Source organism: Trifolium pratense, linkage group LG3, assembly GCF_020283565.1.
Source record: "Trifolium pratense cultivar HEN17-A07 linkage group LG3, ARS_RC_1.1, whole genome shotgun sequence".
In the NCBI taxonomy this organism is placed as follows: Eukaryota; Viridiplantae; Streptophyta; class Magnoliopsida; order Fabales; family Fabaceae; genus Trifolium; species Trifolium pratense.
The window spans coordinates 39,882,785-39,954,873 of record NC_060061.1 but is presented as its reverse complement, the minus strand read 5'-3'; the positions used below and the strand labels follow the sequence as shown (position 1 = coordinate 39,954,873).

Sequence of the window (72,089 nt, the reverse complement as noted above, 5' to 3'; positions counted from 1 at the left end):
AGTCGCGTTTGTCTAACAATTTTGTTGTGTTTGATTTGTGAAATCACTTATGTTGTTCATTTAGGAACTATGAGTGGTGTGAATTGGATTAATCGATCCATTCTTTTGTTGAGTAATGGTGTGAGTGCTATACTCCTATGTTTATAATAGTTGTATATGCGTAGAGTTTAACTTTTTTGTAGTTTAAACTTGATGGATTGATGCTTATTGCTAATTGTTGATGATCCGGCATGATGTAAAACTGCATGTGATGATCCGGCATGATGTAAAACTGCATGTGATAATGATTTGAAATAATTTTAAAAACTAGTATTATTTCTTGAAGATTTTGGTGAAAATATAGAGTTATTTTCTTTGAGTAAGTGAAAATTAAATTTTCAAAATAGTGAGAAGAATAGGATGTTAGTGTATTCTAGTATGTGGTTGATATATGTTTTGTTTATAACATGTACTAGACTAATACTAGGAACTTGAATTACTATAAATTTTATGAGTAAAAATGTGAAGGTATCACGATTCTATGTTTTGATTGTTGATGCATGATTTTAATTGTACTTTCAAGTCTATAATGATGTTATATGCTTGAAGTTTTGAATTTTGTGGATCGGTGAGTCGAGAAAACGAGATTTTAGTGAGCGTAAGTTCAAAACCGTAGCAGAGCACCCAGATTTTTGGATGTGCTCGCTAGGCGAAGAATGAACCTCGCTGAGTCTCGCTAAGTCTTGCTAAATCATGTGAATGTTTTTGACTTGTCTCGCCGGGAGCTCGCTAGCTTTTGCTAAGCGAGGGAGCCAGACAAGAATTTTATTTTGTTGATGTTGTATCCTAAGTTGATTGGATGTGAAATTCTTGCCTTCTTGTGTTTGTTAGGACTAGAATAAATGTGAATATGAATTATTGCTAGGCAATGATCATTTTTCTTGTGTTGTTTCGATTTCCTAACTTTGAAAAGTGAAGGAAGTATAGGTTACTTGGATGCTTGCATGATTTTGTGTAAGTGTTTAGGTATCGTGGGTTAGGTTTTGTCCCTGTATGCGACATGCGTGTAAACGATGTCGAATACTAGTTTCTTCTTTTGGGAAGAATATGTTTAGAGACGATAGAACCATTAGGTGTGAGCACCGGGAGTTCTAGTGGAAGAGTACGAGTGAGTTTGAGATAAGTGGGGGAGAAGATTGCATCCCTCCGAGATGTTTCGAAAGTGAGAAGAATGAGATGAGTAGAGGTGTTCTTGAAGCGGAATATTCAGGAAGTGGTGACGTTGTTCGAAGTGGAATGAATGAGAGCAACAAGTTGTGAGAAACTACTAGAAGAGAAGTTGTCAGACCAAGTGTTTCGCCGTAGGAGCGTTAGTGAGATTGGTTAAGTGAGATGAAGAGTATTCGGAACGGTTGGAGATCGTGTGTTACACTAAAAGTATGAAGGCGTCATTTTGAGGACCAAAGTTGAAGTACCTGTTTGATCGGAAGGAGTCGAGTATGAGGAAGAGGAAGTGATTAAGATTCTTGAGAGGTGATGATTTTGAAGTAAGTTGTCATCCAAGTGGATCGGATGTTGTAGCGGATGCTTTAGTAAAAAGTTTTATGTGAGTCGTGCATTTGGTAGTAGGTTGAATTGGTTGAACAAGTCGGAGTTCTACACCTAGTGTGCGAGGTGATTTCTACAAGAGGTTTGAGAAGCATAGAGAAATAGATGTGAAGACTAGTGAACCGTTGATGTTAATTAATCGAGGAAATTAAAGGAAGTAGGTTTTAAAGTAGATGAGAGTGAAATTGAGAAATATCATAATAGGATTGGTATGTTTGTTGAATCGTTGAAAATATGATGGTATGAATAATCGAGTTTATTCAAAGATGGAAGTAGGATAACGATTCGAAGGATTTTGTGAGAGGCTTGTCGAAGAAAGAGTGATTGGATTTGGATAATGACCGGACAATTGGTGTCACATGCTGAACGAGAACGTAGAGTCTTGGAGGTTGAGATGAAGCTAAGTGAGTAGTAACGTCTTAGAATGATTAGAAATAATAAAGTTAGCCGTTGAAGAACGTGCAGAGAATGAGTAATGGGAGGTCATGTTGGAAGTGACTTGTGTTAAGTGAGAGTTTGCGAAAAGGATTTCCGCACATGTGAGTAGACGTTGTGTTGAGCACATATAGTAAAGAGTTGAAGGCGATGATGCCTAAGGTAAGTGTCGGAGAGCATTTTGTAGTGCCCAAAAGATAAGAGTGAGTAAGTATTTGCTAAGGAATTCGGATTTATGGAATAGGAAGGTCGGTGGAGACTAGTGTTGTTAGATGCATCGTGGATGTTGATGTAGTATGGTCACAATCGGTGACAATGAAGTAAAGGATTTTAAATTGTTTCATCAAGGATGATGGAACGGTAGTGATTTGGTGTGTAACTTAAAGTGTATTTTTGGACGAGAATTTTTGGAAATTTTCTAGGGATGTCATATTGGGAGTAGACAAGGAGTCATTAGTAAGAATACTAAGACAAAGAGTTGATATTGGAAAGGCCTTGTACCTTATATTAGGATTTGATGGATGGAATTAGATCGTATGACGAATAATTGGAGCTTGTGGATTAAATTCAAGGGTTTGATTTTGGTATCGAATGTACTAAGGAGGAGTTTATAGATAGTTATCCATAGAGAAATGATGATTGGTAGAGGTCGGAGGTGAATAAGAAACCGATGGGTGAATAAACAGAGAAGAGTATGCTTGTTGCAATGCAAGATGATGGGGAACATGGATAGATGGAGTGTGAGAGAATTGAAGATGTCGTTTGGAATCAACGAGATAGAGGTTATGATTGTTTGGAGAACCAATTTTAGGCAGTGGTCTAATTTGGAAGTAGCGAATTGCTAAGGGATTAAGGAGAAGTGGTATTGGAAAATGTTTGCGTTAAGGAATGCAAATATTGGTTGAGAGATTACTTGGGAATAGAATAGTCGTATCGAGATTCGACTCAATGATTGGAGATATGTGAGAAAAGGAATTTGACGGTTAGAAACGATAATTTCTAGGATGTGTCGAGGAAGATTTGAGAATATGGGTCATCAAGTGATTGTTGGAATTGAATTATCGAGTGATATGTTTGGAATAAGATACGATATGAATAAGTGATGTAGCACAGTTAAGTGATTCATGAGGGAATCAAAGATTTATGAGACTTATGGAATTGTGGAAGTATTCCACGGAAGTATTTTTCGGAGTGTGTTCGATTAGTTGTACTTGTTGTGAGTACCGTAGAATGTGAGTCTGTGGATGTTTCGTGCGAAGTTGACGTTTTAGCGGTTTGATAAGAATGGTTTATGCCGATATCATGATTGTTGACTATCTATCGACAAATTGAGGAACTGACCGTCCTTGATCTCTTGTTGATAAATAGACAAAAATTGTGTTGGATGGGATAAACTAATTTTGTCAAACTTGGTAATGTGTAGCGTTTTGAGCGTTTCGTTGGAGGGTCGGATACAGGAGTTATCCGGAGTTGTTTTAGTAGCGTAATTTTCGAGGGCGAAAATCTTTTAAGTGGGGGAGAGTTGTAACGACCCAAATTTATTATTCACTATTTAAGTGTTTAATTATTTGGTGACGTGGCTTTTAAGTAAGATAGTAACTTTAAGTTATTTACCGAGTACTTTAGTTATTAAGCGAGTAGAGTGAGTTAACGTGTAATTGGGCCAAGCCAATTGGGGTTGAGGCCCAATGGGCCTTGTGTGGGAGTGTGGGGCGCCCATATGGCCATGAGGGGGAGAGAAATTCATTATTTCTCTTTTGGTTCTTGAAGATAGAGAGAAGGAAGAGAGCTTGAGGAGCTAGGGCAAGAGTAAGGGAGAGATTCAAGATCAATCTTCGAGTTTTTCTTCGAATCCAGGTAAGAGAGTGGATTTCATATTCGTGGGTGATACGAGGAAGGGGAGAATGTCGATTTCTCCTCACCCGAACTTCCTCCACCCCATTTTCGTTTTAGTTTTGGATGGATTTTCTTAATGGAAATCGATTCTAAGGTTCATAACATGCTTAATATGCTTTTAACATGATGTATGAACGAATCTAATGGATAAAAACGAGATTTATAAAGGATTAAACTCAAGAACATTGTGTTCTTGAGTGTTTTGAGTAAAAGTGATAAATCTTTACTTTTTCGTAGTAAAAATGGTAGATCGGTGAAATGAACCGTCCTTTTGAGTCTATACATGTTGGTTACACCTGAAATCAAACTCATTTGAGATTTATAACAAGAAAAATGGGATTTATGAGTAGATTTTGAGTTTTTGTAAAAAATGAGTCTTGAATCATAAAATAAGTGATTATAGATGGTAACAAGTTGTTCTTAAGTGTTTTTTGATCATATATAAATGTGGTAAATGATGTATGTGTGTTTTTGGGTCATAATAAGTGCTTATATGTGAAAATAAGTGATTATTTGGCCTTTGCTCAAGAAAACTCGAAATCACTCTGCGTCCTGAGCCTGACTCAGCTTTTTCCGAGCCTGGCGTAGCTTTTCTGGGTAGCTTGCAGGTCCCTGAGCCTGGCTCAGCTTTTTCCGAGCCTGGCGTAGCTTTTCTGGGGAGCTTGCTGGTCCTTGAGCTTGGCTCTGTTTCTTTCCGAGCCTGGCTCAGCTCAGTCAATTTCTGCGTTGACCTTTGGTTGACCGTTGACTTTTGACATTTGATGGTTTATGTACCCGAAACCCATTTTACTCGATTTTTCGCGTAGATTCCGATTCCGGAGTTTGTTTTGTGAGATAATGCATGATTAATACAATTAGCTTATATTTTTGGTATTATGTTAAAATGCAAGTGAATACATTGTATGTAATAAACGATGTATGTTGATGGTATGATTAATTGTGTTCTTATGCAATTATTTGTTGATGTTGTGTGATGATTATTGATGATGTTTGTTTAAATGTCAAAGAAGTATATTAAGGTGTTAATCAACTTAATAAAGAAGGATATTAGGATTTTGTTATTCTAATAAAGAAGGATATTAAGGTATAGTGTTATCTTAATAAAGAAGTAATGTTGGATAGTGTTCCACATTAGTAAATGAAGAGCTTAATGCTATTTATTGTGAGTGAATTCATGAAATACATACATGCATTCATGAATATATGTGATATTGGATATTCCAATAAAGAAGGATATCGGATTATATTTATCCGATAAAGAAGGATATTAGAGGTGAGATACTCTAATAAAGAAGATGGTACCACATGCATTAGATATGTCTAGGGGACATAGCATGAATATTGTGGCATTAGATTGCATTAGGATATGTGTACATTATTTAATATTTGATATGTGACACATATGTTTGGAATTTGTGATAATTGTCTATGTGTGTTAGACTTGATGTATATATGTGTTGATTGTCCGATGATTTTAAATGTAATTGGCTTCAATATCTTATGAATTATGATTGATATTTGGTTATAACCTTTCGTAGCTTATAATTGAATGAGGTTAATGATGTATGTTGATAAATGAAGTATATGCATGATATATGAATATGCATGAATGATGGTGATGTATATGTATAATGTATGATTATGCATGTTTTATGAAGAAGTGTTTAAGTACCGTTTTACTTACACTTATATTTTGAGTATGTTATCTAACTCTCTTTTATGTGTTATGTGCTGGACTGTTGGGGGTCCAGATTAACAGGTTTTGTGGTTATCGATGTCAAGTCTTTGGTGAAGCTCCGCTCTGATTGTGACACGGGAAAAAGGGTTTTATATGTATATAGAGTCTCCTTATCTAGGTTGTATTTAGACTATAGAGTCTTTATGGCTTTTGATATTTATTTGTAAAACTATACCTTTTGATAAAGAGGATTATTTTGTAAAAACACTGTTTTTACTAATTAATTACATTAGTATTATTATGATTGAAGAGTGTAATGCTCGAACCATGACTTTCATAATAATAAACTTTGATTTTTCCGCCGCGTATTTTGAAAAGATTTATAATGGTAGAATTTTATAGAATAAATGGGTTTGGGTGTTACAAAGGTGGTTGAAAGCGTTGAAGGTGGTTGAAACCCCTGTTAAAGCGGAGGGGGGTTGTGTACCTGCAGGCACTCCGACGCTCAAGTTAGTTTTGGTGTGGAGTAGGTTTTCTTATCTAAAAATATGCGTACCTTGTGAATGAAGTGGAGACACATATATATAGCCCCAAGCGCAGGGCCAAGGCCCTTGATGGCATTAATGGCCATCAAGTGGCTGCCGGAAAACGGCTTAGAGCCTTGATGTGCAGTAAATGCTCATTATTCCGGCTTACGGCCGTTACAATACGCAGGAGTATCAGACCATTGGAGTGTCGAGCAGCTCTCGCGGGCTCTTCATGTTAAGCTTGCTCGGGACGTATTTGTACGACACCCTCTGTTGCTCGAGCATCTAAGCTCGACCCAGAACAGGTTTGAGTACCCCTTTATACTCCCTTATAATAAATTTTTGATTATAAAAAAATAAAATTTTGCTCTCCTGCCTTTCTTTATTTTATTAGAGAGGAAGCACCAATTGTGAACACCGATGCCGCAAAATAAAGAGATGAGGTAAAAAGTGTCAACATTTGATCATCGTATTTACAATAATTAGTTTCTTGCATATGTGCATGCTTCCTCTCATACACTTGGGGGAAGAATTCTATCCAAAATCATCCATGGAAGTAACTCCACCTGAAAAGATTATTCGTTACTATTATAACATGTGTTTGTAATGCAACAATGCACAATCATTAAACTCTTAGAACTTGTAACCTCAAGGCCTAACTCATAAAACATTCTTACCTGAAACACCAAGATCATATCGAAAGAGAGAGCCACCAAGAGCACCAACAATGCACGAAAAGATGAAGTGCCATGTAATCTTATATTCATAAAGATGAGCCCTTTTGTGAGTCCCTGCATTAGTAAATGCTCCACTGGCCATAATTTTATGTTTTGTTTTAAAAGTAGAGACAAACAAAGAATATAAGTTTTCAGATAAACCTCCTTTGCAAGACTTTATATATAGACTCAATTAAAACAATAAAAATGATTACATGATTTTATCCATCTACATTCATGTTTTAACCAAAAAAACACACCCAAAATAGATTTGAAAGGATAAAATATGAAAACTAATTTTTAGTATTACGAGTCATATCCTTATTTGATAGTGAAAAGGGAATATCAAGAGTGGAGGTGACATTTTGTCAAAAAGAAAAGAGTGGAGGTGACATGTATAAAACATAGATATTCTATTGATTTTGTTGAATAAAAATAACATTTTATTAGCTTATTTTCGAATCATTAAAATGTACCAACACATGCATAATTTGTTACAGACAACAACCATTGATACACACAATTTCTTCTGTTTGATGGTGGCTATATAGATTTTAGGCTAAATTTCAGTTTTTGGCCCCTAACTCCAGCCCCATTTGACAAAACCATTAAGCCATAAGCTAAATTGAATCATTTCGTACTAATACTTAAAAATGCCTTGCAAATACCAAACAAATAAGTTTTTAGGCCGGCCTTTGAATGATACACATGAGTTTATTTAAAAGTAGGGATCAAAAGTTGTAACGGAAACTATTTGGAGAACTTAAACTTGTTGAAAAAAATTCGAAATTTTGAATGATAAACATGAGTTTATTTAAAAGCAGAGATCAAAGTTGTTCCGTAACCGGCCTAAGGATAGACTAATTTAAAGGACACCAATTCCACCGCCAACTTGTGGGGGTGTCCATTTAAAGTCAGAGCTTTTCAAAAGATCCACAACTTCTGCTGTTAAGCCAAAAATATGTCAAATAAAAATGGTATAAAAATATATTAATTGTCAAGAACACATTTTTTTCTTATTTGAACACATTTCAACTAACTTTTAAATGAACATTATCTCCACCTATAATCATATATATTCAGACCAGTTTATATATATATATATATATATGGGGAGGGATCAAATTACACCGGTGTAACATTTGAGTAATGTTACACCGCTCAATAAAGCTTCAACGAATACAAATTTTACAAAATCCACTGTTGGATTGAAAGTTTATATCATTTAGATCATTCATGTTCAATTTTACAAAAATCTAAAATTGTTTGATATGTTATTGAGACTGATCAAGATTAACGCTTTATGTGTTTTTATTGAATACCGGTATATATATATATATATATATATATATATATATATATATATATATATATATTCAGACCATATATGAGAACATCAAATATATAACAATATTATTTCATTCCCCCTTATTAACATCAAATACCCATGACTCAACATTTGAGCCCTTTTAACAATATAATGACTACATGAAGTACATTTTTTATTGATTCATTTCCCCTTATTAACTAAATTATTACTGCCTTATTAATTATTTCAAATGTTTTATGGATGATACAATTCGACTGCCAATCTTGGCTTTGCTATTGCCACAAGTGGCCCTCCAAGGTATCTATCACCATTAGAATACTTGAGAAGATCAATGGTTGATACATTAGGAGGTCCACTCCAATTGAAGCCATGGAGCAACCTACCCAATAACATTATTGTCATTGTGGTTCCAAGCACATTTCCAGGACAACCACGCCTTCCGGTACTAAATGATATGAACTTTAAATCTGGTTCCGCCAAAACAACCATAGACCCATCATTTTTTAGATGTCGTTCTGGTTTAAACTTGTAAGGTTCATTCCAAATTTTTGGATTTCGACCGAGTCCTTGCTTGCTTAGAAGTACATGGCTACCTTTTGGGATCATGTAATTACCAACCTTTATGTTGTCCATAGCAACATGGGGAGGATTAAAAATTGTAATGGGATGAAGACGAAAAGCTTCTCTTGCACACGCTTTCACATAGTTGAGGTTTGGAATATCTGATTCTTGGAGTAGTCTTTCTTTTCCTACCACACTGTCCAATTCTTCGGTGGCTCGTTGAAGTAAATCTGGTTGATTTATCATTTCTGCTATTGCAAATTCAGCTGCATATGATGGATTATCCACTCCTCCCAGAAAAAGTTCCTACAAGTTTGAATTTGATGATAGTTGTAATTTTGTTTGAGTTGATCAACTAGTCCCCAAAATTATAGAATATGTCAATAATGAAATTTAAATTAAACTGTAAACAGTTGAAGGTGGAGGAACATTTAAGCTTAATGACTTAGAAATGATTTCATCTAACGTTAATTTGGCATAAATTCGCCCAGATTCATCCAGGGCACAAGATTTCATTGATAAATTTCAGGCTTAAGTACACATTTCGTACATCCCTTAAGTTTATTTTAGGTTTCAATTTGATCCCTTACATTTGGATCCTGGTATTGGATCAACTATATAGGATGTGGGAACTCACACTCTGGGGAGAATGTTGGGTTTCAAGTGTGAGCGGTTAAGTCTCACATCGACTATGTATGGGAAAAATGTTAGATTTATAAGAGAGGTGACTCATTAACCTAATGCATATAAGTGTGGTGTCCAACTCACTTGTAGAGTTGATTTTAAGTCCAATTTAGATGATCCCCTGCTGCCCCCTCGTGACACAACAGTGGTATCATAACCTCTACAAGATTCGTTGGGCCACCCACCATTTATATCCACGCACCAAGCCCAATAGTGCTGGGCGTGAGAGAGTGTGTTGAGAAGTCGCACATCAGATGTGATTTGGACTGGACAAGGGTATTGCTAACGAGTTAGGCCCAAAACTCAAATCTAAGATGCAATCCTCACCTTACAAGTCGGTTTTGTAAGGATGAGTTGGGCACAAACTCAATTCTAAGACATGCGGCTTAGATTTTTGTATGCAATATAATTTTCGGATTTAGTTTATATATTATAATTTTTTAAGTCGTCCATCGGAATTATTTTTTTACTAGCTCTGCCACCGAGAGAAACGAAACAAAAATAAAATTGAGTATATTATATTACTAGAGTTTGAGCCTTGATTTCCTCTGATGTCAATAATGGTTTGTTGTTGGCATCTTTGAGAGAGATTAAAATATCAAGCAAGTCCTCTGCATCAGCAGCACTAGTCTTTGATCCATCTTTCCATTTTTCAATTCTCCTTTCAATGATTGGATCATTATACTTGTTCACAATACTCATAGCATCTTTCACCTTTCTCTCATGACCATCAATGTCAAGTCCCCTCAACAATGGCATGTAATCAGAAACACAAAAGGCAAAAACATACCTAAGCAATGTGAGCATGGCATCTACATATTCCACTTCCTCAAAACCAGGACCTCCATCATTCCTACCTTGTCCAAAGTATCTTGTATTAAAAAACAATTTCCTCATCAAATTACAACAATAATGTTGTGCAACAATACGAACATTCACAAGACCATCATCATCATCCGCAATTTTGCATTTGTTGTAGACATAAAACATGAGATTATCAGCTTCTTCGTTCCTTTTGTCTGCGAGCCATTGATGTTTGTGGGGGGAGAACAATTCATTAACAAATATTTTCTTCATTTTTTTCCATTGTTCCCCAAAGGGTGTAACAGCTGTTGTCAAGAAACCTTTGCTTATGATATCAGTGGAAATTGATATTGGTCTTGATGCAAAAGCAGCATCATGTTTTCTAATGAATTCAAGGGCAATGATGGGACAAGTAACGGGGATAACATGGACATTTCCTAGACGGATACATGCTATTTCGGTGTTCAATTCTTCCATCACTTTGTGTATCCACCTAGTTGCAGGTTTGTTTGCTAGCATTTCAGGAAGATTACCAACTATAGGCCATGGTTTGGGACCTGGTGGAAGTTTGGCTTTATTAATAGTGTTTGCAATTAAGATGTGTCTTATGATTTTGATTACCATAAAGCCAAAAAACATTACAAGGAAAAGATGCCAAAAGGATAGGGGAAGTAGGAAGAGGAATGTAGGAGTGTAACTCATGGCTTTGTAAAATGGATTTTCAAACAAAACAATAAGCAAGGCACTCAAACAAAGGAACAATATGTTTGAGTTCATGAGTTTGGTCACTTATGAGAAATTGGAGCCCTATTTATAATTAGAGTAAACCATGGATTTACTCCATCTCAAGTATAATTTTTTGGCAAATTAAATGTTAACTAGTGTGCCCCTAGGTACTCTTTAACACCTTTTAAGACCTAAAATAGTAAGTTTGTTATAGAATTTTTTTGGAAATACCTAAAGTCAACACATTTGAAACTAATTTTTTGAATAAATTTTTTTTAAATGGAATGCTTAAAAATTATCCGGGGGCATTCGTTAGCAAGACCCTAATTTTTTATCTAAGATTTTTAGTTTATTAAATAATATTGGATTTAAAACAAAAAGACGATAAAGAGTTTGTATTTTTTTTTCGGTCATATATATTAGAAGCACTCCTGTTATAAATTGAGAATACGCTAAAGACTAATATCCTCTCCACTTAACAAATATGGGAGATACAAAGGATAAACTCTTCTTTTCTTCTTCTCTTCTAACCCTAGTCGTTACCATTTTTTCTTCTTAGTTTATCAAATAGGGGTGATAAATTGACTTGAAATCACCCCTCCAAATCGTTTTTTCTTTTTCGTTATAATAAATAAGTGTGATTTTCACATATTTGTTTGCTTTAATTTCCCCACTATAAGAAATTTGATTTTTGGTAGCGCCTTTTTTCGTTACAAGTCATTGGCAAACTACTTTTAGTGCCCGTCTTGTAACGGTGTATTTGTAACAAAAAAGGCGCTGTCAAAAATCAAATTTCCTGCAGTGTCCGTCTTTGTACGGTGTATTTTGTTGTTCGGTTTTTGTGTGGCGTATTTTGTTGTTCCGTCTTTGTGCGATATTTATTTGTTTCAAGTTGAAGAATAAGTTCGATCTAGTGCAGATTCAATCAATGTCGACTTTGGTATTATCAACGTTACAAATCCGGAGGCATGAATATTCCGGACACTTCAATATAATATGTAGGCTTTTGCAATTTGTCGTTTTATGTTATTAACATGGATACTGTTAGTTTGTTCGCATATTTATCCTTTTTGTTTTTAGGGGCTTTGAATTTGTATTGTATCTATGTACTCTGTCAATTTGAATGAATGAATATCGTTTATTTTAAGTAAAAAAAAAAAAAGACAAATATTAGAGATTATTGTTTCAAACTTATAAGTATCTTGTGATCTATACCCCTCTCTAGTAGAGTTTTTGTCTTTCGTGGAAATCGAACCACGTACCCTTGATTCAAGTACATGTTCAATAATTTTAGTCATTGAAAATCTCAAAACTTTTGGTGAGTAGACTTTTTTTTTTTTTTGCTTCCCTTCGCACTTCTTACTTCAACAAACATTAAACCCTAATTTTTCATTTACTCATTTCTATTTTAAACGGATCAAATAATTCAACTTTTTTTTTTATGAAAAACAGAAAATTTAATTTAAAAATGAAAATTTAAATGGAAATGTTATTAAAATATCCACGTCAGCAAATGAAGTCTACTCAACATGCCAATTTATCAAAAATTTTACATGTCAGCAAAAAATCTAGTTCAGAGACCATTTAAAAAATTTTGAGATTTTGTAAGGACCAAAATCAAAACGAGACATATGTACAAGTACCAAAATTATATTTAAGCCTTTAAAGTATTTTTTTTTTAATTAGTTTCAATGTATTTCAAAGTTAATTGTTAATTAGTTTAAAGTATTTAACTAAATTTTTTGATGATCAATTATATGCGTATTATAACTTAAATTTTTGTATATAATATAATTTTCATATTTAATTTATATATTATAACTTTTTAGTAGTCCACTCCAATATTATTTGCTGGCTCCGCCACTGGGACGAAGGTAGTATATATTTTTCTTAAACCAAATGGCTTAAAGACAATTTTTTTTTTTTAGCATTTTCTTATTATTAAAGGGGGAAACAACTATATATGAACCATCGTGGTAGTACAAAAATAGAAACAAAAACTAGGCACGCAAACACAATAATTGGATGGTAATGGCATCGAAGGTAGAATGAATATATCTCCAATGCATGGTTTTGTGGCTTGCAAACACTTCTAGTCCCCCACTACTCTTTCACACCTAACAAACAGTCATTGTTGCTGCTTGCTGCAAACACTTCTAGTCCCCCAATAATTAATCCGTTGGTGAGTCCGACCCAAAATATTAATCCAATAAGTAGAAGAGTTTCATGGAAGAGTTTCATGATTTAAGTATCGCATTGAACACTTTTATATACTTGATGTTAAACTCCTAGCATTGCCACATCCTTAAGATCTAAAGTTCACGATTGCTTTCACTGTATAGGCACTGACCCAATTATAGCACTTTCTTTTTCTGCGGCTTCACTCACCTATTAGTATTCAATGGATCAACACTTTAATCCAGCTTATAAATAGCTCTTTCTGTTGCCCAACTCTCAACGAAAATACCAATTGTTAGGACTTAAACACATGAGAAGAGTTCAATCCAAAATACTATTCCGATAGGTGGGGAGAGTATCATGGCGTAAGTACCACATTGAAGACTTACTATCTTTGGGATCTTATACTACACCGTGGCTCAAAACCTGGATCCACTTTATTACATAAGTAAGCAGTAACCTATCTAGATTCCCATTATCTGGAAAGGAAAAAATAATCCATTTTAATTAGTTCGATTTTGTAGAGGAACCCTACCTTTCTTTGAACCATCAACACGTGCAATTTCTTTTCCATCAATATATCCTAAAATTTGCGCTCGAACTCCTTTTGTACCTGCTTGTTAATCTAATTCAATAGCTTTTTGGATTGCTTTATGAACAAAATTTTATTCTTTAATTGTCCAGCTATAAATTTTGCAAAATATTAAAGATCCAAAATTCTTAATTGCGATGTTGATATTTCGGTTCACACAAATACTTTTTGTCATTCAAAAAATAAGAAGCATTCTTCCACGTCCATGACAATCAAGAAAAGTCATATATTGGGTGCATGCCTTGTTAAAAAAACATATATTATTGATCTCAAGAGGTGTTAGAAGGGACCAGCAGAGACCACGATCCCCCTTTTTTAATTTTTTTTTATATTATTATGTTATTATATTATTGGTTTAATTTTATTTTCGGTTCCTCTATTTTATTAACCTCACAAATGGCCGGTCTTCTTTTGTAATTCAACTTTTTGGACTTATTTTAACATTTGATCTCATTAGATATTTTTTGCTCAAAAAATGATATTATTATTGTACAAAAAAGTGTGATATATTGCCCCAATATTAAATTTAATGACAAAATATCTCTTTTAAGACTAGAGTTCACCTCATTTTTACACAAAAAATTGCAGTTTTTATGGTAATTAAAATGCATGAGTTGATATTAAAATTACAATAAATATAAAAATAGTCTCCGAAGAGTTTGCCTTAAAAAAGTGACTCATAAAATATTCCTTCTGTCCCAAAATATAAGAAAAAATTGATCAACAAAAGTGAATGTATTTGGTCCAAATTTTTAACCAATTAATACATCAAGTTTCTTTGACTCTTTTGCTTATATTTTGGGACACATGAAATACATATATTAACTTTGAATTTATTGTAACAGTTATATTATTGTGCTTTCAAAACTTAGTTATTCTTTACTAAATTATACTTTTCAACTCGGTCCCCTAAAATTAATTCTTGCCTCATGATTGTCACGTTGTATTTTTGAAATTTGCTTGCCTCATTCATGAGGATGAATTATTGTCCTCTTCATTTCATATTATTTCCATTTCCTCAATTATGATATAGTTTTGGAAATATAATTAGTTTAAAGTATTTAATTAAAATTTTTTGATGATCAATTATATGGGTATTATAACTTAAATTTTTGTATATAATATAATTTTCATATTTAATTTATATATTATAATTTTTTAGTAGTCCACTCCAATATTATTTGCTGGCTCCGCCATTGGGACGAAGGTAGTATATATTTTTCTTAAACCAAATGGCTTAAAGACATTTTTTTTTTATTTTTTAGCATTTTCTTATTATTAAAAGGGGAAACAACTATATATGAACCATCGTAGTAGTACAAAAAAAGAAACAAAAACTAGGCACGCAAACACAATAATTGGATGCTAATGGCATCGAAGGTAGAATGAATATATCTCCAATGCATGGTTTTGTGGCTTGCAAACACTTCTAGTACCCCACTACTCTTTCACACCTAACAAACAATCATTGTTGCTGGCATGACTAAAACGAGTTTCGTTTCGATCAAAGTCCCCCAATAATTAATCCGTTGGTGAGTCCCACCCAAAACATTAATCCAATAAGTGGAAGAGTTTCATGGAAGAGTCTCATAATTTAAGTATAGTATTGAACACTTTTATATACTTGATGTTAAACTCCTAATATTGGCACATCCTTAAGATCTAAAGTTCACGATGGCTTTCACTTTATAGGCACTGACCCAATTATAGCACACTTTCCTTTTCTGCGGCTTCACTCACCTATTAGTATTTAGTGGATCAACACCTTAATCTAGCTTATAGATAGTCCTTTTTGTGGCCCAACTCTCAACGAAAATACCAATTGTTAGAACTTAAATGCATGAGAAGAGTTCAATCCAAAATAATGGTCCGATAGGTGGGGAGTGTATCATGGCTTAAATACCACATTGAAAATACTTTTTGGACTTATTTTAACATTTGATCTCATTAGATATTTTTTGCTCAGAAAATGATATTATTATTGTACAAAAAAGTGTGATATATCGCCCCAATATTAAATTTAATGACAAAATATTTTTTTGAGACTAGAGTTCACCTCATTTTTACACAAAAAATTGCAATTTTTATGGTAATTAAAATGCATGAGTTGATATTAAAATTACAATAAATATAAAAATAGTCTCCAAAGAGTTTGACTTAAAAAAGTGACTCATAAAATATTATTTCCGTCCCAAAATATAAGAAAAAATTGATCAACAAAAGTGAATGTATTTGGTCCAAATTGTTAACCAATTAATACATCAAATTTCTTTGACTCGATTTTGCTTATATTTTGTGACACAGGGAATACATATATTAACTTTGAATTTATTGTAACAGTTATTGTGTATATTGTGCTTTCAAAACTTAGTTTTTCTTTACTAAATTATACTTTTCAACTCGGTCCCTAAAATTAATTCTTGCCTCATGATTGTCATGTTGTATATATTTTTGAAATTTGCTTTTATGAGGATGAATTAGTGTCCTCTTCATTTCATATTCTTTCTATTTGCTCAATTATTATATAGTTTTGGAAATATAAATACAAAAGTGTGATATTAATTGGTCCAAATCTCTTTTATATATATATATATATACACCCCATTGGTGCGTTCAACAATAGCATTTTTTTTCTACTGTTTTTTATTAGCTTAGGCAACGGTTTTTTGTTGCCTTAGGACTTATTAAGTATTAGTTAGATGGTATACTTTTCATTCGTTCTCTAGAAATGTTCATTAAAATTAAAATATATAAATCAAATAAAAAAGTATATACACAAATTTGATTATAAGAAAATTAAATTGTATACCTTAAATAATATTCTACGTGCGTCAAGTAATTTCAAAATTATCATTTATTTACTTTAAACTAATACTTGCCCAAATTTGATCATAAAAAGATTATATATGTTATTATATTACACTAATACTTAAAAGATTGCATAAAGAAGGATTTTTTTAAAATTTTCCATTTTTGTATATACCTATGAAAGTGTGTGAATTCAAATTATGGATATTCAAAATATTTTTAAAAATAGAAAAATGACCAAAATGCAAAATTTGCAGGTTGCAAGAGAAGTGCTCACAAGTCACAATCTTCAAATTTTAAGATACTGCGAGAAATCTTAATAATATTATTAAGAATAAAATTGGTTTTTTCGTATATCTTAGTGAATACTACGAAAAACTGATTTTATATATTATAAATAGAAATATGAATAACCAATTTAAGATTTGTCGTGGTATTCATTACGATTTATCGATCTTTGACAAAAAAAGAAGAACAAAATTGTGAAACAAAGCAAAGAGAACAAAGGTCCTCTCCGACTATTTGGAGGTTCTACTCGAATATTAAAAAAAACCCTAATAAATAAAGAGCAAAAAAAATTAAAAAAATAATTATTTTCTATGTAAATTGTAAATAAACAACACATAAAAAATTAATTATCATCGTATATAATATCAAAAAGAGACAAAGTTAAAAATATATAATAACTATTATAGGGCTCAAAATTTTGATTGTGATACCGCTGTACACTGGGTATATGGGTGTGGGCCGTACGTGAAGAGAACACTTTGCCTATTATAACTAAAAACAAAAAAATTTGTCAAATAAAGCTAAGAGAACATTTTTAAGGCTTAAGGCAACATTAAAAACCGTTGCCTGTTCGATTAGAAAAACGTAATACAAGTAAACGTGCAATCCACAATGGCGCAATGTTGATTTAACACTTCTATCCATCAGATCCATTGGTCTAATATCTTTAGAAGTCCAAAGAAACTTTATAGTAAAATCTTTAATTCTAACCAATTGAACTAAACAAAAAGTTGTCATATTATATATATATACTTCATATTGTTAGATTTTTTTTTCACAAAGTCTAGTTCAACCGATAAAAATATCAAAATTATAAGGATAGATATAACTATGACCGATGTTTGGGTCTAACTACTCCACTTGTGTGTGAATATTTATGATGGTTATTGTCATTTCATCTGCTTTCACACATTTTTTCTAAATTTTGAGGGCTAAAACCTTATTTGAATTGTTTGGCCCTTCGAGGCTTGTCTGTTTGACTTCTTAACTTTCATAATACCACTTCTGACCCCTTAACTTTCACAAACTTACAATTTTGCCCCTTAACTTTAGCTCTTTTGGCAAAAGGATGACTCCACTGATTTTGACTAAGTCAACACACTTGTGACAAGTGACTCGCATGTCACGTCAGCATTACTTGCCACATATACTGATGTGGCATGTGAGTCATTGACCACATGACAAGACATGCTGACGTGATATGTGGGTCACTGACCACGTGGAAAGACATACTGACATGGTATTGATCACATTGCAAGACATGCTGAAGGAGCCAAAATTGCAAGTTTGTGAAAGTTAGCGGCCTAAAAATCATATTATGAAAGTTAATCGGCCAAAATCGTAAGTTTGTAAAAGTTAGAAGGTCAAAAGTGCAATTTAACCTACACATTTCACATTTTTAGAGTATTTTTATAGAAAATGATAAATAAATTGTCAGTGTAGAGTTAAGAATTTGCAGTTTATTTTAAGAATTTAATTTATATACACTGTCACTGTAAAGTTATTTTACACGTGCGTCAATAATATACTACCACATCATGTATTGTTATTAAAACATATGATGTGTCACGTTCATTAAATAATGTGGCAACACATCATTGGATGCATGTGTAAAAAATCTTTACACTTTATATTAATGTTAAAGCAACAATATTTGTGAATATAAACTTTTGCAGTTTATTTTTCTGTTAAAATTTTTTAAGTATGGAGCTAGAGTATGTATATTAACTAGCTTGATCACCCGTGCGTTGCAGGGATTTTATTTTTTTATTATTTTTTTTGGTACATGGATTTTATTATTTATTTTTTTGTAACCAAATATTTTTTATTTAAAAATTATGGTATAATGTCTAGATAAAATGAAAATATATAATGGCTAGATAAAAAAAATACATGATATAAAAACTGAAATTAAAAACCGAAACTGAACGGTACAATCATATGAAGCATAAAATTTGTTAGTTTATATATAATTTTTTTTGAAAACTTCTAGATATGTTTTTGTTTGGTCCCTTTCATCAAATAATTTACCGATTTATATATATATATATATATATATAAAATAGCTTTACTAAATTAAATTTAATTAAAAAAAATTCAATATTAGACATAATGCTATCCACACCACTGGTTTAGGTAGACACCACCTTACACTAAACAAAAATCACTCTTAGGCATTTTCATTCTCTAACCCTAGTTTTGTAACAATGCTACGCTCTTTCATTCTCTCCCACTTCATACGCCGCAGCCGCAAACTTTCCTCCAACACCCACCGCCGAGATAGGCCGCGTGTAACGACCCAAATTTATTATTCACTATGTAAGTGTTTATTTATTTGGTGATGTGACTTTTAAGTAATATAGTAACTTTAAGTTATTTATCGAGAACTTAAGTTAACACGCGGGTTTATGAGTTTTAACGCGAGTTGGACCGAGCAATTGGGCTTGAGGCCCAATGGGCCTTAGACTTAAGGAGGGGGGCGCTATATGAAGCCTTTAGAGAGAAATAGTTCATTTTCCTTGTTGTTCTTGGAAGCTAGAGAGAAGGGAGAGCAAAAGGAAAGCTAGGGCAAGGGCTTGAAGGATAGATTCAAGGAGCCATCTTCGTGAGTTCGTCAATATAAGGTAAGAGAGTAGATTTCATATTCGTGGTTGACTCGAGAAAGGGGAGAATGTCGATTTCTCCGTACCCGAACTTTCTCCACCCCATTTTCGTTTTGGTTTGGGTGACCTTTTTTTAAAGAAAATGAGATCTAATGTTCATAACATGTTTATTATGCTCTTACCATGTTGTATGAACAAATTGATGAGGTTTAAAATGAGAATTTGTAGATGTTTTTGTTAAGAACTTGTTGTTTACGAAGTTGTTTATAAATGTGTCAAAATCCATGAATAAGTGATTATTGATGTTAAAAAGTTGCTTATAAGTGTTTTTGAACATGAATAGACGTAGTATATGCTTGGTATATGTTCTGGAAGTAACATAAGTGATTTTGGGGTCAAAATAAGTATTTTTACGTTCAAAATCGCGTTTCTGGATCTAGACTGCTTTTGGCGCATCATAGTTTCTGGCAGCACCATGCGCAGAAACTGAGTGTCAATGTGGTTTTGAAAAGAAAAAAAATTGTGTTATAAACATTTTTACTTCCAAATTAGTATTTAATCTTGTATTTGTTGCATAATAAAACATGAAAATAATTCTGACTTTTTTTATTCTCTATTATTGTTTTCCTGAAGACCAGTTAGAGAGTTAATTCAGCGAGAGGTTTTCGATAAAAACTGCAGGAGCAAAAGAAGAAAGACTCTGAAGGACAAAATAGCAAACGTAACCATGATGCAGAACTTCAAAGTGGAAAAGAATGTAAGACTGCTAAGGATTATTTTTTTTAACCTTACATTGTTCATCGTCAAAGATGCAATTCATTTTTTGTTCTTATCTCACCATTAGGTGGATCATATTATGTCGAAGCTCTTTTAAGATTTCAATCACTTTTAACTCTAAGGGTTCATTAATTCATTTATTTTTTAAGCAAACACTGTTTAAATTCATTTTCAAAACAAAAAAAAAGTCAGTACGTAAATTGCTTTAAAAAAGAGTCCTTAGTAGAGTAGTGTATGCTGTTCTCAAATCCTACTTCCTTGGCCATAGCTGCCATCACATTAGTAACCTTGAAAGAATTTTTTACAATAAGATCATAAATTTAAAACAGAACCAAGGTTTTAAATTGCGGTTGTGGTCGTGGATGCGGTTGCAGTTGTTGCGAATACGGTCATTGCGGTTGTTGCAACGTGCAATGCAGTTGTTGCAGCGTGAAATCATTATTAAATTTCAGAAGCTATATAAAATGAAACTAGCATGTAACTACACTATTTATCTACCATTACATAGTCTTAGTTTATTCCATAAACAATAATTTGAATGTATTGAAAATACGAGAGATTGTTAAAAGTAAGATTTTTCATTAATTTGACACAAATTAGGATTTGAAGTTCATAAATTTTATTTTTTGGTGAGAAAATTTGAACGAACATCGTCGAAAATATCTGATGCGGCTTCCGATGCGGTTACGATGCGGCCGTACACGTGAATTAAGATCACACCGCAATTGCGGATGCGGACCGCAATTTAAAACCTTGAACAGAACTATAAGTTTACTTCCCTATTTGAATATGAGGGTGTTATAAAGGTGGAAGCAATACAGGCAATCTCATTATATGCCATGTTTTCATTGTAATTATTCATGGCCTCATGCTTTGTTCATCTAGTGTTTATAACATATGGACTTTATATATATTATCTATCAAAGAATAAGGAATTTTAGAAGTATAAGAATTGTAGTAAGGAGTGGATATTTCAATGACTTGTGTCTGCATATCTTTCTGCTGAGTTTAAATAATTAAGGATATTCCAATAGCCTTTGAACTTTGTCCTCTCATTATGTTACCATTTTACTTAAAGTCACTGTCATCTATTGGTTGTGTGTAGACTCCATGAGTTGTTATCAACCACTCCTTCCTTCCTTCGCCATAGCTGGGAATCACATTAACACAATTCAAACAACTTTTACTCAAATCTTGAAAATACATGTTTTAATTGTCTATTTGTAGAGAAGTAATTGTTAGTAAATTGCACCACAGTTTTTTTTGTTATGACTGCAGAAAAGTAATATGTATTTGATATGCTTTGTGCAAAACATCCAACCAAAATAAATAGCAAACTAAACTTGATAGAAAAACATTTCGTTACCTTTGTGAAACACAAGCAAGATCTTTGAAAATGTGAGGCTGGCCTATGAAAAAAACATAACAAATACATAATCACACATAATATATTGCAGAAAGAAATGGTTCATGGTTTCATGCTGTTCATATATATTCATGCTTTGTTCATATATATATATATATTCATTCTTCACTAAATAAATATTCATGAAATTTGTTTTGTAGAAAACAACAATACAAAATAAATATCAAATTGAACTTGATAGAAAAACATTTCTTTACCTTTGTGAAACACAAGCAAGATCCTTTGAAGAATTGAGTCTAACCTATAAAAATACACAAAAATAATCACAAAAATTAAGTCTCAAACAAAGTAACATAATAAATTGCACGCAAAAATAGTTCATGAATTCATGCTTTGTTCATACATTCATGCTTCACTAAAAATTGATTGTACATTGAATCTAATCAATTAGTTTTATCATTTTCAGGTTCAAGAAGTCAATGCTAAGAAAATGACAATGGAGTAAATGAAGATTGGTCATTGAGTTCTCTGCCTAGTGGTGAAGGAAAGAAGGGGGAAGAGAATGAGGGAAATTGAAAGAAAATAAGGGCTATTTATATTGTTTAGATTACTTGTTCTCCAAGATTTACTTATTAGTTTATAATATTCTACTATATGCCTTTATGCAAGGACCTTTGGAGGGAAAATCTGTCAAGCTTTACAGCTCACAAAGCCACAAAAGTCAACAAAATAGGCGTGTGAACTTGGATAACCCCTGACAAAACTTAAAAAATTGGATTACCGCCAATTGATTAAACAAATCGGTATAATTATAGAAAAAAACTCAAACATCTAAAATTGAATTGCACAGTGGAAAAATAGCTAGTCTCCCTGTCAAGATTATAGATTGGGGTGACCAAAGATTACAAACACAATCAATGAAATGATTAGATTTGAATGTGATCAAACTGAGATTGAAATTATGTGAATCCTGTCTATGATATCTATAGGGAAAAACGACCAATGTGGGAAAATTAGAAGGAGACTTATTATAGAGAAAGAAGAAAAAACATGAAAGTTGTATCAACCAAACATCTTCACTAAGAGACACTTTGAAGATTTTCATAATAGTCTCAACATTCGACAACCTCTAGTTTCGACTACGGAGGTGTATTAGAATTATCAGTAAATATCTTTAATGGCTTGTTGGACTATAATGGTTTGTTGTTGAGATCTTTGAGAGAGATTAGAATGTCAAGCAAGTCCTCTGCATCATCAACACTAGTGTTTGATCGGTTGATCCATCTTTCCATTTTCCAATTCTCCTTTCAATGATTGGACCATTATACTTTTTCACAATACTCATAGCATCTTTCACCTTTCTCTCATGACCATCAATGTCAAGTCCTCTTAAGAATGGTAAATAGTCAGAAACACAAAAGGAATAAATATACCTAAGCAATGTGAAAAGGGCATCTCTATATTCATCATTCCTACCTTCTCCAAATTACCTTCAATTAAAAATCATTTTCCTCATCAAATGTTGGAACATGATGAAGAATTTGGAGGGAACTTGGTATTGAAAATAAACACAAGTGTAAGAACCATGTATAGTGTGAATTGAAAAAAGACTCTTTGAGTCCCACATTGGAAAGATCACACTACTTGGTAGTGTTTATATACCACAAAGTGACAACCAAGGGTATGCCCTTCGGGTACCCACTTTTGTAAGAAAGGGAGACTGCACACAATGTCAAATATCACACACGCGCGCGCCGCTGTCGGCGTCCGTCCGGCTCGGGCTTGGTTGATATATTAATTTTTTAATACTAAGAAAAAGAAATTTTTGAATTTAAATTTCTTTTAATGCGTGTCCCTTAATTCGCACATGTTAAATGTGCGAATATCACACACACAATGTCGAATATCACACACGCGCGCGCCGCTGCCGGCGTCCGTCCGGCTTGGGCTTGGGTGATATATTAATTTTTTAATACTAAGAAAAAGAAATTTTTGAATTTAAATTTCTTTTAATGCGTGTCCCTTAATTCGCACATGTTAAATGTGCTTAGACCAAGTCTGAAACAGATTTTCAAATCTGTTAACGGTCAAATACGTGGCCTATTCTTTTGCCCACGTTTTTGCGTTTGACTGAGCAACTTCAGCTCCTGAAAATCCTCTGATTCCAGCTCCCTACTTGCCTATAAATACCACTTCATTTCTTCAGTTTAAAATCACTTCTTTTTCTCTGCATTCTGAGAAAACTGCTTCTTTCTTACTCTCTATTTTTTCTTCGAAAATTATTTTTGTTGTTTCAATTTTTGAACGGTTGTTTCCGTAGAATTGATATTCGTATATCAATTAGAGTGGTTCGAAATTTCGTACCATATTTTGGTGTTATTCTGACCGATACTACAGTGCAGTAGTTTATCGATATTTATTTGAAAAATGGCTGTTTTATCCTGGGGACTTCGCGGTTGATATACTACAGTGCACTTCTTCGAGTAGTTCCGCGAAACGTCTTAAAGAAAGCGACCTAGTACGCGACTCAGCCAATAATTTATTTCGTTGCCAATTTTGAAAAATTCGTTTTCTGTTTTTTTATAAAGTCAGTAAACAAGTTTATAACAATTACAACAATAATTTCGTGCAACAATCCTAACATTCACAAGACCAAGATCATCATTTAGATTTTTGCATTTGTTGTAGACATAAAATATCAGCTTCTTTGTTCCTTTTGTTTTTGAGCCATTGATGTTGGTGGGGGGATAGCAATTCATTCACAATTATTTTCTTCATTTTCTTCCATTGTCCCCCAAAGGGTGTAAGAGGAGTTGTCAAGAAACCTTTGGTAATGACATCTGTGGCCATGGATATTGGTCTTGATGCAAGAGTAGCATCATTCTTTTTCAAGAATTCTAGGGCAATGAAAGGGCAACTAACAGGAATTACATGGACATTTCCTAAGCGAATGCATGCTATTTCGGTGTTCATTTCTTCCATTATTTTGTGTATCCACCTAGTTGGAGAATTGTTTGCAAGCATTTCAGGAAGATTACCAACTATAGGCCACGGTTTGGGACCTGGTGGAAGTTTAGGTTTGTTTAGGTTCTTGTATCTTATGGTTTTTGATTACCATTAAGCCAAAAAATATAACAAGGAAAAGAGGCCAAAAGGACCAAGTGAGTAGCAAGAGGAAAGTAGGAGTGTAACTCATGCTTGTAAAAAGGACCCTTATGAGAAATTGGAACCCTACTTATAATCGTGATTCAGCAGGCACACCGCAGCAGAGGTTGCCGCTTTTGAGGATCTGAATCGCAAGTTGTTGATCATATGATTTAATTAGTGGTAATTATTTGTGATTATGATAATAGTAATTAAACTATGTATGTCACTCTAAGCTGTATTCTTTTTTGGCTTAATTAGTAAAATGATCCCTTAAAGACATTTTTTGTTTCAGATTGATCCCTTAAAGAAAAAAAAAGGTCCAAATAGGTCCCTTAAAGAAAAAAAGTCCGAATAGGTCCCTTAAAGACATCTCCGTTAATCAGTTTGGTCCTATTTAGACCTCTTTTTAGGGACCAAACTGATTAACGGAGATGTCTTTAAGGGACCTATTCGGACTTTTTTTCTTTAAGGGGCCTATTTGGACCTTTTTTTCTTTAAGGGACCAATCTGAAACCAAAAATGTCTTTAAGGGACCATTTTACTAATTAAGCCTTCTTTTTTTTAGTTTATCTTTTTTTTTATGCGGGTTTGTTTGGTAAAAATAAGCTATAAGTTAGCTGATAGCTGAAAAGCTAGCTTATAGGTGATAGCTGAAAAAGCTAGCTAATTGAAATTAAAGTGTTTGGTAAAATTAGCTTTTGAATTAGTTAATAAATATTAAATGACATAATTGATAGTGGGTAGTTTATTTTGTAGAGTGTGTAGTTATTAAATTAAAGGGTAAAAATGGAATAAAGTGTAAAAAGCTATAAGCTCAAACGCTATAGCATCTGACAAAAAGCTATAAGCTAGTAAAAAAAGCTTGTTACCAAACACCCGGTTGATCTTATGGGAGTTAATAATTTGGTTTTTAAGCTCATATAATAAGCTATAAGCTAACTTATTTGTGTTACCAAATACACCCGGTTGATCTTATGGGAGTTAATAATTTGGTTTTTAATATGCAATTGGTTCTACAATAACGTCGGGTGTAATTTAGCCATCGTAAAGTCCAAAAGAAGATTGATATAAAAGAAAAAGTCCAAAAGAAGATTTTAATATTTGCAGAAGTTGGATTTAGGTAATTTATATCGGAGAGTAGTTAATTAAATAATTATTACGTAGTAGTTTATTAATAATTTAGGTATTAATAGTATTTATATTATTAGTTGGACTTGAATTGTTAGTTAATTGGACCTTTAGGCCCATCTAAGGTTTTATCCATTTAGAAGTAATATAAATGTAGTGTTGAACACAAATCAAAGTAATGAATGAAAATGAATGTTTTATTTTATGTTTATTTTACTTGATTTCTTTATTGTTTTTCTAGGTTTAGCTTGGTGTACCTTGATAGAGCTTCAACTCTCTACCAGCTCGTTTGGCCCAGCTTTTTTTAGAGTTTATGCAAATAGCTTACGGAAATTTTATAAATTATTATAAGTTTGTTAAGGTAGTTTATAATAAAATAGCTTATAAAATTACAATTTTCACTAGTGTGAACTTATAAAATAGCATATAACCTAATTTATATTGCATAAACTGTTTTTTAGTAGTGAGCTCTAAAAAAAGTTGGGTCAAATGAACCCTTAACAATCACTACAAAAGAAAGTGTCTAATGGCAGTATACTTCCTGCGGCGTTAGACATGAAACCGCCTTTAAAATTAATTGTGACGGTTGTTTAAGCCGCCACAATTAATTAAATAATTATGGCGGTTGTAATGCTAATTGCGGCGGATCAGTGGAATTGAGGCAATAAATTGATTATATGCGACAATTACGAGCTAACTACGATAGATGAACGGAACAGCCACAATAAATTAGCTAACTGCGACGGTTGGAAAAGCTATTTGCGGCAGTTGTTGAATTAAAAACAATATTTAAATATTATAAAAAATATAACAATTTAATATACTATAGTAAAAAAAAAAAGTTTAATATACTTGTTTTCAACTAATTGCGACGGTTATTTAAACTGCCACGATTAATCAAATCTTTGCGGCGATTGTAATGCTAACTGCGGCGGATCAATGGAACTGACACAATAAACTGACTATATGCGATAATTACGGAGATAACTACGACAGGTGAACGAAACGGCTGCAATAAATTAGCTAACTGCGAAGGTTGGTAAAGCTATTTGGAGCAACTAGTATGGAAGATTATTTGACATTTTTCATCTCAATATATTTGTATTTATGAGGGGGAGAAATTAATGTGCTTTGCGCCCTTTTTCCTTCACCATGGTTTTGTCCCATTGTGTATTTCTGATAAGGTTTTTAACGAGACAGTTCGCACAAAAAGGATGTTGTACTATTTTTTCTTCACTAGAATTTTTCCCATTGGGATTTTTTAATAAAGTATTAATGAGGCATATCTTCAATGGACATCCAAGGGGGAGTGTTATAAATATTTTAGTCATGCCCATTAGTATTGACTCATGTCATTTGGCTCATGCACTTTCCTTTAAATAAGACTCACATTGTAATAGAACATACATCTTGATGAGAATAATATAATCTCTATTCTTTCTCTCTTCTCTTGTTTATCTCTATTCCTCTATTCTTATACATGTTTAGAAATAGTTTCATAAAAGAAATAATTTTAAGATCTTAAATTGTTCCCTTCTCTATTTTAGGGAACAATTATCTCGCGTTGCCTAAAAAGAACCGGCAACAGTCATAACATGTTAGTTAAGCAACCTTTAGGTAACAGGTTTATATGTATTGCAAGTGTCGCTAAAGAAAACAAATGAACTAAAATAGGTAGTTATTGTTATGTTATTAGTCTATTCTTAATTTTCTTTTAAAGATTAAATGAAAAAATTGTAATTGATTTTTAAGAAAAAAATAAAACAGTCGACTAAAAAGTAAATCAGAATTTCCGATAATATATGTTGTAATTTAAAACATTGCTCTACATTAATAATGTCCACTACTTAAGTAGCGGATGATATTTTTCATAAACTTCCTATTTTTATAACGTTCGTTACTTAAGTAGCGGAGAGGTAAAAATGAAAAAGAAAAAAATAGAGAAAATTAAATAAGGTTCCAAATAAATTGGAAAGTAGTTCTCCTAGACTCCTAGTTGTGTAGAAATATCTCAAATGCAAGGTTTGTGCCTTTGTGGTTTGGAAACACTTTAATCCCACCACACCCTCACTACAAAAGTCCAAAACAAACCATCATCGTTGCCGACTGTACGATGATTCGCATGATAGAAAACGAGGTAGGTATGTTTGGAATCAAATTCCTCCATATCAGTGTTGAAATTCAATACAATAGCATGGTGCCACGTGGTAGAAAAAGAAAAACACATGTTAAGGCATACAAATAGCATTTGATCCCAAGTCAATAAACATATACAGTATATTCTGGTTTGTGGATATAATATAACCGTGGTTGACCCGCTAACGAATCTTATAAAAACGGCTTTTAAGGCAAGGATTGTCTCTTAATTATAAATTTTTGTTCAAGCCAATACATATCTGATGTGGAATTTCTTTAAAAAACTAAAAATAAAAGTCTTCGTGATAGGTGCATGCCTCCGTGATGAACAAGGCAGATTCATGCAAGCATTTACGACACGTTTTCGTGGCAGACCTGTCGTCGCAGAAGCAGAAGCTACAGGGTTGTTGGAAGCTTTATGTTGGTTACAACAACCGCAGCTAGAGAATGTTCAAATTGCCATTGAAACCGACTGCCTCCATCCAGGTAGCGCAAGCTTTACGTACAAGGCCTGTCAACATGTTAGAGTTTGGAAGCACAATTGCTTTGTGTCATAGTCTATTAACTGATAATGATCATTGTAAGGTCAGTAATATGGCAACAAGCCAATCGAGTAGCTCATGTTTTAGCTCAAGCGACTCGTTTTATTGTAGTCCCAAAATTTATAATTATTGTCTACCTTGTATTAAACCTATTATTATCAATGAAATGAATTAGGTTTGCTTGCGTAAAAAAAAAAAGTCTATTATATTCAAAATATAAAAAAAAATATTTATCCCGTATTTTAATTACATCAATTTTTCCCCCTTTCTCATTCTTATTATTCGACAGTACGTATCATAGTGGGATTTAACAAAAATTTCAAAGAACTTGTGACCACAATTTTTTTATCATAAGTTAAACAAAAATTTAAAAGGACTTATTGTGACCACAATTTGTAAAGCCATCGATTTCTTTCAATTTGATTTAACACCACATATCCACAAAATTACACACGTATTCTATTAATTTAATTTCATATAACGTTTTATTCCTTTTTTTTTTGTTTACAACATTTTAATTATTTTTTATGTTCAGATTTAAATTTCAAAAAATTTCAAATTTCATATACTATTGTATTAACTACAAAAAAGTGTCAATTTCTTCTTTTTGATCAAACGTGTCAATTTTAGTAACATCTTATATTTTTCCTCTTTCTCATTCTTTATGTAATTCACATGATCAAACGTCCATGGTTTATTATTGGCACCTGTGAGAGTGATTAGAATATCAAGCATGTCCTCTGCATATCAGCAGCACTAGTCTTTGATCCATCTTTCCATTTTTCAAAACCAGGAACTCCATCATTCCTACCTTCTCCAAAGTGCCTTGTATTAAAAACCAATTTCCTCATCAAATTACAACAATAATGACATACGTATTTAAAAAGAAACAAAAGAAGAAAGAACAAAAAACCTTTGCGGCCACCCTTCAAATATACTCTGCATCAAGGTTTTAAATTGCGGTTACGGTCGCGGATGCGGTTGTGATCGCGGATGTTGCGAATGCGTTTATTGCTGATACTGCAGTGCGCAGCGTGTTGCGGGTGAAATCATTTTGAAATTTCACAAGCTATATATAATGAAACTACACTATTTATCCACCATTGTATAGTCGTAGTCTATTCCATAAACACTAATTTGAATGTTCTTAAAATACACGGTTGAGAGATCATTAAAATTAAGATTTTTCATTAGATTTGACACAAACTATGATTTGAAGTTCATAAATTTTATTTTTTGGTGAGAAAATTTGAACGAACATTGTCGAAAACGTCTGATGCGGTTATGATGCGGTCGTACACGTGAATTAAGATCATACCGCAATTGCAGTGCGATGCAGTTGCGGAGGCTACCGCATCAGCAATATTGTGGCTGCAATTGCGGATGCGGATTGCAATTTAAAACATTGCTCTACATTTATAACGTCCGCTATTTAAGTAACGGAGGATATTTTTCATAAACTTCCTATTTTTATAACGTTCGTTACTTAAGTAGCGGAGAGGTAAAAATGAAAAAGAAAAAAATAGAGAAAATTAAATAAGGTTCCAAATAAATTGGAAAGTAGTTCTCCTAGACTCCTAGTTGTGTAGAAATATCTCAAATGCAAGGTTTGTGCCTTTGTGGTTTGGAAACACTTTAATCCCACCACACCCTCACTACAAAAGTCCAAAACAAACCATCATCGTTGCCGACTGTTCGATGATTCGCATGATAGAAAACGAGGTAGGTATGTTTGGAATCAAATTCAATACAATAGCATGGTGCCACGTGGTAGAAGAAAAAAAAACACATGTTAAGGCATACAAATAGCTAGGGGTGTACGTGGGTCGGATTGGGTTGGATTTGGAAAAAACCAAAACCCGAACTACATAGGGTACTCCGATTTGGGTATAGTAAAATAACCACACGTTATAATATTGGGCAGGGTTGGGTAAATCCACTAAATTCCGGGTTGGATTGGGTTTGGTAGTGGATTACCCAGATTATTTTTCTATTTTTTTATATTGAATATCTAAATGTCGAATATTATATTTTTTAATAAAAATAACTTAACCATTCTATTTTCTTAAAAAATAGTGTAACTTTTTTTTCACTATAAAAATAATCACTCATTTTATGTGTAAATTCACAAATTTACGGATTGGATAGTGTGTTATACAAATGGTTTTTTTTTTTTACTTTTTTTAATATCAAATGACTAAACGATGAATAGTGCGATTAATTATCATATTTGTTTATAAAAAATTTTCAATCTTTTTATTTTCATAAAAAATAGTATAACTTATTTTCAATATAAAAATATTTAATAATCAGATGACAAAATCTTTAGTATTTTCATAAAAATTATTTCAAAATACATAACACTAGTGGGTCAGTGGATTTTTCGGGTTGGGTCCGGTTTTACCCACAACCCGATTTTCTTTATGGGTTTTCCATTTTTGAAATCCGTATCCACCCATTAGCCTGACCCGACCCACTTTTTTGGGTTGGATTGAGTGGATTTGACCGGATCAACCGAATTTATCCATGTACACCTACAAATAGCATTTGATCCCAAGTCAATAAACATATCATAGTGGGGTTTAACAAGTCAATAAACATGTTATTTGTATGTTCAGATTTATTCCCAGGTATGTTTGTATGCTATTTAATAAAGGAATAAACCTTCAGTTTTCAGATTTATTCCAAACATACCTACCAAGTCAATAAACATGCTATCAAATAACATGTTCAGGCATACAAATAGCATTTGATCCCAAGTAAAAAAAAAGGAATAAACCAATTTTTCCCCCTTTCTCATTCTTATTATTCGACAGTACGTATCATAGTGGGGTTTAACAAATATTTCAAAGAACTTGTGACCACAATTTTTTTATCATAAGTTAAACAAAAATTTCAAAGGACTTATTGTGACCACAATTTGTAAAGCCATCGATTTCTTTCAATTTGATTTAACACCACATATCCACAAAATTACACACGTATTCTATTAATTTAATTTCATATAACGTTTTATTCTTTTTTTTTTGTTTAAAACATTTTAATTATTTTTTATGTTCAGATTTAAATTTCAAAAAATTTCAAATTTATGATTTTACCCCACATATACTATTGTATTAACTACAAAAAAGTGTCAATTTCGTCTTTTTGATCAAACGTGCCAATTTTAGTAACATCTTATATTTTTCCTCTTTCTCATTCTTTATGTAATTCACATGATTTGTAATTTTTTTTAGTAATGTGAATATTTATTTTAGTTTAAATATGAAAATGGCACATGCAAATATAAAGATTTTTTATTTTGGTTCTTGTAATTTTTTTTTTAATTTTGTTCCGAATCGACAGAAAGTCCATCATACACGAAGACCCATCAAAATGTGATAAACACAATCACCGTGAATTTTTAGTCACTAGATTACTTGACAAAAAAAATATAATACTTTAATTACTATAATTTACTCAAAAAACTAAACTCCATTCTTAAATAAGTCCATATTAGACGCTATGAAGTAATACTTATACAATCCTTTCAAAAACACGTTAACTAGATGTGAGATGCGCCGTGCAAGACGATCAACAACACATGCAGTGCCAAATTAAGATTATAAAATCACGGAAAAACACAAAAAGAAAAATTTTATCAATGTGAAGATCACTTATTTATATCAAAAGAAGAAAGAAAAAAAAAATAGAAGTATAAGGGTGATTCTAGGCCAAAAATGACATAAATTCACCCATCTCCGATGAACAAAGGAAAAATAGTACTTAAAAAAAGGAAGAATTTTTTCTCAAGAGAGAAAACTAGGGCCGGCCGGCTTAAAGGTCGCCTTAAATATAGATGATCATAAAAAGAAAAAAAAATTAAACTACGTACATGACTTAAAATACCTTAAATGATACATTATGCTATGAGAATGAAGGAAATAGTAAAACATAATATACAGCTTAAATGCTTGGTATAAAATATATTTTGCAAGAAAATAAGAACTATAAAATACAAGAACAACATATTATATTTGTCGACTATTTATCTCTGTTAATTTAATTAAGGAAGGGGTTACAGCACATCATCGTTTAGCGAATGAGATTTGTTGTATTCGAAAGCTGCTAGCTAATGATTGGGAGGTGATTCTTACTCATACTCTTCGTGAGGGAAATGCGTGTGCTGATGTGTTGGCTAAACTAGGTGCTAACTCTGGCTCGCCATTGGTGAATGTTCCTACTCCTCCTAGAGATCTGGTTAAGCCACTCTGGGAAGATGCTTGGGGTGTAGAGTTTATTAGGGAGTAATCCCTTGTTGGCTTTTTCTTTTTCTTTTTTCTCTTATGTAACCAAAAAAAATTTCATTTGTTGACATATTACATGAGAGCAATATGAAATCAACAACATACAATAACAGATCATATTTACCGCTTTGGTCCCATATACATGGAGCCTTTAAGATAAAGAAAATTTTATGGTAGATCAGAAAAATTTCATTGTACCGGTTCATCAGATCATTAAATTATTATGTAAATGAATATATTTTTTAAAAGAAATGATTTTTCTATCATTTAAAATATTATAATAACTGAATGCTATTTATCAAAATTGTTAAAAAATAAAATTATATTTTTTTAAAATTTTTTTATCACTAATAATAGTCATTATTGGATTTTTTAATGAAAAAATGTAAAAAAGTTAGTATAATGCGTACAAAACATTGAACTTGTGTTTTTTCTTATGAAATCATCACCTCTCAAAAATAATAATCGAAAAATAGTTTTTTGATTTATAAAAATAATCAATAATATATTAATTAATTGATCTAATGTACCGGTACATTAAAATTTTTCTGATGTACCGTAGAAGCTCCCTTAAGATAAATGGAACATTTGGTACACACGTCGCTTGCTTGTGATTTTTGCAATAAATGAGTAAAGTGTGCTAAATATGTTGACTATCGGTTTTTACTTATTTTTTAAAATATAAAAAATTAATGAATAATTGCTAAAATTTTGAAAGTAATTCTTAATATTTTTCTCAGTGTATAACAATAAGAACTAATGGACTACTCCCTTATAATATTTTCTTTGCTTACCAAAAAAAAACAAAAAGAACTAATGAACAAATTGACAATTATGTTAAAAGGTATTAATGTTCATACATTGTATCTATTATTTTCTTATATTTTAAAAAACTAAATAGAAATTTATTATAAAAAAATAAAAAAATAGGAATTGAAACTTGAGTAAGTAAATAGGAGGTTTATTATTTATTATAAATAGGACCCCGAACTTGTTAAGTGACCAATCGCAACCACTTAAAAGATATTATTCTTTTGAACCTTGCTTATTGTTTTTGTTTTAAAATCCAACTAAACTATGAGTTACACTACTTGTTTTCTTTGGTTACTCCCTCAGTCCTTATGGCCTCTTTTCCTTGTTATATTTTTTGGTTCAATGGTAATCAAAACCATAAGATACAAGAACCCTAACAAACCTAAACTTCCACCAGGTCCCAAACCATGGCCTATAGTTGGTAATCTTCCTGAAATGCTCGCAAACAAACCTACAACTAGGTGGATACATAAAATTATGGAAGAGTTTAACACCGAAATAGCATGTATCCGCCTAGGAAACGTCAATGTTATTCCTGTTACTTGTCCCGCCATTGCCCGTGAATTCTTGAGAAAACATGATGCTGATTTTGCATCAAGACCGATAAGTGTAGCCAGTGATATTATTTCAAATGGCTACATGACCTCAATTCTTTCACCATATGGCGAACAATGGAAAAAGATGAAGAAAATTATAGCTAAAGATTTGTTCTCTCCACGCAGACATCAATGGCTTCAAGACAAAAGAAACGAAGAAGCAGATAATCTTATGTTTTACGTGTACAACAAATGCAAAAACGGTGGCCTTGTGAATGTTAGGATTGCTACTCAACATTATTGTGGCAATGTGTATAGGAATTTTTTTTTTAATAGAAGGTACTTTGGAAAAGGTATGAAGGATGGAGGGCCTGGTGTTGAGGAAGTTGAACATGTTGATGCTGTTTTCATATTGCTTAACTATGTTTTTGCTTTCTCTACATCTGATTATATCCCATGGTTGAGGTTACTTGACTTAGATGGCCATAAGGGGAAGATAAAAAATGCAATGAGGATAATGAACAAGTATCATGATTCCATCATTGAAGAGAGAATTAACCAATGGAATGATGGAGCAAAGAATGTTGAAGAGGACTTGCTAGATGTTTTGATCTCCCTCAAAGATGACAATAATAAGCTATTATTGACAAAAAAGGAAATCAAGGCACAAGTTATTGTAAGACAAAATTTGCTCCCTTGCTTTTATCTTTCTTCTATTACGTAACAACACCTTTTTATAGTACATTAGTAAAAAAGATCATTTCCTAGCCAAATTATAAGAATAAAATTTAAGATTAATGGAATGCAACATCAACCATGTTAAAAAAAAAGTTATAGGTGATTAACTTGTCAAAAAATGAATTATTTAAATAATTTCACCATTTAAATATTTGTGACTATTTAGTAGATTTAAATTAAACTTATATTATGTGCGCATTAAACTTCTATGCAGGAATTGATGATGGCAATGGTAGACAATCCATCAAACGCGGTTGAATGGACATTGGCCGAAATGTTAAATCAACCCGAACTATTTCAAAAAGCCACTGAAGAATTGGACAATATAGTTGGAAAAGATAGATTGGTCCAAGAATCAGATATTCCTAAACTCAACTTCTTGAAGGCTTGCGCAAGAGAAGCTTTCCGCCTTCATCCCATTACAGATTTTATTCCTCCCCATGTCGCGATGAATGATACAATGGTTGGAAATTACTTGATACCAAAGGGTAGCCATGTATTGCTTGGAAGAAGTGGTCTTGGGAGAAACCCAAAAGTTTGGAGCGAACCATACAAATTCAAACCAGAACGTCATCTCAAGAACGACGGGTCTGATATATCATTGAGAGAGCCAGATTTAAAGTTCATATCCTTTAGTACCGGAAGGCGCGGTTGTCCAGGTGTCATGCTTGGCTCCACAATGACTATATTGCTATTAGCTAGGTTACTCCATGGATTCACTTGGAGTGCGCCTTCTGATATATCAAGAATTAATTGCGTCGACTCCAATAGTGTTCTGTTTCTTGATGCGCCATTGACGGTTGTAGCAAAGCCACGATTAGCAGTGGAATTGTTTAATAAGTTTTCAAGTAAATGAAAATAAGAAGCTAATGTGCTAGCTTTGTTTCATTTATTTAGTATCACATATGAAATCTGGCACGCAGTGAACACAATGCTGCACAGGATGCTATAGCATATGTTGCAGCAAGACAGTCGCAGAACACAGTAAATAAATAAATAAATTGCAGAACAATAAATAACGCAGATAATTGTTAACCCAGTTCAGTGCAACGTCACCTACTCTGGGGGATACCAATCCAGGAATGAATCCACTATAATAGCTCTAGTTCAAAGCCCTCGACCAACACCCGGTACTTGACTTATCACCTAGACACTACCCGTGCAATCCTACCTAAGAACCTCTTAGATAATGAGACCCCGTCCCAAATTCCCTCTAACAACACATACCATGTTGCTGTCAATAATAATAATCAGGATGGAGACACTCTCCTAAAAACTAGACCACACTCTTGCTTAAAAGCTTATGAGTGAATCACACACGCTAACTCCGTGCTTCAAAGCTTAGGAGCAGCTTACAATTAACAACCAAAACACAGTCCTAAACTTGCATCAAATTGACACAAGAAAGGCTGACAAAAAGAACACACTAAACCTTAAAAAAAAACTCACGCTTTAGTAATACACGGTTTAGAAAATACATAAAAAAAATAGCTTGAGGCTTCACATATTTATAGTCTTCAATGTCTTGATGTCCAAGTTAGGTTTGCAGACAAAAACCCTTGCAGCAGCTGCGGCCAAACCTAGATTAAAATTGAAAATATGTTTTGTGTTGTACCAAACAAAAAAAACGAACAAAAATATAATATAATTATATTTTTGTTTTTAATAACTTTCCTTAGGCCGACTTGGACAATTCTTGTGCAGTAAGTCTCGTCTTGCATATACACACGTGCTGGAATTAATATTTGAAGCAAATCTTGAACGAGATTGACAGAAAAAATTCTGCACTTAAAACAGAGCATCAGGATGCTGTACGAGGATGCTGCAGCATCTTTGTCCAGCATCTGGCAAAGTTGGATTTTACAAAATGTAGCCAAACACAAAACCCAACAATCTCCCCCTTTGGCAAATTTTGGCTAAAACAACTTTGGCCCAGTGCATGGAGAGATACTGTCTAGACTTTCCTTCGAGTCAACATAAACACACAACTAGGAAAGAAAGTAGAACAATGCTAGGCTATTTAAACTTTCCTTCAAGTCAACATGAGCACACAACTAGGAAAGAAAGTAAAATTTCATCAGATGAAAAGGTAGCTAGCATGTAAGCATCAGAGGCATGCAACAGCGGAACATAACACATCTTAGCCTCAAAGTACAGATAGAGAGAAATAAACTCTCACATAGTGGATTCAAGATCGGAGAAATAAAACTCCTTAAAATTTAAGCAACGCCACAGAAAATAGGAAAAATAAATTCCTATATAAGCATGCATATTAAAAGTAGTAGAAAAATAAATTCTACCTACTCCCCCTCAATATATGCATAATCTTCACTCCCCCTCAAAACATGCATATCACATAAAACATGCTATACTCGCCCTCAAAACATGCATATCACATAAAAGATGTTATACTAGATGCTATAGCATTTTTCATCACATCATGCACACAAACACTTTTACTCCCCCTTTTTAGCCATAAATTCTGACAAATAAAGTCAGTACCACACAGTAGGAGCAGAACTTCCACAGAGTTATCAGATCATAGAGAAACATAGAGTGCAGAGAGTATCAGAGCATAAGAGATCATAAAGTGCATATTACAGACCATTATGGCAAAGAGAACCTGGAGTATCAGAGCCAAAAGACATGGATTGTACATGTTACAACCCAGAGAGCATCAGGGCGTAGCCCACAAAATTAAAATCCAAAAGGACATGCAAATAAAGCATAAGCAGGGCACATAGAAGGACTTGCGTCAGAGTCCTCCTCCTCTACCTTAGTATCACCACCTGCATTATCATCAAGAACACCAGGATTGACATTGGAAAACACCTTGAGGTCAACAATCATTTGCTTCCTAGGCAAAACATCAGTTGACTGATTGACAGATGATGCAGCACAGTCTGCAGCATGTGTACCCTCAAACAGTCATGCAGAACAGTTTCATCTAGAATATAAGAACCAAAGGCAAAAGGTGATCTGGTCCCTACAACATATATAAACCTAGCCAAACCTGTAGCCACAGTATTGGAATGAGTAGTTGGAGCCCAGTTGCAGTTTTCATCAATCCAGCTGCATTAATCAAGCTTTTGGCATTGTAAAAAAAACTTCACTTAAATTCCTTTCCACAACAAGCCTTCTTTTTATCACAAATTTCCACCTGTCAACATTTTCAAAACGATGAAAGGAAATGTTGTCAATGGGTACAGGGGATACATCTTGAGGGATCCTCTTTTTCTTCACAGACTTCTTTGAGGATGCTGCAGGCGATGCAGTAGCATGTTGGTCTTCCTCAAACTCTGAATCACTAGAGGAAATAGTCTTCCTCCTCAAAAGCTTCTTCTTTGGCTCAGAGGGCCCAGTAATCTTACTCCACTGTCTTTTAAGACCATAGTTTTTCCTTGGCAGTCTTGACAGGAACATTAGAAACAGCTACACCTTTACCAGCATTGCTCCTTAACCTCCTAGTACTAGAAGCAGGAGTCCTCTCAGTAAGGTTGAGATTGTCCACATAAATAACATTTGAATCTTTCTCAGCAGATTCATCAACATTCAAAGGAACAAACATAGTTTTACCACTATCATCAACATAAGGGATCACATAGATATCATGAACAAAAACATTATCAGTAGTAGTTGCTTCAGAACCCTTTTCTTTGTTAGAAACAATAACATTATCTGGAGACTCGGGTATAACAATGTTATCCAAATTTTCCCGTGCTGCAGATGTTGTAGCATCATGTGCAACATCTTTCTCAGGAACACTCTTCTTTACATGTTCCAACATAAAGTCAATATCTTCACCAGTAGTAACATCTTCTTCTTTTCCAGCTCCTTCCTTAGAATTTGTTAAATACAATAGGGAAGAACACCACATAACTTCTACTAACAAACACTTTCTCTCCACAAGAAACATCTTTATCATCAACAGACACAAAATTGTTACCAAATCTTCAGATGTTTCAACATTACCCATAATGGCGTGCATTACTAAATAAATTGAAAAGGAAACTGCACGCCACACTTGCAATAATTGCTATAACTCTTCAGATAGGCAAATCCCAAGTTTGCCTCGCAATTTTTCAAATTGGACCGCATCTAGAGCCTTGGTAAAAATATCAGCCAGTTGTTCTTCAGTGGCTATATGCTCAAGAGTTATAATACCTTCTTCAACAAGATCTCTGATAAAATGGTGCCTAATATCAATATGCTTCGTCCTACTATGTTGGATAGGATTCTTTGAAATATTGATTGCACTAAGGTTATCACAGTACAATGCCATAGCATCTTGTACCACATTGTACTCCAACAACATTTGTTTCATCCATAATAGTTGGGAACAACTACTACCAGCAGCTATGTACTCTGCTTCAGCTGTAGATAAAGATACACACTTTTGTTTCTTGCTGAACCAGGATATAAGATTGTTGCCTAAAAAGAAACAAGCTCTTGAGGTGCCTTTTCTATCATCTGCACAACCTGCCCAATCAGCATTACAATAACCCTCTAGCATAGACTTGTTCTTGTAGACCCACTTGGTACTAATCACATTAGTATTTTCTGGTCTAGGAACTAAGTCCCAAACTTCATTCTTCTTGAACTGATTTAGCTCTTCTTGCATAGCATTTATCCAAAACTCATCAGTGAGGGCTTCCATCACATTTCTGGGTTCAAACTTAGAAACAAAACAAGCATTAGGAACTAAGTCAAGTGTCCTTCTAGTAGTAATTCCATGATTAGGATTACCAATAATCAGATCTGTAGGATGATTCTTTTGAGTACGAATGGATGACCCTTTCTTTGAAGTAACAAAGATTGGTTCAAGTGTAGTAATCTCTGTATCATTCTTGAATTCCTCAATAGTTTCAGAATCTATACTACCTTGGATAGATGCTGTAGCATCTTCTGTATCATCTTTCACAACTTCACTTGAAATACCATCTATTACTACATTTATAGATTCCATCATGGTTTTGGTTATGTAGTTATATACTCTGTAGGCTCTGCTATTTGTTGAGTATCCCAAGAATATGCCTTCATCACTTTTAGGATCCATTTTAGTTCTTGGTTCTCTATCAGACAAGATATAACATTTACTTCCAAACACATGAAAGTACTTAACAGTAGGTTTTCTACCTTTCCACAATTCATACAGAGTAGATGTAGTTCCAGATCTCAAGGTGACACCATTATGAATATGACAAGCAGTGTTCATAGCTTCTGCCCAAAAACCATGAGAGAGTTTCTTTGCATGTAACATTACTCTTGCAGACTCTTGTATAATTCTATTCTTTCTTTCTACTACACCATTTTGTTGTGGTGTAATGAGAGATGAAAATTCATGGATGATGCCTTCAGAGGCACAAAAGTCAGAGAATCTAGAGTTTTCAAACTCCTTTCCATGATCACTTCTGATCCTTAACACAACATTGTTTTTCTCTCTTTGAAGTAGAATACATAGATCTTTGAATACGTCAAAGGTCTCTGATTTATTTCCAATAAAATTTATCCAGGTATATCTAGAGAAATCATTTACAACAACATAGGCATACCTTTTTCCTCCTAAGCTTTCAGTTTGCATAGGTTCCATCAAATCCATGTGTAGAAGCTCAAGAACTCTGGTAGTGGTAAGATGCTGCAGCTTTGGATGTGGCTTCTTGGTTTGTTTTCCAATTTGACATTCACCACAAATGCTTCCTTCTTCGATCTTGAGATTTGGCAAGCCCTTGATGGCTTCTTCAGGTATAGCTTTCTTCATGCTTCTTAGGTTGAGATGACCAAGTTTTTGGTGCCACAATTTTATTTCATCTTCTTTCATGATTAAGCATGTCGACACATTTGCCTCTTCTTGGGGAACCCATAAGTAGCAGTTGTCTTTTGATCTGACACCCCTCATCAAAATTTCACCCTCATCATTTGTAACCAAACATTCAGACTTGGTGAAGTTTACCTTCATCCCTTGGTCGCATAATTGACTTATGCTTATTAAATTTGCAGTCAATCCTTTTACTAACAACACATTGCTTAGTTTAGGCAAGCTATTACTGTTGAGCTCCCCTATACCAACAATTTCTCCTTTAGTACCATTACCACAAGTTACAAAACTAGTTGAGTAAGACTTTAAATCAACAAGAAATTTTCTAATTCCGGTCATGTGTCTTGAACAACCACTATCAAAATACCAGTCTTCCCTTGATGAAGCTCTAAGTGATGTGTGAGCAATCAGAGCAGTAATCTTCTTCTCAAGTTGAGTATCATCACTGGTCTTCACATTCTTACCTTTAGGTTTCCATTCTTGTTGAGTGGAGGCAGTTGTGGAAACTAGTTTAGGCTGATGATGCCTGTTAGGGTATCCAAACAATTTGTAACAAAAAGGTCTTATATGCCCTTTTCTGCCACAGTAGTGACATATCCAAGAGTGATGTTTTCTTTTGTTCTTTGACAAGGGATGCTGCTTATGATGTTGTAGCATCTGTTGAGGCATCTTTCGCTTATGAGTTTCTTTTGGATGCATGTACGTGAGATCTGGGCTGTAACCTTTGTGTTTGTTGACATTCTCATAACTAAGCCCAATATGTTTAGGCTTTAGAACATTTTTCTCTAAGATTTCTTCTAGTTGACCATCAGCTTTATGAAGTTTATCAAGATGATCATCATCTTTATACAGCATGTCAGAGAATTTTCTCAAACGCCAAATGTCAGCATTTAATTTTTCAATGACTTCCTTAGCTTCATCAAGATCAGAGGATAGATAATTTACCTTCTTCTGGAGCTCATCCATCTTTGATATATTTTCAAATTTTTCTTCCTTCAATTGATTGATGGTTACCTTTTGTTTCTCAATGACTTTGCATATTTCTCCACTCTTGAGGCAGAGTTCTCTGTAAGAATCAGCAAGTTCTTCGTAGGTTACCTCTCCATCACAAGATTCTGTATCAGATGTAATAGTACCTGTTAAGACTGAGATATGTTTGGCAGTCACAGATGTTGTATCATCTTCTGAGTCATCATCATCAGACCAACTGACAGTTAGTCCTTTCTTCGTTCTTTTCTGATATGTTGGACATTCAGGTCTGATGTGACCATATCCCTCGCATTCGTGACATTGAATATTCTTGTTTAAGCTTGACCTTTCATCACTCTTAGGTTTTCCTTGATTCACAATGCTGCGCATAGTGCCTGGAGCATCATTCTTAGAATTTGGTCTGGGTCTTTTGTCCATTTGTTTTAGAACTTTGTTGAACTGTTTTCCCAGCAACTCCATAGCTTCAGAGATACTTTCATTAGATTCTTCATCCTCTTCTAGATCTTCTTCATCATTTTTGGATGAAAAAGCAATGCTCTTATTTTTCTTTTCACTTCTTCCATCTACAACACTTTCATAAGTTTGGAGTGATCCAACCAGTTCATCCAGCTTCATCTGAGATATGTTTTTGGCTTCTTCCATAGCTGTGACTTTCATATCAAATTTCTTTGGAAGAGATCTGAGCAATTTTCTTACTAACTTTTCTTCGGGAATTTTCTCCCCCAAAGCATCAAATTGATTATCATAATCTAGAATAGTCATATGAAAATCTTGAATTGTTTCCTCATCCTTCATACGTAAATTTTCAAACTGAGTAGTAAGGATCTGTAATTTGGACATTTTTACCTGAGGAGTACCTTCATGAACAGTTTCAAGAATCTTCCATGCTTCCTTGGCTGAGACACATTTTTTGATCAGTTTGAAAATGTGTTTGTCTACCCCATTGTATAATGCATATAATGCTTTTGAGTTTCCCAAAGCAAGCTCATCTTCTTCTTTAGACCAGTCCTCCTCAGCTTTTAGTTCAAGTGTTGGCTTTCCATCCTTGTCCATGACCACAGGGGGGTCCCATCCTTTCAGAACAGCCTTCCAAGTTTTGCTATCCATAGATTTTAGGAAAGCAATCATGCGTGATTTCCAATAATCATAGTTGGAGACACCAACGAGAAGCGGTGGTCTGCTTACAAGCCCTCCTTCTTTGTCCATGTTGCCAGACATTCTCCCTGGAGCTCACCCTATAACCAGAAAGGGTGCCTGCTCTGATGCCAATTGAAATCTGGCACGCAGTGAACACAATGCTGCACAGGATGCTATAGCATATGTTGCAGCAAGACAGTCGCAGAACACAGTAAATAAATAAATAAATTGCAGAACAATAAATAACGCAGATAATTGTTAACCCAGTTCAGTGCAACGTCACCTACTCTGGGGGATACCAATCCAGGAATGAATCCACTATAATAGCTCTAGTTCAAAGCCCTCGACCAACACCCGGTACTTGACTTATCACCTAGACACTACCCGTGCAATCCTACCTAAGAACCTCTTAGATAATGAGACCCCGTCCCAAATTCCCTCTAACAACACATACCATGTTGCTGTCAATAATAATAATCAGGATGGAGACACTCTCCTAAAAACTAGACCACACTCTTGCTTAAAAGCTTATGAGTGAATCACACACGCTAACTCCGTGCTTCAAAGCTTAGGAGCAGCTTACAATTAACAACCAAAACACAGTCCTAAACTTGCATCAAATTGACACAAGAAAGGCTGACAAAAAGAACACACTAAACCTTAAAAAAAACTCACGCTTTAGTAATACACGGTTTAGAAAATACATAAAAAAAATAGCTTGAGGCTTCACATATTTATAGTCTTCAATGTCTTGATGTCCAAGTTAGGTTTGCAGACAAAAACCCTTGCAGCAGCTGCGGCCAAACCTAGATTAAAATTGAAAATATGTTTTGTGTTGTACCAAACAAAAAAAACGAACAAAAATATAATATAATTATATTTTTGTTTTTAATAACTTTCCTTAGGCCGACTTGGACAATTCTTGTGCAGTAAGTCTCGTCTTGCATATACACACGTGCTGGAATTAATATTTGAAGCAAATCTTGAACGAGATTGACAGAAAAAATTCTGCACTTAAAACAGAGCATCAGGATGCTGTACGAGGATGCTGCAGCATCTTTGTCCAGCATCTGGCAAAGTTGGATTTTACAAAATGTAGCCAAACACAAAACCCAACAACATATATGATATATCCACATTTTGAACTTTATTTTAAAATCATGTCATGTAATTATATGCAATTTTAATGTATTATGTTTTATTAATGGCAAATTGTTAGTTGACTAGTTATTTCAATGTATCCGTGATTTGTTAAAGATGCATATGTAGTTACTGACTTACTGTGGCATGTATTCTCTAGCTAGAATTTAGTGACCAAGGGTCTATTTGGTAAAAATAAGCTATAAGCTAGCTGATAGCTGAAAAGCTAGCTGATAGCTGATAGCTGAAAAGATAGCTTATTGAAATTAAAGTGTTTGGTAAAATTAGCTTTTAAAGAGGTTATTAAATATAAAATTACATAATTGATAGTGGGTAGTTTATTTTTTAGAGTGGGTAGTTATTAAATTAAAGGGTAAAAATGGAATAAAGTGTAAAAAGCTATAAGCTATAAGCTCAAATGCTACTTGAAATAGCATCTGAAAAAAAGCTATGAGCTAGTACAAAAAGCTTGTTACCAAACACCTCTAATTTTTTGAAACAAACTTATAAGCTCATATAATAAGCTATAAGCTAGCTTATTTGTGTTACCAAACAGAGCCCAACATGGTGTGTTCAATGTGTTGTATACTACATATATTGTGTTCTCACTAGCTACGATGCTGGATTGAATCTCTAATAACATTTTGAAGGAGTTTTGCATGAAGATTCTTATGTTGATGCTTGGTAGTAGAGTACTACTCCCTCCGTCTCAAAACTTTAGTTTTTTTTGGAGTTTTGCACGAAGATTAAGAAATGATAAGTAAAGTTATTTGGGTCATGCTAAACAGTGCCCCCGGGGCACTTGTTAAGCATACCTAAAAAGGAAATGAAAAATAAAATTTATATTGAAAAGATAACTTTTTGTACTTTTGAGGTATTGAATGCACGTATTTCGAGACATAATTTCTATTTTAAGATGCTTAACCAGTGCCCCGGGGGCACTGTTTAGCATTTTCCAAGTTATTTTTTCCCTTACTTTATTAAGAAAGATAAAATATATTTAATTAATGTTTTAATTTTGTAAGGGTACAAATGGTAAAGTATCACTAAATATGCATCAATTTCTTAAAAAAACCAAAATTTTGAGAAAAAATTAAAAAGCTAAAAAGGCTAAAAGATTTGGGAAAGTGAGAGTAATACTTAAAAAACATATATAACTTTTTTATGATACATGTCAATTTATCATTGTTTCTCTTGCTATATACTCCGTACCAAAGTGGGGTTGGGTTTCCCGTGCGTGGTCATGAGTGCATGTGCATGTCACATCTTCTAGTTAACGAATATGGAAGGACTATTTTTTTGAAGAATATATGGAAGGACTATTATTACATCGTACAGTAGCAAACCGTCTAATATGGATTTATTCAAAAATTGATTTACTATTTTCAATAAATTAAATCTAATAAAATTGTATATTTTTTGTACAAAAAAAAAATTATATTTTATTTACGAAAATTTTATTACCAATTAATTTTTTTTTTCATACAAAAAATTAGAGATAAAATTCATGACCACAATTTTAATGAAATCATAATTTTTACTATTTGAACTAATTCATTATTATTAGTTATTTATTCTCTATTTAGAGAACCGTGATGGATTTCAACCTATCTTCTTCAAACTTTTTTGGGAAATAGTGGGCGATGACCTTTGGAATTTTGTTAAGCTTGCCTTTGCTACAGGTACTTATGATCCTCAAGTGTGTGAAGCTCTTATTGTGTTAATTCCGAAGGGAGACAGCCATAACACATTTAAGGATTTTAGACCGATTAGTTTATGTAATATCTCCTATAAATTGATATCCAAGATTATCGTGTCTAGACTAAGACCTTTCTTGGATGGTATTGTCAGCCTGCTCCAAAATAGTTTTATCCTGGCAGAAGTACCAAGGATAATGCAATTGTATTACAAGAAGTACTGCAATTTATGAGGAAATCAAAAAGAAAAAAGGTCATATGGTTTTCAAATTGGATCTGGATAAGGCATATGATCGTGTTAATTGGAACTTCTTGAAAGACACTCTGGTGAAGTTCAAGTTAGTTTTTTTTTACTAACTTATATTTTTAAACTCGGCCCCCTTAAGCTAAATTTCTGACTCCGTCCCTGGATGCAGCTAGTGTTTGGCGAGCTTATGGTTTACATGTTATCCCCAACTCTTCCCAAGATGTTGACAATTTCACTTGGTATAAGAAGCAGGGCATGAAGCATAGTAGAATCTTCTTTATCATTATGTGGGTGATTTGGTGTGCAAGAAATGAGTTCGTTTTTGACAACCACAAACAAAAGTGTTATTACAAGTGTAATAAAAATAGATTCTTTGCGGCAAGCTTGTTCCGCTGCGTTTGGCTCTACACAAACAGCAGAGACTCTAGCGTCTATTCCTCATTTCGTGACGTGGGCTAGGCCTATGGAAGGAACGATATGCCTTAATGTGGACGGGAGCTTGTTGGATTCTTTAAACTCTGCAGGCTATGGTGGTCTCCTGCGAAACCATAACGGTGAATTCATGTCAGGATTTTATGGTAAATCGTCAATTAAAAGCATTCTTTTCGCTGAAATAATGGATTTGCTGATGGTTTAACAATCTGTTGGGAGAATGGTTACAGGAAGGCTAATTGTTTATCAGATTCGCTTCAGGCGATTAATCTATTCCGCAGTGGGGTCTCTCCTTGTTCTGGTAAAAAACAAGGGGGTTTGTATTATTGATCAAATGGTGTGATTACACTCAGTTCAATCCCAACAACCCTGGGAGTTTAATAAGTCAGAATTCGATCCCTTTATAGATGAAAATATGAAACTATTTATAGACCACTAAAGTCTTCTTCTCCAAGCTAGGGTTCCTATAAATCCGGTCCTTAGCATCTTCTTCGGTGGTGCAGCGTGAAAGTAGGGATGAGAACCTTGGTCTCCAAGCTATGGCAGTTACTAGAAGTTTATTTCTTCTTTCTTAAGTTAGCGGTTGATACCAGGAAGGAGAAGATATTTACAGTAGCACTGAATCCACCCTTTTTGGCGTTGCTTTAGGGTTGCCAGTCACGCCTTAGCTTCTAATCGCCTATTGGACGCTCTAGGACTTAGTTGATTTGGGCTTATCATTCTTTTTACTCTAATTGGGCTTACTGGATATTCTCTCAAACCCATTGCCCAGTCCACAGCCCCCCAAGCACGAGGTCCAAAGGAATGAAGTGCTTGAGTAGGGTTCGAATTTTCCCTCTAAAACCTGTAGCGCGGGAAGAATTTCATCACGTTCCTCCCCACTTTCTGGCGCACGTTCTTGTACTCCTAGACCATATCTATCAACCGCTTCTCCATTCACGGATACCACGATGGGATATTTTCTTTATAAAATGGAGCATTTGATAGAATCAACTCGCCACATTCTCACCTGCTCTCTTGAAAGTTTTTCCTCTGCAGTATGTCTCCTAAAAGCCTTCCCTTTGAATGTGGTCAGTCTCCTGCTTCCCCCGTCATTAAACGACTCCGCCGTATGTTGAACCTGAGTACGGAGGACTTAATGGACGATTTTGGTGAATTCTCGGAGTTTGTCAAAGAACTTAACGATTATTGCTGGAGGTTGACCAAGGAAGAGAAACGTTTTCTTGACAGTGTGCTGCGTCTGGAGAAGGAACTGAAGGATAGTGCATCCTTTGTGATCGCTGTGGAAAATGTGAAGGAGTGCCACGCCGAAGTCACGGAAGCTGTTGACAGTCAGATAGAAATTACGAAAGAGACTATGGGTGTGCAGGAGGAAATCTTGGGGATATGCTTCAATGAGGAGCGCAGAGTGGATGATCGTCTGGCGATGCTGAATAAGGAGATGAAGCCGCTGGTGAAGAGGAAGAGGGCTCTTCAAGGCGAGATTAGGGATGACATTGCTAAGTTGATTACTCGGCGCCATTCTTTGGTGGACCTTCTGGACAAACAAAGCGAACTAAGAGAGGATCTGAAGCCCATTGACGAGAATATGGTGAAGGCGAAGAGGGTGAAACGGGCATTGGAGGAAATGCACCGTATCGCCGTTACCGATGCTGGTGAATTGGGGAGCTCTACCATGCCATGAAGTCTTTTGTTTCTTCATCTTTCCGTTTTGTGCTTTTCTTTTCAGTGTTTGTAATCTGCTTCCGTATTTTGGGATCTTTGTTATTTTCATTCTGTTTCTTTGCTTCCTTGTATTTTCTTTATGAGTATTAAGCAATTTCCTTTCCTTATGTGTTGCTCTTTTGTTCGCTTTAGTACCGCCTTTCTTTGCAATCTTTGATAGCTAAAACGGGTCAAACTTTGACTTCTTGGAAACGTAAAAATGACATTTTTCGAGACAATCAAAACTTGGTGGTTGTAACCGTCCAAGCATTTATTACTACCGTTAATAACGATGTTAAGGTTGACTATAAATATCCCCTGATAAACTCGAATTTCTATTAACTTGTTTTGAATCCTCTCAATGGAAAAGAAAAATGCCAAAATACCTGCCGCGGAAAAGTCTCAACCTCAGGGAAGGAAGAAAAGGGTAGAGGTATCTACTTCTAACTCCACTCGCTCCCGAAGGTCTAAGGATGTCAAAAAGGCGGAGGTTATCGTTCTTTCCTCGGATACCTCCGATTCTGGTAGTGGCGATGAGGATTACGTTTCGTTTCTGGAGACCTATGTTCCTCCTGAGCTTCGTGCTTCTTCGTCAAGTGAGGAAGAGGGGTCCCGGGTCACCGTGGAATCCAAGATGACTTTCCCTGAGCCTGTGCAGAAGGATTCGGAGTCTGATTGATAGGATTTTAGGATTTTTCCATGTAGCCTTGGTTTCTTCTCGTTGTACTTTTTATTTGCTGCTAATAATAAAGATTTTCTTTCTTGCTTTGAGTAGAATGCATTACTTTTATTTTTTCTTGATTTTTTGGCTTCTTCTCGTTGGGCGTTGTTTTGGATGTCTTCGCCGCGCCCCACGGGCGAATCAAACTTTTTCGGCGAGATAATTTGTCCTGGCGTGGCCCTCCCTTTAAAGGCGTTATAGTTAGTCGTCTCGCCTATAGGCGTTGTAATTAAACATCTGACGATAAATCTTCAATGATTTACTCTTGGGATGTGCGCTTTGACACGTACTTGATCCGACGACTCGTATGACACTACTTGTTCGAACCTTATAACTTCGAATCGACGTTAGGACTGAGGTTTATAAATAGGGAGTTTTTGCTCTTTTCCTTCCTTCCATTCCTTTTGCAACTTCTAACCTAGTTCTACCTACTTGTCTTTCTTTTCGTAACTTCGGTATAGCTTCATTTCTTCCTCTTCAACCTTCGGTAGGGCTTCTCAATCGTTTTCCTTTAAAGACGTCCGTTTCTCTCGGCTTTGAAGTGTTACCCGTAAGGTATTTTATTTCGTACCTTTATTCTTTTTCTTGATTTAGTTTCGCTCAAAGGAGGAAAACCCTAATTCATAGGTTTAGAGAATGGTTATCCTGAGGGAGTTAGATGAGAATGAGGGGAGAATCTCGGCCTCTTCTCCTGGTTACTTTGAGTGGGCGCGACAAGTTCGCGCCCATTATACTAGGGCAAACGGCGTTCTTAATAGCCGGGGATTTTATTCGGAGTTGTGGGGTTTTGATGTTGGAAGCAGTAGCGATAGTGACAGTGATAGCGATAGTAGTAGCGGTAGTGATAGTGATTGTGTCATAATTTCCCCTTCCTCTTTCACAGGAAAGCGGAAAAACCCTTGCCGAGATTTGGTGGTTGCTGGCTATACTCCCGTCACCATGGAGGTTCCTTCAAAATACACTAGTGCGGAGATGGTGATGAGCTTTAGGAAAGCCGTCAGGCTTACAGAGTCCAGACATGAGGAGTCTATCATCACTGAGCCTGTCCGAGAAGATGAGTTTGTCTTTTTTAAGAACGGCACCCCGCCGGATTACTTTTACCTCTACACTGGCGTGATCCAACCTCTAAACCTCTGGCTTCCTTTTACTTCTTTCGAGGCGGAGATGTTGAGGGTTCTTAATGTCGCCCCCACTCAACTTCATCCTAACAGCTGGGCCTTCGTAAAAGCCTTCGAGGTGATGTGCCTAGGTTTTGAACTGGTACCCTCGATTGGTGTTTTCTTCTGTTTTTACCATATCAAGAACCTAAAACCCCAGACTATGGTTTCTCTTAGTAGTCAACCCAATCATCGCCTCATGAGTCTGTATGCCTCCAACTTCAAAGGCTTCAAGGACTCCTTCTTTAGGGTTCGCAGTAGCGACCAACTTCCCGATCTAATGTATGATGAGATAGGAGATCCCTTGTTCCCTTTCTACTGGACTGACAACCCTAGGCTTATAAAGGGAACCATCTTTGAGACTTTGAGTGACTTTGAGCAGGACATTGTCCACTTTCTTGATTCTTTTGCTCTTATGGACACTGCTGATATCCTTAGATGTGAGGGTAATAGCGAAGCTTTGACAGAGTATTTACGTAAGTGATGAACTTGGCATGTATGCATATTTCTTTTTATTTTAATGTTGATCTCGCCTTATTACTAACCTGTGTTTTTCTGATTCCTTTATTTTTCAGAAAGAATGAGGACCATTTCGAATGAAGAAAGACTGGCGTTCTTGGCGAAAGCTCGTCAACAAAAAGACAATCCTGCTGCTGGCGTTGCCGATCCTCTGAAGCAGCTACAAGTGGAGGAGGCTGGAGTTAAAGAGGGACGGAGCAAGAGAAAGCATGACGGGCGCATCCCTGTTGAGATTCCAGGAAAGGCTGCTGCTAAAGAGGGTGTCGTCCCGCCACCTAAAAAACAAAAAACTGAGAAGACTATCCAACCAGCTGGAGATGCTGACAAAGGCAAAGGCAAAGCTTCCAGTTCTACTCAGCCTTCATCTGAAGATACCGAAGCCGCTGCTTCTCTTTCTTGGGCTTCCTTCGATCCCCTCGAGTTTATTGAGAGGGGGGTGACTATGGTTGGCGATATGACCCGATTTACTAGCACTCCTACTGAAGACTTGAGGAGAAAAGCCTTGGAGTATGAGGTAAAAGGTACTCTTCTCAACTATTTGTTGACGAATCGGCAGGAGCAGGAGGTCCAAGAGGCGAAACGGAAGGTGAAAGTCGTTGATGACCATCTTGCTGACATTGAGAAGAAATATTCCGAGACCAAGACCAAGCTGGAGGAGGATATCAGGAAGCTGAAGGATAGCCAGGAGGGCGAGGCTGAGAGGTTGAAGAAGGAATATGAGGATAAGCTGGCGAAGGTGAAGGAAAGTTATGCCGCCTCCGAGACCAAGCTGAAAGAGAATGCTGCTGCTCAAGATGAGATGATTTCTAAGCTTTCTAAAGAGAAAGACGCAGCGGTGTTCTCCGTGGGGACCTTGGGCGAAGAGAAGGAGAGGTTGGAAACTGACGTGAAGGAGCTTCAACTGTATGCTGTCAACCAGTACGAGGAAGGCTTCGCCTATGCCCTTGAGCAAGTCAAGCTTCTTTTCCCAGACCTCGACGCCAAGCGCCTAGCTGAAGCTGATGCGATGAACCAGATTATTGATGGAAAGCTTGTTCCCTATGTACCTCCCAGTGAATGATATGACCTTGTTTGTAATGAATTTAATTCTGCCCTTATGTGGCTTTTGTAACTACTTGTATGTCCCTTCGTGGTTTGAACAATTTACCCTTTATTGGGTTTCTATTAATCCCTTTATTTGCAATGATCTTCTTTCTTCATAATTTTGCGGATGAATTTTGCATTACGTTGTGAGGTAACGCCTTCTGTCATTCTCACCTTGAAAACTTTGTCCCTATACCCGTTACAATAATTGTGAATCGATAGAAATACTTTATACCTGTCATTTGGCGTTATAGTGACTTGCCTTGCTTTGGTTGTGTGTAAGCTTCTTATGGCGGTGTTGATAATTTCGCCTTTCTTTGCTGTACCTTTTTCTGACGCTCCCTACGGGTAACGCCAAGGCCTTGCAACCTTGTTTAAATTTTCTTTTTCTGACGTACCCAACTCGTAAGACTTACAGGTAACGCCAAGGCCTTTCAACCTTGTTTTTATTTTCTTTTTCTGACGTACCCAACTCGTAAGACTTACAGGTAACGCCAAGGCCTTGCAACCTTGTTTAAATTTTCTTTTTCTGACGTACCCAACTCGTAAGACTTACAGGTAACGCCAAGGCCTTTCAACCTTGTTTTATTTTCTTTTTCTGACGTACCCAACTCGTAAGACTTACAGGTAACGCCAAGGCCTTTCAACCTTGTTTAATTTTTCTTTTTCTGACGTACCCAACTCGTAAGACTTACAGGTAACGCCAAGGCCTTTCAACCTTGTTTTATTTTCTTTTTCTGACGTACCCAACTCGTAAGACTTACAGGTAACGCCAAGGCCTTTCAACCTTGTTTTATTTTCTTTTTCTGACGCACCCAACTCGTAAGACTTACAGGTAACGCCAAGGCTTTGCAACCTTTTTAATTTTTCTTTTTCTGACGTACCCAACTCGTAAGACTTACAGGTAACGCCAAGGCTTTGCAACCTTTTTAATTTTTCTTTTTCTGACGTACCCAACTCGTAAGACTTACAGGTAACGCCAAGGCTTTGCAACCTTTTTAATTTTTCTTTTTCTGACGTACCCAACTCGTAAGACTTACAGGTAACGCCAAGGCTTTGCAACCTTTTTAATTTTTCTTTTTCTGACGTACCCAACTCGTAAGACTTACAGGTAACGCCAAGGCTTTGCAACCTTTTTAATTTTTCTTTTTCTGACGTACCCAACTCGTAAGACTTACAGGTAACGCCAAGGCTTTGCAACCTTTTTAATTTTTCTTTTTCTGACGTACCCAACTCGTAAGACTTACAGGTAACGTCAAGGCCTTTCAACCTTTTTAATTTTTCTTTTTCTGACGTACCCAACTCGTAAGACTTACAGGTAACGCCAAGGCTTTGCAACCTTTTTAATTTTTTCTTTTTCTGACGTACCCGACTCGTAAGACTTACAGGTAACGCCAAGGCCTTTCAACCTTGTTTTATGGTTCAGCGCTCACATCTGAGTTGATCTTTGATAAAGATTCGGAGCTCAAGTTTGAGATAACCATTTTCATTGATTCAGAGCCCGTAACTTAATCAGGTTGACGCAAATATTTTGACATATGCAAGAAGATATAAACTACTAGAATTTTGAAATTCAATGAGCCTCGATAAAAACCCCAGTTAAAACAGGGGAAAAGAGTGTCTCATTGTCTTTTTATTCATTTATGAAAACGGTTCTTATACATCATAAAAAATATTGCTAAAAGAAGAGAATGGTTTTACTTATTCTTCCACCAGAAACGTGTTGCCCCGCGATTAGCTGTAGTAGAACTTTAAGTTTGCTATGTTCCACGTCCTGGGGAGGATTCTTCCTTCCATGGTCTCTAGACGATATGCTCCTCCTTCGAAAGCTTCTTGCACCCGAAAGGGGCCTTCCCAGTTTGCCGCGAACTTTCCTCCTTTATCCTTTCCCATAGGTCTTTTCAGCACTAGATCGCCCTCTTGGAAACTCCTTTGTTTGACTCTCGTATTATAACGCCTAGCGGCCCTTTGCTTTATGGCAAATTCTCTGAAATGCGCTCTTTCTCTTCTTTCCTCGATCATGTCTAGGTTCTCTTCCAAAGCTCTGTCGTTCTCTTCCTGCGTCGTGGTTTCTCTGCGCCAACTAGGAGGATTTATTTCCACCGGGATCATCGCGTTTGAACCATAGACCATTGTAAATGGCGCTTCTCCTGTCGAGGATTGGGGAGTGGTGTGATACGACCAGAGGATGGGTGAGATGTGGGCTACCCAAGCTTCGCCTTTGCTATCTAGCCTCCTTTTTAAGGCTCTTAGTATCACCTTATTTGCTGACTCTGCTTGTCCATTAGCTTGTGGATGCTCCACCGATATAAAGGTGTTTTTAATCCCTTTGCTTCGACAGAACTCTACTACCTTTTCGCTGGCGAACTGTGTACCGTTGTCGGATACGATATATTTGGGTAGTCCAAATCTGCAGATGATTTTCTTCCAATAAAAGATTTTTACCTGTTCCGCCGAGATGCTGGATACCGGTTCTGCTTCAATCCATTTTGTAAAGTAGTCCACGGCGACGATGATCCATCGCGCTTGTTTATAGCCAACCGGAAACGGACCCACGATATCTACACCCCACATGAAAAAGGGCCATGGGGATAACACTGACTTTAGTGGCTCCCCCGGAACGTGATGCAGGTTGGCGTGTCTTTGGCATTTGTCACAGTTTCTTACATACATGGCGGTATCATCATGTATATCTGGCCAATAAAATCCTGCTCTTAATATCTTTCCTGCTAGTGCTCTTGAACCGATATGACTACCGCATGATCCCTCGTGAACTTCAGACATGATGCGCTTGGCTTCTTCAGTACTGACGCATAAAAGGAGGGGGGACGCAAATCCCCTTTTGTATAGCTTATCCCCTACCATTGAATACCATGCCGCCACTTTCTTCAATTTTAAAGCCTTTTCCCTTTCTTTCGGGAGTTCATCCTTTTGGAGGTATCGGATAATGGGTGATCTCCAGTCTTCCTCTTCTATTACCATCATTACCTCTTCCCCGTTGATGCTGGGAGTTTTTATGGTCTCTTGGATAACGGTTCTATGGCTTCCTGGTTTTTTGGTGCTCGCCAGCTTTGACAATAGATCTGCTCTCATGTTTTGTTCGCGGGGAACGTAAACTAATTCGAACGAATCGAAATGCTTAGCTAGGTTTTGCACCTTCTCCACGTATTTGATTAACTGCGGCTCCTTCGTTTGAAACTTCCCTGATACTTGGTTGGTTACCAGTTGGGAATCACTCATGGCCCTTAACTCTTTCACCTCCATATCGCTTGCTAACTTCATTCCTGCTATTAAAGCTTCGTATTCTGCTTGGTTGTTGCTAGCTTTGAAGGCGAAACGTAGTGATTGTTCTATCATAACGCCATCCGGTCCTTCCAGTACTATTCCGGCTCCACTTCCTCGCACATTGGAGGCCCCGTCAACTGAGAGTGTCCAAAACGCCGTTTTCTCTGTTGTTGGCGGAGTAGACATTTCTAATACAAAATCAGCTAGTCTTTGTGACTTAATGGCCCCTCTAGGTGAGAAGGTGATGTCAAATTCTGATAATTCCACGGACCACGCTACCATCCTTCCTGCCAAGTCTGGCTTTCGGAGGACGTTCTTGATAGGGTAATCTGTTCTAACAACTACCTGGTGGCTTTGAAAATACTGCCTTAATTTTCTGGCTGTGACAACTACCGCGAGAGATAACCTCTCTATTCTTTGATACCTTGTTTCTGCTCCCCTTAAGGTTCTACTTACAAAATATATAGGTTTTTCTTCGCCCTCTATTTCTTGAACTAGAGCTGAACTCAAAGCTCTATCCGAAACTGCGAGATATAGGTAAAGGGTGTTACCTGGTAATGGGCGTGTCAAGATGGGCGGTGATGCCAGGAACTCTTTTAGTTGTTTGAAGGCTTCTTCACATTCTGGTGTCCAGGAGAATCTCTCATTTTTCCTAAGGGATGCGAAAAAGTGGAAACCCTTTTCGCCCGCACATGATAGAAATCTGGATAGTGCCGCTATTCTGCCTGTCAAGGTTTGTACTTCTTTCACGGATGTAGGGCTCCTCATGTCTATGATGGCTTGGCATTTCTCGGGGTTAGCCTCTATTCCTCTGCTGGTGAGCATAAATCCTAAGAATTTTCCGGCTTGTACTCCAAAGGAACACTTCGCTGGGTTTAGTCTCATGTTGTACTTTCTTACTGATCCCATGATGTCCAACAGATCATCATCATGGCGACTTCCCTCGGAAGTTTTTACTACCATGTCGTCGATATATACCTCTAAATTCTTCCCTATTTGCTCAGCAAAAACCCTGTCCATCAACCTTTGGTATGTTGCTCCCGCATTCTTCAATCCAAAAGGCATGACGTTGTAAAAATAGTTGCAGGTATTCGACATAAAGGCTGTATGGCAGGCGTCGGAGGGGTTCATCTTTATTTGATTGTATCCGGAGTAGGCGTCCATAAAACTCAGCATCTTGCACCCCGAGGCGCCATCAATTAACCTGTCAATGTTGGGCAGAGGATATGGATCTTTGGGACATGCCTTGTTTAAATCTGTGAAGTCCACGCACATTCTCCACTTTCCGTTGGCCTTTTTCACCATGACGACGTTTGCCAACCATGAAGGGTATTTTATTTCTTCGATGAATCCGGCCTCTTTTAGCTTCTCTACTTCTTCCGCTATAGCGACTCGTCTTTCTTCTCCTACCTTTCTCTTTCTTTGGGAGACTGGTTTTGTGCTGGGTGATATTGAAAGTTTATGTGTTATCACCCCTTCGTCAATCCCTGGCATATCTGAAGGCTTCCATGCGAATAGATCAGCGTTATCCTTCAAGATTTTGATGATTCGTCCCCTCTCCTCGCTGGGCAACGCTGTTCCCAAGCTTGTTGTCTGGTGAGGGTGATCGCCAATTTGAACCTGCTCCAGGTCTTCTATAGGGCTTACCCTTCGATCTTGAAATTCCTCCCTCGGATCCATATCTGCGCTTTCTATGATGTTTATGCCGCCTGGGATTGCGGCTTGTCTTCTTCCGACTTTTCCGCTTGCGCTGGAAGTTCGGTGTCGTATCTTTAAGCTAGACTCGTAGCATTTCTTGGCGAGGAGCTGATCGCCCCTTACTGTTCCTACTCCCCCATTCTCAAGGGGGTATTTTATTGCTAGGTATAGAGTGGACATGGCCGCCCCTAATGTGTTAAAGGCGGGCCTTCCTATAATAATATTATAGGAGGTAAAAGGAGTTTTAACTACCAGGTATCGCACCTTGATAGTTTTGGCGTTGCTGCCTTCTCCAAACGTGGTAAGAAGGGAGGCGTAACCCATTACGTCCACTTGTTCGCCAGAGAACCCAACCAGGGTTCCGGAGTATGGTTGCAATTGCTCTTCTGCTAATTGCATGGCCTTGAAAGCTTCCCAGTACATAATGTCCGCTGAACTCCCCGAATCTATCAGTACTCTTTTTACATCACAGTTCAAAATTTGGACTTGTATCACTAATGGATCATCGTCATGGGGTGCTACCTCCAACCCATCCTTTGCCGTGAATGCCAAATCTGGTACGTCTAATGGCTGAGGCTGACTTACGAGGTATATTTCCGAGATAGCTCGGCGTACATACCTTTTCCTTGCTGAGCTTGATTCGCCCCCGCCTGAGAATCCTCCTGCTATTGTATTCACGGAGATTCTCCCCTTGGGAGGCTCTCTGTTTGGCCCAGGAGGGTCTCGTGGCTCCTGCCGGGGGACTTTTGGCACGACAACCCGCCCTTGGGCGGCGTCGTCAATGAATTTGCGAAGGTGTCCGCTTTTTATCAGTTCTTCGATTAAATCTCTTAAGCGGAAGCATTTTTCTGTGGAGTGACCTCTACACCTGTGATATGCGCACCAGGCGTTATCGTCCAGTCCCATGGGGATGTTACTGGTTCTCCTTGGGGGGAGGTTTGCCAAACCAGTGGCCAGAATCTCATTTAAGACGTAAACCTTTGAGGCGTTTAATGGCGTGAGGTCTTCATTGGCGGGATGATTCCTGAATTCTCTTCTGGGTGGTTGGCGGTAGGGTTTCCCATGATGCCTCTGCCATGGGTCTCCTTGGTGGCCTCCCGATTTTGGTCGTGGGTGTTCGGGCGCTCTAGTGGCACGGCCCACGTATTCCTTCTCCTTAACGTCTCTTTGCCTTTTCTCGGCGTTACTTTCTTCGCCCTTTATATAACACTCCGCCCTTTTGTTCACCTCTTGCATTGACGAGGCTGGCTTTTGGGCTAAGGACTCATTGAAATGTCCCGCTCTTAGCCCATTGTGGAAGGCTGCCACGAACATCTCCTGATTTGGATTTGAGACTTTGATGGTGGCTTCGCTAAATCTGGCGAGGAAGTTACGCAATGACTCGCCATGGTTTTGGCGGATGGAGAAAAGACTGGTTGATGTGACTTTCACGTGTTTCGATCCAGCGAACTGGTGAATAAATTTTTTATGAAAGTCAGCATAACTCTCAATTGAGTTTCTTGGAAGGTTCATGTACCAACGCAGGGCGACATCCTTGAAGGTGCCGGCTAGTAATTTACACTTTAGATGTTCCGGAGCATTGATTATGGCGGTTTGTGTCCCAATTGCCATCAGGTGCTCCCTTGGATCCGTCTTTCCGTCGAAGGTAGGAAGGTGAGGAACCTTGATTGTTTCCACCACTTGGGCATCCCACAAGTGTTGTGCTAAGGGTTGTACGTCCATGACGCCCTCTCCCTCCTCCTCCTCCAAAATCAATTTCGCTTTCTCTTTCTCATTAGTTCTTTCGGCTTCGATGGCCGCAATCTGAGTTTGTAAGCGCCGTATCTCTACGACGGCGGCTTGCAGGGTGTTAACGCTAGAGCTATCGTTGTTTCCATGCTCTCCAGCCATGTGAAGATGTTTGATTTCTTGTCTAGTTGCTGTGATAGGCTGGGATCAAATGATTTTACCGCAGCCCCACGGTGGGCGCCAAAATGTTCTGGTAAAAAACAAGGGGGTTTGTATTATTGATCAAATGGTGTGATTACACTCAGTTCAATCCCAACAACCCTGGGAGTTTAATAAGTCAGAATTCGATCCCTTTATAGATGAAAATATGAAACTATTTATAGACCACTAAAGTCTTCTTCTCCAAGCTAGGGTTCCTATAAATCCGGTCCTTAGCATCTTCTTCGGTGGTGCAGCGTGAAAGTAGGGATGAGAACCTTGGTCTCCAAGCTATGGCAGTTACTAGAAGTTTATTTCTTCTTTCTTAAGTTAGCGGTTGATACCAGGAAGGAGAAGATATTTACAGTAGCACTGAATCCACCCTTTTTGGCGTTGCTTTAGGGTTGCCAGTCACGCCTTAGCTTCTAATCGCCTATTGGACGCTCTAGGACTTAGTTGATTTGGGCTTATCATTCTTTTTACTCTAATTGGGCTTACTGGATATTCTCTCAAACCCATTGCCCAGTCCACTCCTCATCACCGTTTTGCTAATGAGATTTTGAGCAGGGGTGGATGCATGCATATGCTCATGGGGGCTCAAGCCCCCCACCAAAAAAAAAAAAAAAAAAAAACCTTTAATAGTATTAATCTAGTAGTAAAGTAATATATTTTAGTTTATCCCCCATGATAACACCTATTAACCACTATAACAATTCAACAAAAAATTATTTTTTTAATTTCCAATTTTTTATTACCCTAATTTTTAAATTTTCATACAAACTCTCTCTTATACATTTGTTCAAAACGAATTAGTTTGGAATTAGCCACTCTTTATCTCCCAACCATTTTTTGTCTCTTCCTCTTCTAGTCTTCTTTTTACTTCCCTTCAATTGTTAAAGTTCAGAATGGATTATGGAATCGTAGTGGAGATGAGTGGTTGAATGACTGTTTAGTTACATAGAGTGACATATTTGATAATGTTGACACTGAAAAAATTATCAAACATTTTCAAAATATAAAGTCTCGTAAAGGACAATTGTAATTCATTTAAGCTTTTATGTATTTCGAGTTATTTTTATCGTTGTAACTGTGTTGTTGTTTTTTTGTCATTGTGAATGAGCTAAGAGAGGTTTAAACATGGCAGATTGTTGGATTGAATGATATTGAGTCTTACGTTGATGATATATGATGCATGTTGTTTGTTATCAGGAAAAAATATAGACACCATTTTCTAGCCCCCACCACCTAAAATTCCTGGATCCGCCACTGATTTTGAGCATTCGACAGCTTATTACTCGTGACTGGGAGGTGGTTCTCTCTCATACCATTCGGGAAGGAAATTCGTGTGCAGTTGTTCTAGCTAAAATGGGGGGTGTTGCGAATACTACATTGTTTATGATTTCAACGCCTCCAAGAACTTTGACTAAGCCACTCTTTAAAGATGTTAATGGTGTAATTTTCACTAGAGAGTAGTCTCTCCTGTTATTTATTTTTTTCTTTCTTTTTCCTTTTCTCTTCATGCATGTAACCAAAAAGATGGACCCGTATATATATATATATATATATATATATATATATATATATATATATATATATATATATATATATATATATATATATATATATATATATATATGGACCCATATTTCATTCCAGCTTGAGATAAACATAATATTTGGTTGGTACATGTCTCTTGCTTGTGAGTTTTGCAATAAATGAGTAAATTATGCTAAATATGATTGTCTTTTTTACTTTTATTTTTTAATCAATTGTCTTTTTTACTTATTTTCTAAAATATAAAAAATAAAAATAATGACTAATTTCTAAAATTTGAAACTAATTTTCAATATATTTTTCAATACTCTCTTCGTCTCATTTAGCTTTTTAGTTTTATCTTGATGACACTCAATTATATATTGTTTTCAGTAGTAATTTAGGTAGTTTTAATAGCAGTTGAAACCCAAAAGCAAGCAAATACCTGAAAAAGTGAAGTTACTTAACCCAGAAGCAAGAAAAGTGGAAAAGACAGCAAAAAATGGCAAAAATATAATAAAGCAGCGCAACCATCGTACCCACGATGAATTCTGGAGTGGCGCGATGAGAAGGCGGTTAAATTGAAGAAAATCCGCAACAAATCTTTTCCCTCGTACCACAATGACTTGTCATCGTGGCACGATGATGACATCAAAAGCACGCAGAAAATCCTGAAAAAATCTTCCATCGTACCACGATATGATCCATCGTGGGCATGATGAGGCGAAAATACACGCCATCGTGGCGACGATAGGTGCGATGGACGCGCAGAAAAAGCCCAAACTCAGCTGAAAAACTATAAATAGAGCATTCTTTCTCCACTATTATTCATTCCAAAAAATATTGAGAATATTCAATATTCACTCTAGAGTTAGGAGAACTCTAAGGAGAAGGCAAGAAGGTCAAGGAACTCCAAGGCCAACAAGGTTCTTTTCCTTTCTGTCTTTGTAATTTAATTTTCCTAGGTTAGGTGGAGTTGAAAAACTCTTTTACGAATGCTTGGTTTTGTATTTTGTACAATTTGGGTATATATTCAATTGTGTTCTGATTGCAAACTCTTTTATCATCAGGTTTTATATTTATTTTAATATTGATCACATTAGAATAAAATCTAAGAAAACGAAGCTAGTAATCCCGAACGAAGGACGGTATGCTATGGCCAAAATTATGAAGGTGTGAAAACACAAGAAGGGGAGGTTGAATTGTGTTTTAGATAAGTTAAAACTTTTTCTAAGTTTTCAACTTAACTAAGATAGCAACGGATAAACAAGCAAACACAATAACAGAGATCAGAGGGAGAGAAAGCACACAATAGATTTATACTGGTTCCTCTCACAAAACGAGAGTAGTCAAGTCCCCTTGCACTTCCAAGAGATTTCACTATAATCACACAACACAATGCTCAAGCACTCAGCAAGAGACTTCTCAAACTCAAATAAAGTATATCAGATTTAGAGTTAATACAATACTCTTAAAAGAACCTTAATAGCAAATACAATGAGTACTAAAAGACTTCAAAGTATTTTGAATAAAAATGAGATTCAAGGTTCAGAAGATGAGAGATTGTATTGACAGTTTTAGTGTTCAATGAGCGTGCGCGTGCGTATCTTATCTTCAAGGGTGAAGTTAAGATAAATATATATAGTCCAAGATGACGCTCCAGTGAAATGTGACCGTTGTACAAGGATCAAATTGCCCAGCTAACATTATCTTTGCAGTCTAAGATGAAAGCAACGTTTGCAGACCAAAGTGGTAGTGAGGTTTCTCTACTTTGTCACGGCAAAAGATGTTTATACCAAACAGAGAAACTTTCACAGTTTGACTTCTAAACTACACAAGAGTGGAATAAGGTTAAACAGCTTGCTTGTCCATTTGAATAACTTAAACTAATCTTGAGTAAGGTCCTTGTAACTTGGTTCCAACGTTCTCTGATTAAGCTGACATGAAAGTGACTTCTCAGGCACACAGTTCATGGTTATCTTCTGAAGTCATGTTGCTTCTGAATGACTATCTTTCAGAGGCAGAATGATTTAGAACCTAATGGCCTTGCATCTGAGTCTGCTTCTGAACTTGTTTGACACTTTCAGAGCTTTAATTGTTAGATGATACTAATGACGGTCCTGCACACTAGTTTGAAAAATTAGTACTACCAATTGTTCATTTAATACTTATTGTTATCATCAAAACTTTATAGATTTAAAACTTGGGGATTCAGAACCAATTTTGTTCCAACAAATTAGACCATTAAATTCAGTATTTGAGTTCTTAGTATTGGATTAGAAAGCACGATAATTTCTACTTGAGGCAGAGTTAGGACTAGTTAGAGGCACACGTGACGGCTTATGACACATGGAGCCACTAAGGTAATGATACCAACGTTTTTAACAAAAAAGTGGAATATGGAGGGATGATACTTAAATAGAGTAAGGGTAACCACTAACTAGACTATGAACTGTTTGTAATAGAAATAGGGAACGATATTGCTTCTGAACCTATTTTCAATAGTCTAATTCCTGATAGAGGGAAACAAGGGAATAACCATCAAGCAGGAGTAAGGGAGGGATCCAACCACACTTAACCACCATGTGTGGTCACATACATACCATTTATTTGTCAGTTATTTACTTTCTGCACTTTAATTTCCTGTCAACTATTACCTGCAAAAATATTTTTCAAACACCAAAGCGAATGCAAAATTATTCCTAAGTAAAACTAGTAACTTTGACACAATCCCAGTGGAGAACGATAAACTTATCACTTTATTACTTGGTAGCGATTCTGTGCACTTGCAGAACCACCGTCAAGTTTTTGGCGTCGTTGCCGGGGATTGTGTTTACAAAGTCACTAGCGTAATTTAGGAATTTGTAAATATTTCGAAAAAAAATCAAAAAAATTCTAAAAATCCGTTCTTGCAAAAATTAAACTAACAGACGATTATGGCTAGGCAAGATATGATAATTAAGCAAGCCACCAAACACTCAAATCATTATTATTGTTAAATCATTTTAAATAATGATTATTACTGAAACCATAAATATGGTTTAATGGTTTTGATAGTCTTCTATGTGAAACCAAAATAATTGTCTAATGGTTTTGTTTCTTCCGTTGTAAAATGAATTTCTGCCTTTGTCTAGCTTTTTCAAAATCACTTTGAAACCAAAATAATTATGGTTTAATGATTTTGATAGTCTTGTATGTGAAACCAAAACAATTGTAATAGTTTCTAATAAAATAAAAGAACAATGAAATTATTAATATTAAGAATTGATATACTATTAAGAAATCATTTTTAATCACTAATCTCGAACTTGGCGATGAATGATAATTCTCGTGATGTTGTATGACGAAATGGGCTGGGGTGTACGAAGCAATTATGTTGGGGGGTGTATGACGAAATAAGCTGGAATGTACGAAGCAATTATATTGAGGGGGTGTATGATGAAATGGGTTGGGTGTACGAAGCAATTATGTCGGGGACTTGGGTGTAGGAAGCAAATGGCTGGGGTGTAGGAAGCAAGCTTATGTACGGTCCATATGTTTGGCTTATGCAGTATAACCAGACCCACCTCTAAATTATCAACTTTTGATCAGACCAACACACATTTTATGTGAGACTTATTAATAAAACTAAAAATAAAAGTCGAATATATTCAAAAGATAAAAAAATTATTTATCCCGTATTTTAATTACACCAATTTTATGTACCAAAAAAAAAATTACACCAATTTTCCCCCCTTTCTCATTCTCATAATTCGACAGTACGTATCATAGTGGGGTTTAACAAAAATTTCAAAGAACTTGTGACCACAATTTTTTTTTATCATAAGCATTAAACAAAACTTTCAAAGGACTTATTGTGACCACAATTTTTTTTAAAAGGCCTTCTGACCACAATTTGTAAAGCCATCGATTTCTTTCAATTTGACTTAACATCCACAAAATTACACACGTATTCTATTAAATTAATTTCATATAACGTTTTATTCCTTTTTTTTGTTTAAAACATTTTAATTATTTTTTTATGTTCAGATTTAGATTTCAAGTTTCAAATTTATAATTTTTTTCTCTATACATTTTCAATCATAAATATATATTATGCCTAAAAAATCATTGATTTAAAACTTAAGAAATTGCATATACAAACATGAATAAAAGATCAAAAAGAACAAAAATAACCTAATAAAGATAAATAACCAAATTTTTACTTGAAATTAAATTAAGGAGGTACCAGAATAATTTTACCACACATATACTTATTGTATTAACTAAAAAAAACGTGTTAGTTTATTCTTTTTGATCAAACGTGTCAATTTTAATAACATCTTATATTTTTCCTCTTTCTCATTCTTTATGTAATTCGCATGATTTGTAACTTTTTTAGTAATGTGAATATTTATTTTGGTTTAAATATGAAAATGGGACATGCAAATATGAAGATTTTTTATTTTAATTCTTGTACAAATTTTTTTTTTTTTTAATTTTAGTCCTGCAAATATATAACGTTTAGTTTATATATTTAATTTCAAATTTAAATTTTTTACCGAAATATCTTGGCCGTATAATATCTTACATTTTAAAATGTTCTCGTATCGTTGTCCGTATTGTATCAAGTATCTTGGCCTTTTATAAGCATCCGCTTCCTTGGAAAAATACTTAAGGAAATAATCTATGCATCTAGACCGTTGAATTGTACATATCAGATAATATTTAACTTTGAAAAAATGGAGAAAAAACTCTAAAATATCAATTTTATATTAATAAAAAATAGAGAATGAATAATTAACTGGTAGTGACATCGCACTATATGTGCAAGAGTTGGAGTTCGAATCATGGACACTCCACTTATTCACTTTTAAGATGAAATTTCTAACCATTAGACTATTTGACAAAAAAGAAAAACCAATTGACCCAAACTTTTGTGTATTGAGAAAATCTAGTTCACCGATGAAAACATCATGAATAAATATAATAATTTAATCATTATAATTTACTAAAAAAAAAAAAAGTAAAGTCTATTTTTAAATAAGTCCATATTAGACGCTATGAAGTAATGCAATCCTTTCAAAAACTTGTTAAATAGATCTGAGATGCACTGTGCAAGACGACCAACAACACAATGCCTCATTCATACGATGAAATCACGAAAAAATGCAAATGGAAAATCTTGATCAATGTAAAGAGCAATTATTTATAGTTAAAGAAGAAAAAATAGAAGTAGAAGGGTGATTCTAGACAAAAATGACCTAAATCCACTCATCTTCGGTGAAAATGAATACTTCAAAAAAAAAAAAAAATTTCTCAATAGAGAAAACTAGGGCTGGCCGACTTAAAAGGTCACCTTAAATATAGATGATCATAAAAAATGTAACTACATGACTTAAAATACCTTAAATGACACATTAAGCTATCAGAATGAAAAAAAAATAATAAAACATAATATACAGCTTAAATGCTTGGTATAAAATTTATTTTGCATATATTTGATTTATAAAACCATAAGAACTATAAGATACAAGAACAGAACATATTATATTTGTTGATGATTTAATTTGTTGGCATATTACATCACATATATTACATTGAGGGCAATATGAAATCAACCACATTACCGCTTTGGTGCCATATACATGGAGGGAGCCTTATAAACGGAACATTTTGCAATAAATGAGTAAAGTGTGCTAAATATGACTATCGTTTTTACTTATTTTTTAAAATATAAATAATTAATCAGTAATTGCTAAAATTTTAAACGTAATTCTTAAATATTTTTCTCAATGTATAACAATAAAAACTAATGGACAAATTGACAATTATGTTAAAAGGTACTTATGTTCATATAAATTGTATATAATATATATTTTCTTATATTTTAAAAACTAAATAGAAATTTATTATCAAAATAAATAAATAAATAGAAATTGAAACTTGAGAAAGTAAATCGGAGGTTTATTATTTATTATAAATAGGACCCCGAACTTGTTAAGTGACCATGCCCAACCACTTAAAGATATTATTCTTTTGAACCTTGCTTATTGTTTTTGTTTTAAAATCCAACTAAACAATGAGTTACATTACTTGTTTTTGTTTCCTTGTTATATTTATTGGTTCAATGGTAATCAAAACCATAAGATACAAGAACCCTAACAAACCTAAACTTCCACCAGGTCCCAAACCATGGCCTATAGTTGGTAATCTCCCTGAAATGCTCGCAAACAAACCTACAACTAGGTGGATACATAAAATTATGGAAGAGTTTAACACCGAAATAGCATGTATCCGCCTAGGAAATGTCAATGTTATTCCTGTTACTTGTCCCGCCATTGCCCGTGAATTCTTGAGAAAACATGATGCGGATTTTGCATCAAGACCGATAAGTGTGGTCAGTGATATTATCTCCAATGGCTACATGACCTCAGTTTTTGCACCCTATGGCGAACAATGGAAAAAGATGAAGAAAATTATTGCTAAAGATTTGTTCTCTCCACGCAGACATCAATGGCTTCAAAACAAAAGAAACGAAGAAGCAGATAATCTTATGTTTTACGTGTACAACAAATGTAATAATGGCGGCCTTGTGAATGTTAGGATTGCTACTCAACATTATTGTGGCAATGTGTATAGGAAATCTTTTTTTAATAGAAGGTACTTTGGAAAAGGTATGAAGGATGGAGGGCCTGGTGTTGAGGAAGTTGAACATGTTGATGCTGTTTTCATATTGCTTAACTATGTTTTTGCTTTCTCTGTATCTGATTATATCCCATCGTTGAGGTTACTTGACTTAGATGGCCATAAGGGGGAGATAAAAAATGCAATGAGGATAATGAATGTTGGGTTTTTGAGATTGGATAAAATTTTGCAAAAGCCAACCAGCCAGATGCTGGATCGCGATGCTGTAGCATCATCGTACAGCATCCTGATGCTCTGTTTTAAGTGCAGAATTTTTTCTGTCAATCTCGTTCAAGATTTGCTTCAAATATTAATTCCAGCACGTGTGTATATGCAAGACGAGACTTACTGCACAAGAATTGTCCAAGTCGGCCTAAGGAAAGTTATTAAAAACAAAAATATAATTATATTATATTTTTGTTCGTTTTTTTTTGTTTGGTACAACACAAAACATATTTTCAATTTTAATCTAGGTTTGGCCGCAGCTGTTGCAAGGGTTTTTGTCTGCAACCCTAGCTTGCCCATCAAGACATTGAAGACTATAAATATGTGAAGCCTCAAGCTATTATTTTCATGTATTTTCTAAACCGTGTATTACTAAAGCGTGAGTTTTTTTAAGGTTTAGTGTGTCCTTTTTGTGAGCCTTTCTTGTGTCAATCTGATGCAAGTTTAGGACTGTGTTTGTGTTGTTTATTGTAAGCTACTCCTAAGCTTTGAAGCACGGAGTTAGTGTGTGTGATTCACTCATAAGCTTTTAAGCAAGAGTGTGGTCTAGTTTTTAGGAGAGTGTCTCCATCCTGATTATTATTATTGACAGCAACATGGTATGTGTTGTTAGAGGGAATTTGGGACGGGGTCTCATTATCTAAGAGGTTCTTAGGTAGGATTGCACGGGTAGTGTCTAGGTGATAAGTCAAGTACCGGGTGTTGGTCGAGGGCTTTGAACTAGAGCTATTATAGTGGATTCATTCCTGGATTGGTATCCCCCAGAGTAGGTGACGTTGCACTGAACTGGGTTAACAATTATCTGCGTTATTTATTGTTCTGCAATTTATTTATTTATTTACTGTGTTCTGCGACTGTCTTGCTGCAACATATGCTATAGCATCCTGTGCAGCATTGTGTTCACTGCGTGCCAGATTTCAATTGGCATCAGAGCAGGCACCCTTTCTGGTTATAGGGTGAGCTCCAGGGAGAATGTCTGGCAACATGGACAAAGAAGGAGGGCTTGTAAGCAGACCACCGCTTCTAGTTGGTGTCTCCAACTATGATTATTGGAAATCACGCATGATTGCTTTCCTAAAATCTATGGATAGCAAAACTTGGAAAGCTGTTCTGAAAGGATGGGACCCCCCTGTGGTCATGGACAAGGATGGAAAGCCAACACTTGAACTAAAAGCTGAGGAGGACTGGTCTAAAGAAGAAGATGAGCTTGCTTTGGGAAACTCAAAAGCATTATATGCATTATACAATGGGGTAGACAAACACATTTTCAAACTGATCAAAAAATGTGTCTCAGCCAAGGAAGCATGGAAGATTCTTGAAACTGTTCATGAAGGTACTCCTCAGGTAAAAATGTCCAAATTACAGATCCTTACTACTCAATTTGAAAATTTACGTATGAAGGATGAGGAAACAATTCAAGATTTTCATATGACTATTCTAGATTATGATAATCAATTTGATGCTTTGGGGGAGAAAATTCCCGAAGAAAAGTTAGTAAGAAAATTGCTCAGATCTCTTCCAAAGAAATTTGATATGAAAGTCACAGCTATGGAAGAAGCCAAAAACATATCTCAGATGAAGCTGGATGAACTGGTTGGATCACTCCAAACTTATGAAAGTGTTGTAAATGGAAGAAGTGAAAAGAAAAATAAGAGCATTGCTTTTTCATCCAAAAATGATGAAGAAGATCTAGAAGAGGATGAAGAATCTAATGAAAGTATCTCTGAAGCTATGGAGTTGCTGGGAAAACAGTTCAACAAAGTTCTAAAACAAATGGACAAAAGACCCAGACCAAATTCTAAGAATGATGCTCCAGGCACTATGCGCAGCATTGTGAATCAAGGAAAACCTAAGAGTGATGAAAGGTCAAGCTTAAACAAGAATATTCAATGTCACGAATGCGAGGGATATGGTCACATCAGACCTGAATGTCCAACATATCAGAAAAGAACGAAGAAAGGACTAACTGTCAGTTGGTCTGATGATGATGACTCAGAAGATGATACAGCATCTGTGACTGCCAAACATATCTCAGTCTTAACAGGTACTATTACATCTGATGCAGAATCTTGTGATGGAGAGGTAACCTACGAAGAACTTGCTGATTCTTACAGAGAACTCTGCCTCAAGAGTGGAGAAATATGCAAAGTCATTGAGAAACAAAAGGTAACCATCAATCAATTGAAGGCAGAAAAAGTTGAAAATATATCAAAGATGGATGAGCTCCAGAAGAAGGTAAATTATTTATCCTCTGATCTTGATGAAGCTAAGGAAGTCATTGAAAAATTAAATGCTGACATTTGGCGTTTGAGAAAATTCTCTGACATGTTGTATAAAGATGATGATCATCTTGATAAACTTCATAAAGCTGATGGTCAACTAGAAGAAATCTTAGAGAAAAATGTTCTAAAGCCTAAACATATTGGGCTTAGTTATGAGAATGTCAACAAACACAAAGGTTACAGCCCAGATCTCACGTACATGCATCCAAAAGAAACTCATAAGCGAAAGATGCCTCAACAGATGCTACAACATCATAAGCAGCATCCCTTGTCAAAGAACAAAAGAAAACATCACTCTTGGATATGTCACTACTGTGGCAGAAAAGGGCATATAAGACCTTTTTGTTACAAATTGTTTGGATACCCTAACATGCATCATCAGCCTAAACCAGTTTCCACAACTGCCTCCACTCAACAAGAATGGAAACCTAAAGGTAAGAATGTGAAGACCAGTGATGATACTCAACTTGAGAAGAAGATTACTGCTCTGATTGCTCACACATCACTTAGAGCTTCATCAAGGGAAGACTGGTATTTTGATAGTGGTTGTTCAAGACACATGACCGGAATTGAAAAATTTCTTGTTGACTTAAAGTCTTACTCAACTAGTTTTGTAACTTGTGGTAATGGTACTAAAGGAGAAATTGTTGGTATAGGGGAGCTCAACAGTAATAGCTTGCCTAAACTAAGCAATGTGTTGTTAGTAAAAGGATTGACTGCAAATTTAATAAGCATCAGTCAATTATGCGACCAAGGGATGAAGGTAAACTTCACCAAGTCTGAATGTTTGGTTACAAATGATGAGGGTGAAATTTTGATGAGGGGCGTCAGATCAAAAGACAACTGCTACTTATGGGTTCCCCAAGAAGAGGCAAATGTGTCGACATGCTTAATCACGAAAGAAGATGAAATAAAATTGTGGCACCAAAAACTTGGTCATCTAAACCTAAGAAGATAAGTGTGGTCAGTGATATTATCTCCAATGGCTACATGACCTCAGTTTTTGCACCCTATGGCGAACAATGGAAAAAGATGAAGAAAATTATTGCTAAAGATTTGTTCTCTCCACGCAGACATCAATGGCTTCAAAACAAAAGAAACGAAGAAGCAGATAATCTTATGTTTTACGTGTACAACAAATGTAATAATGGCGGCCTTGTGAATGTTAGGATTGCTACTCAACATTATTGTGGCAATGTGTATAGGAAATCTTTTTTTAATAGAAGGTACTTTGGAAAAGGTATGAAGGATGGAGGGCCTGGTGTTGAGGAAGTTGAACATGTTGATGCTGTTTTCATATTGCTTAACTATGTTTTTGCTTTCTCTGTATCTGATTATATCCCATCGTTGAGGTTACTTGACTTAGATGGCCATAAGGGGGAGATAAAAAATGCAATGAGGATAATGAACAAGTATCATGATTCCATCATTGAAGAGAGAATTAACCAATGGAATGATGGAGCAAAGAATGTTGAAGAGGACTTGCTAGATGTTTTGATCTCCCTCAAAGATGACAATAATAAGCCATTATTGACAACAAAGGAAATCAAGGCACAAGTTATTGTAAGACAAAATTTGCTCCCTTGCTTTTATATATCTTTCTTCTATTACAACACCTTTTTATAGTACATTAGTAAAAAAGATCATTTCCTAGCCAAATTATAAGAATAAAATTTAAGATTAATGGAATGCAACATCAACCATGTTAAAAAAAAAGTTATAGGTGATTAACTTGTCAAAAAATGAATTATTTAAATAATTTCACCATTTAAATATTTGTGACTATTTAGTAGATTTAAATTAAACTTATATTATGTGCGCATTAAACTTCTATGCAGGAATTGATGATGGCAATGGTAGACAATCCATCAAACGCGGTTGAATGGACATTGGCCGAAATGTTAAATCAACCCGAACTATTTCAAAAAGCCACTGAAGAATTGGACAATATAGTTGGAAAAGATAGATTGGTCCAAGAATCAGATATTCCTAAACTCAACTTCTTGAAGGCTTGCGCAAGAGAAGCTTTCCGCCTTCATCCCATTACAGATTTTATTCCTCCCCATGTCGCGATGAATGATACAATGGTTGGAAATTACTTGATACCAAAGGGTAGCCATGTATTGCTTGGAAGAAGTGGTCTTGGGAGAAACCCAAAAGTTTGGAGCGAACCATACAAATTCAAACCAGAACGTCATCTCAAGAACGACGGGTCTGATATATCATTGAGAGAGCCAGATTTAAAGTTCATATCCTTTAGTACCGGAAGGCGCGGTTGTCCAGGTGTCATGCTTGGCTCCACAATGACTATATTGCTATTAGCTAGGTTACTCCATGGATTCACTTGGAGTGCGCCTTCTGATATATCAAGAATTAATTGCGTCGACTCCAATAGTGTTCTGTTTCTTGATGCGCCATTGACGGTTGTAGCAAAGCCACGATTAGCAGTGGAATTGTTTAATAAGTTTTCAAGTAAATGAAAATAAGAAGCTAATGTGCTAGCTTTGTTTCATTTATTTAGTATCACATATATGATATATCCACATTTTGAACTTTATTTTAAAATCATGTCATGTAATTATATGCAATTTTAATGTATTATGTTTTATTAATGGCAAATTGTTAGTTGACTAGTTATTTCAATGTATCCGTGATTTGTTAAAGATGCATATGTAGTTACTGACTTACTGTGGCATGTATTCTCTAGCTAGAATTTAGTGACCAAGGGTCTATTTGGTAAAAATAAGCTATAAGCTAGCTGATAGCTGAAAAGCTAGCTGATAGCTGATAGCTGAAAAGATAGCTTATTGAAATTAAAGTGTTTGGTAAAATTAGCTTTTAAAGAGGTTATTAAATATAAAATTACATAATTGATAGTGGGTAGTTTATTTTTTAGAGTGGGTAGTTATTAAATTAAAGGGTAAAAATGGAATAAAGTGTAAAAAGCTAT

General features: G+C 35.4%; 3 protein-coding genes, 1 long non-coding RNA gene and 1 pseudogene across 4 annotated transcripts; 2 read left to right on the top strand and 3 right to left on the bottom strand.

The window, feature by feature from the left end:
- Positions 1–8,208: 8,208 nt before the first annotated feature.
- On the bottom strand, positions 8,209–10,984 carry LOC123916317 (isoleucine N-monooxygenase 1-like). Its single transcript, XM_045967752.1, has 2 exons — positions 9,940–10,984; positions 8,209–9,036 (listed from the first exon to the last, which is right to left on the bottom strand). The coding sequence occupies exons 1-2, from the start codon at positions 10,918–10,920 to the stop codon at positions 8,404–8,406; spliced, it is 1,614 nt and encodes a 537-aa protein (XP_045823708.1). The 5' UTR covers positions 10,921–10,984; the 3' UTR covers positions 8,209–8,403.
- Positions 10,985–20,952: 9,968 nt separating this feature from the next.
- LOC123917426 lies at positions 20,953–22,123 on the bottom strand. The gene is made up of 4 exons (XR_006812449.1): positions 21,960–22,123; positions 21,814–21,857; positions 21,557–21,594; positions 20,953–21,340 (listed from the first exon to the last, which is right to left on the bottom strand). It is a non-coding gene; the product is annotated as an uncharacterized LOC123917426 (long non-coding RNA).
- A 572-nt stretch (positions 22,124–22,695) lies between these two features.
- Positions 22,696–25,746, bottom strand: LOC123915092 (annotated as a pseudogene).
- Positions 25,747–33,822: 8,076 nt separating this feature from the next.
- On the top strand, positions 33,823–35,772 carry LOC123916621 (isoleucine N-monooxygenase 1-like). The gene is made up of 2 exons (XM_045968125.1): positions 33,823–34,820; positions 35,097–35,772. The coding sequence occupies exons 1-2, from the start codon at positions 33,873–33,875 to the stop codon at positions 35,736–35,738; spliced, it is 1,590 nt and encodes a 529-aa protein (XP_045824081.1). The 5' UTR covers positions 33,823–33,872; the 3' UTR covers positions 35,739–35,772.
- Positions 35,773–66,075: 30,303 nt separating this feature from the next.
- LOC123915091 (isoleucine N-monooxygenase 1-like) lies at positions 66,076–71,782 on the top strand. The gene is made up of 3 exons (XM_045966241.1): positions 66,076–66,608; positions 70,366–70,702; positions 70,978–71,782. Exons 1-3 carry the CDS (start codon positions 66,076–66,078, stop codon positions 71,617–71,619), a joined length of 1,512 nt encoding a protein of 503 aa, XP_045822197.1. The 3' UTR covers positions 71,620–71,782.
- Positions 71,783–72,089: the final 307 nt, after the last annotated feature.

What these genes read in the sequence shown, in the direction of transcription:
- LOC123916317 (XM_045967752.1), bottom strand. Translation starts at nt 10,920, where the DNA reads ATGAGTTACACTCCTACATTCCTCTTCCTACTTCCCCTATCCTTTTGG. An exon ending in AAATCAAGGCTCAAACTCTA is followed by an intron (nt 9,037 to 9,939) that starts GTAATATAATAT and finishes TCAAACTTGTAG; the next exon opens with GAACTTTTTCTGGGAGGAGT.
- LOC123916621 (XM_045968125.1), top strand. Translation starts at nt 33,873, where the DNA reads ATGAGTTACACTACTTGTTTTCTTTGGTTACTCCCTCAGTCCTTATGG. An exon ending in AAATCAAGGCACAAGTTATT is followed by an intron (nt 34,821 to 35,096) that starts GTAAGACAAAAT and finishes ACTTCTATGCAG; the next exon opens with GAATTGATGATGGCAATGGT.
- LOC123915091 (XM_045966241.1), top strand. Translation starts at nt 66,076, where the DNA reads ATGGTAATCAAAACCATAAGATACAAGAACCCTAACAAACCTAAACTT. An exon ending in AAATCTTTTTTTAATAGAAG is followed by an intron (nt 66,609 to 70,365) that starts GTACTTTGGAAA and finishes TTTTAATAGAAG; the next exon opens with GTACTTTGGAAAAGGTATGA. An exon ending in AAATCAAGGCACAAGTTATT is followed by an intron (nt 70,703 to 70,977) that starts GTAAGACAAAAT and finishes ACTTCTATGCAG; the next exon opens with GAATTGATGATGGCAATGGT.